At 39.0% G+C, this 72,089-nt stretch overlaps 3 protein-coding genes across 3 annotated transcripts; 1 reads left to right on the forward strand and 2 right to left on the reverse strand.

Moving 5' to 3' along the window:
• Positions 1-23,540: 23,540 nt before the first annotated feature.
• On the reverse strand, positions 23,541-31,112 carry LOC107803678 (ABC transporter B family member 19-like). The gene is given in 12 exon segments (XM_016627445.2): positions 23,541-24,432; positions 24,518-26,437; positions 26,544-26,767; positions 26,857-27,157; positions 27,159-27,174; positions 27,461-27,756; positions 28,084-28,248; positions 28,425-28,600; positions 28,696-28,750; positions 29,472-29,916; positions 30,344-30,799; positions 30,943-31,112. Coding segments are annotated over 12 exon segments (4,572 nt in total). The 3' UTR covers positions 23,541-24,084.
• A 2,509-nt stretch (positions 31,113-33,621) lies between these two features.
• On the reverse strand, positions 33,622-45,349 carry LOC107803681 (uncharacterized). Its single transcript, XM_075256149.1, has 11 exons — positions 44,934-45,349; positions 44,046-44,170; positions 43,776-43,958; positions 43,602-43,701; positions 43,484-43,511; positions 41,667-41,709; positions 41,404-41,556; positions 37,255-39,289; positions 35,705-37,115; positions 35,049-35,132; positions 33,622-34,053 (listed from the first exon to the last, which is right to left on the reverse strand). The coding sequence occupies exons 2-11, from the start codon at positions 44,102-44,104 to the stop codon at positions 33,989-33,991; spliced, it is 4,161 nt and encodes a 1,386-aa protein (XP_075112250.1). The 5' UTR covers positions 44,105-44,170; positions 44,934-45,349; the 3' UTR covers positions 33,622-33,988.
• An 8,048-nt stretch (positions 45,350-53,397) lies between these two features.
• LOC142182232 (uncharacterized) lies at positions 53,398-57,560 on the forward strand. The gene is made up of 7 exons (XM_075256347.1): positions 53,398-54,169; positions 54,272-54,551; positions 55,737-55,946; positions 56,033-56,039; positions 56,131-56,293; positions 56,722-57,014; positions 57,159-57,560. Exons 1-7 carry the CDS (start codon positions 53,398-53,400, stop codon positions 57,558-57,560), a joined length of 2,127 nt encoding a protein of 708 aa, XP_075112448.1.
• Positions 57,561-72,089: the final 14,529 nt, after the last annotated feature.

Genomic DNA, 72,089 nt, shown 5'->3' on the forward strand with positions numbered 1-72,089 from the left:
ACAAGAAAAGAGTCAGTGGTCAAGTGAATACCGTTCGGATTTTTGGGTCAAAGTTGGCATATAGGGGAAGGAATCTGTCATTTTGTTTTTGGGTTTGTATTTATGTTGTTTAGAGTATATGGGTCGTTTGATTTTCGAGTCTGTATTGCATCGTTAAGTTGGTCAGTTTTGTCGTTATTATGAAAATGGAAAATTCCAAAAAAATATTTTATTGTCGTTTACCTTTTATTTGTCCGAACTACGCAAGGTCTGATTCATGCGGGGACATGATACGTAGGCAATCTACATAAGGTTCGACCACCGCTAAAAAAAAGGAAAGTGAATAAATAAAAAAGAAAAAAAGGAATGGAGGGTTTCTGAAACACTTGAAAAGGGCACAAATAAAACAAGCCGGGAGGATGCATGCGGTAGGAGCAAAAACATGTTAGAAATGGTTAACTGCCTAAGAACATTGCATCCCCCAACGTGCAATTGCAATATTTGTTAAAACTCTAACATTAACAAGTTTGTTGTTTGTCCAATTCCAAACAGTTAGTTGTTAAAGCGTACTGGCACCATACCATTATCAAACAAGATCAAAAGGGCCTATACCAGAAAGCATGACTGGCTCAGAAAATAGTGTTGAGTCGGAAAGGACGGCACATCAGATGCTGAAGGAGGCGATGGCCAATATAGAAAAAATGAGATTGGAAATGCATGAAATGCAGCTAGCCATGGCTAAGGTGCAAAAGGGGCCCGAACCACTCGTCACACCTACTCCCCCACCGGGACACACGCCGGAATACCCTTCCCCCGGCCCTTCAACAAGCTTCCCCATTGCCCAATACTACCAAAGGGAAACTTCCTATAATCCCCAAGCTCCACCACCCAAACAAAACCCTCCTCCGCCAATTGTGCCCGTCTTCGGGGCACCTCTACCAGCCACACTGCAAAGATCCTCCAGCGAGCCGTTGTTTCAGGCTCATGATAACCAGTATTATCCTCCTGAACCAACCTTTAAAGCACCCGAACCATACACTTACACCCCCCACCTCCAACTCCCAGCAGAAACTGAGAGGCTGACTAAGAATCCGGAGCAGGATGAAGTGCTTCGTAAAATGAAAAGCCTGGAGCAATCTTTCCGAAGTATGCAAGGATTGGGCAGCCAAGTTAGTGTGGTCTACAAAGATCTGTGCCCTTTCCCTGATGTGCAATTGCCGACCGGTTTTAAGATGCCCAAATTTGATCTATACGAGGGGCATGGTGATCCCATGGCACATCTGCGAGGTTTCTGTAGTAAGATGAGAGGAGCAGGTGGAAAGGATAAGCTTCTGATAGCTTATTTCGGTCAAAGTTTAAGCAGGTCCGCACTCGAATGGTACACGAGGCAGGATCCTAGCAGGTGGTATACCTGGGACGATCTAGCACAAGCATTTGCGGGTCACTTCCAATATAACCTTGAGATCGTCTTGGACCATCTCACACTGTTAAAACTTGAGAAAAAGCCTGGAGAGAGCTTCAGGGAATTTGGATTCCGTTGGAGGGAACAAGCAGCAAGAGTCGATCCACCAATGAGGGAAGGTGAAATGGTGGACTACTTCTTACAAACTTTGGAGCCAACTTACTTTGGTTACCTGGTGACGTCAGTTGGTAAATCTTTCAACAAAGTAGTAAAAATAGGCAGCATGGTTGAAGAGGGACTTAAGTCCAATAAGATCCTGAGTTACTCGGCAATCAAGGCAACGACTCAGGCCATTCAGAGCGGCACGGGAGGTGCGCTTGGAAAGAAAAAGATAGAAGAGGTTGCGACAATAGAGGCAGGCAACTGGTCCAGATCGAGAGGTCCTTCCCCTCGCTACCAACCCAGACCCCATCACCTAAACTACCCTCACACTCCAAATTACCCTCCACAACCCTATTACCCGCCACAAGAACCACACTTCTCCGTACACCAAGCCCAGACATACGCTCAGCCTCCGGCTCGCCCGCAATGGCGCGCGCCGACTTCACAAAATACATACCCACCTCCACAAAACGCCTATCCGCCGCCAAGAGCCTACAGGAACCCTCCAGGGATAGGTTTCCGGGGGAATCAGGCTTTTAGAAATGAAAGAATACAGAGAACGTTCACTGAGTTGGGAGAAACCTATACTGTAGTGTTCCACAAATTGAGGCAGTTAGGCTTGTTGAGTCCTGTGGAACCCAAGTTGCCAAATCCCCTTCCTAGAAATCTGGACCACTCAGTAAGCTATGAATATTGTTCGGGGGCACCCGAGCATGATACTGAGAAGTGTTGGAAGTTGAAGACTGCCATACAAGATCTTATTGACACAAATAGGATCGAGGTTCAGGCACCGGAGGCACCCAACATCAATGAAACCCCGTTACTGGTTCACCATGAGGCCCACTTGATCGAACTAGTGCACGAAGGAGGGGAGCTAAAGAAACCCTCACAAATAGTGATGACGATCCGTGTCGGTTCAAAGAAAAGTCGACCAGTGGAAAAGCGGTGGCAGATGTACAGTTTGTGGGGCTGAAAGCAAAAATTAACAATTGAATGGCTACTCCTCTTCCTATCCGAAGGGAGTCTTGGTAGTGAGCTTTAATTTTCTTTCTTGTTGTCTGGATTATTCCAGGGTTGCAATCCAGATTTCTTTTGTGCTCTCCAAAGTGTGAAACCTTGCTATCCCGTATTTTAATAAAGTGAAAGTTTTTTTTCTTCATTCCTTATTTTGTTTTAATTTTTCTTCTTCTTTTTCTCTTCTGAACAGTTCTCTTTATACTAGTTCTAATGACATGGCATGCACGACGGATCTTCAACCTAGTCTAAAAATTAATCTGATTTCGAACTTATAGTACAAGATTGTGATGATGAGTCGAAATACGATGAGGATGAAGCCTTCGAAGAAATTAATAGAGAGTTGAGCCAATTTGAAAAAAAAAAACAAGCCCTACCCAAATAACACGGAAGCCACCAATCTAGGGGATGCGGATGATATCAGGGAAGCTAAGATAAGCGTCTATATTGAACCAAACATTAGGGAAGAAATAATCAAAGCACTTATTGAATTCAAAGGCGTTTTGCATGGTCATATGATGACATGTCGGGGTTAAGCACAGATTTAGTGGTTCATAAATTGCCCACTGACCCGACATTTCCTCCCGTCAAGCAAAATTGAGGAAGTTCAAAACCGACATGAGTGTGAAGATTAAGGAAGAAGTAACCAAATAGCTGCATGCTAAGGTTATTCGGGTCACTCCATATCCTGATTGGTTGGCTAATGTGGTGCCAGGGCCAAAAAAAAAGATGGAAAAATCAAGGTGTGTGTTGATTATCGCAATCTGAACAAAGCAAGCCCAATGATGCTATATGTTTAACAGATATCGAAGGGAAATACATCGACATGGCCATTAATTCTGATGCACTCAAGAGATATTATGTGTAATTTCTTTTGTTGTTTATTGGTTTGTTTGTACTTGGTGCTTATCGGATAATGAAATGACGGAGGCAATTCTCTCTTCTATCCAAACACTTTTAACCTTTGCTTTACCCCTTTGAGCCTTACTTATTCTTTTATACCCCTCTCTTGGAATCATTAATGAAAAAGAAAAAATGAAAAAGAGAAAAGAAGGAAAAAAAGAGAGGAAGGTCGCAAGAAAAACAAAGGAATCAAGTGAACTACGTTCGACCTGATTCCTCAAAGAGGATACGTAGGCGCCTCAGGGCTCGGTCATAATGTAACAAAAATCAAAAATTCCCCAAGCAAGAAAACTGGGGCAGAAGTTATGTTTTTAAATTTTGAAAAAAAAAGGGTTTGATTCCAAGAGTTGTAATGTTTTACCCATCAAAGTAATTTTGAATTTTTTTTCTTTTAAGCCCCACATAAAACCCATATTGATGTCTAAAAAAAAGACCTCCCGATCAGTATCCGAGAGGTGACAAGACATGCAAATGAAAGCCGAGAATAACACGCTGGTCCCCGACTGAATGAGGATCATGAGATGAAAGAATTGATAGCCATAAGAATTCCCAGCAGAGAGAATCTTACCGGCAACACTCCAATCCCCAGCTGAGAAAATAAGATGAGAGAGTCTTATCGGTGAAAACCTTCACAGGCACCATAAGGCGACGTAAGCTGAGAGAAGCAAAATGAGAGAGTCTTATCGGTGAAAACCTTCACAGGCGCCATAAGATGACGTAAGCTGAGAGAAGCAAAATGAGAGAGTCTTACCGGTGAAAATCTTCATAGACACCATAAGGCGATGGGAACTGAGAGAAATGAGAGAGTCTTATTAGTGAAAACCCCGCGAAAGGCACTATGAGGTGACAAGATAGATTGGCGGAAAGGATCCACATTTTGCGAAGAGGTGGGCACCTATTTATCCCCATCAAGTGAAGACATCAGAAAGATTGATCGACACAAATAGACTGGGTTGATTAATCCGGAATGCACGACATGATCGTTGGAATCAGTTATACCACCCAGATAAGTTTATTTCTTTTCTTTTCACCAGCATTTGTTCAGAAAGATTTTCTCTTTTTCTATCTTTTCATTTCTTTGTTTAAAAGACTTTTTCCATAAAAAAAATTTTTTTAAGAGAGGTCTTTCAGAGCTTACTATCAGTTGCCAAAATGGTCCAAGCAAAATGTGAAGAGGACAGACCAGAGACAATGCAATAAGACAAAAGACGTTGGTTGCAAGACCGAATAATATTGGTCTAAAAGGGCAAGGAAAGTACGGGGAAGAACCGAAAAAAAGCATGTTGAGGAAATTGTGGGCCAAGTTCCAAGAGGATCCCCAGCAGAACTCCGACCGAATATCGACCAAGTTCCGAGGTGGTCGGACAACACAGAGTGGGAAAGGAAGAAAGGAAAATCCATCTTCAGCAAAATAACCCCCGGCAAGTTTTGAGACACAGAACGGGGAAGGGATAAATGGAAAAACCATCCCCAGCAGAATGTTATCCCCAACAAATAACGTCATCCCCAACAAGTTTTGGGAACGCCAAATAGGAATAAGGGGAAGGGAACAATCATCCCCCATCAGGAGTGACATGACCATTCGCCATATTTTAAAAACTAACTAAATTTTCTATGGTTTGAACATGAAAATAAAGTGTTGATGATGGCCAAAAGACACGCCATAAGAAAGATCACCAGAACTGGTGGCAGAAATTCTGCCACAGGTGAAAATTTTCTCGGAGAATCAAGGAAACAAATTCAAGTTATTCTTTAGCAATTAGGCGCCCACCTGTATAACAAGGGAATACTTTTCATGTCTTTACCAATTAGGCGCCCACTTGTATAACAAGGGAATATATTTCATGTCTTTACCAATTAGGCGCCCACCTGTATAACAAGGGAATACGTTTCATGTCTTTACCAATTAAGCGCCCACCTGTATAACAAGGGAATACATTTCATGTCTTTACCAATTAGGCGCCCACCTATATAACAAGGGAATACATTTCATGTCTTTACCAATTAGGCGTCCACCTGTATAACAAGGGAATACATTTCATGTCTTTACCATTAGGCGCCCACCTGTATAACAAGGGAATACATTTCATGTCTTTAGCAATTAGGCGCCCACCTGTATAACAAGGGAATGCATTTCATGCCTTTACCAATTAGGCGCCCACCTGTATAACAAGGGAATACATTTCATGCCTTTGTCAATTAGGCGCTCACCTGTATAACAAGGGAATACATTTCATGTCTTTACCATTAGGCGCCCACCTGTATAACAAGGGAATACATTTCATGTCTTAACCAATTAGGCGCCCACCTGTATAACAAGGGAATACATTTCATGTCTTTAGCAATTAGGCGCCCACCTGTATAACAAGGGAATACATTTCATGTCTTTAGCAATTAGGCGCCCACCTGTATAACAAAGGAATACATTTCATGTCTTTACCAATTAGGCGCCCACCTGTATAACAAGGGAATACATTTCATGTCTTTACCAATTAGGCGCCCACCTGTATAACAAGGGAATACATTTCATGTCTTTACCAATTAGGCGCCCACCTGTATAACAAGGGAATACATTTCATGTCTTTACCAATTAGGCGCCCACCTGTATAACAAGGGAATACATTTCATGTCTTTACCAATTAGGCGCTCACCTGTATAACAAGGGAATACATTTCATGTCTTTACCAATTAGGCGCCCACCTGTATAACAATGGAATACTTTTCATGTCTTTACCAATTAGGCGCCCACCTGTATAACAAGGGAATACGTTTCATGTCTTTACCAATTAGGCGCCCACCTGTATAACAAGGGAATACATTTCATGTCTTTACCAATTAGGCGCCCACCTGTATAACAAGGGAATACATTTCATGTCTTTACCAATTAGGCGCCCACCTGTATAACAAGGGAATACATTTCATGTCTTTACCAATTAGGCGCCCACCTGTATAACAAGGGAATACATTTCATGTCTTTACTAATTAAGCGCCCACCTGTATAACGAGGGAATACATTTCATGTTTTTACCATTAGACGCCCACCTGTATAACAAGGGAATACACTTCATGTCTTTACCAATTAGGCGCCACCTGTATAACAAGGGAATACACTTCATGTCTTTACCAATTAGGTGCCCACCTGTATAACAAGGGAATACTTTTCATGTCTTTACCAATTAGGCGCCCACCTGTATAACAAGGGAATACTTTTCATGTCTTTACCATTAGGCGTCCACCTGTATAACGAGGGAATATTTTTCAGTCTTTACATTGCAGGTCTTGAAATTCGTAACCCACCGAAAGGCAAAAGGTTACAACAAAAGATCCACAGCAGAATGCAAGGAGCCATATCCTCAAGCGGACAGAACAAAATGAAGCAAACTGGTGTTCAGGAAAGTAAGAGGCCGGTGTCATCCCCGTCAGTTTTCGGAAGAAGGAAGCACCGGAATAGACGCAAGCCGACAAGAAAGCAGGGCATCAAGAACAAATGGAAGATAGACGGGATCTTGAAATCCGTAGTCTAACCTAGCTTCTTGATTTTTCTTTTAAGCACGGTGTAATAAGGAGATTGGTAAGCAGTAATAACAACATGCAGCAACAGTAACAGCAAATTGCAGTCCCCTGGTAGTCCCAGCTACCAAAACTTCCCGAACTACATTAACCTGATTCCCCTTTAGCAAGGGATATGTAGGAAACCTTCGAAGCATAGGTTCGGTTAAATCTTTCAAAAATGCTTCACACGGAGTACCCAAACGGGCAAAAAATCACTCGTATCTGCTCACTTTATCTTTGCACGAAAACTCTTTGTGTTTTCGGGCAAAGAGGGGCAGCTGTGAGCACGTGATTTTTGCCCTATATGAGAATTACTCCCAAAAATTCAAAACAAAATAATTTTCCTTTGTGTGCAATGTTTGAATTTTCGTGGCACTTTTGGATAATTATTTATATTTTTGTCTGTGCATGTTTATTTGTTAAATTAATAAAAATATAAAAAATATGTCACATTTGTATTTAATATGTAATTCTACAATTAGGAGTAATTAAGTTTGTTTTACAAAATGAAAAAATTACAAAAATAGGCATCTTTTGCATTTTTAGCATTTAATGTCCAAATTGTGTGATTTGATTTTATTGATGTTTAATTTTGGGTGATAATTATTATTAGAAGTTAATTAGTATTTTAAGATAATTTTGGTTTTTATAATTTAATTTCATACATTTTAGTTTTATCAATAAGTGAAAGAAAAGAGAACAAAAAATAGATGAAAATTGGATTGAGCCTCTTCTTCAATTTTAAACCACAAGCCCAAGGATACCCAACCTTCCCCTACAACCCGGTCCATTTAAAACAGGATCGACCTAGTCCATAACCCCAAAGACCCAACCCCTTTTTTCATTTTCATTTTTCATTTTTCTAACAAAAACAAAAACAAAAAAAAACTCAAACCCTAAAAGACTAAACCACCCGCCCCCCCTCTATTTCCCTCTTCTTCTCCATCACCTTCCCCAAGCAGCCATGGTTGCTGCCCTTCTCCCTCACACGACCTCCCCCTCCCCATCGACAACACATACACACACACAGCAACACACACACACTCACGCATACACTCACGCACACACACATACATACACAACAAAACACACACACACACACGCAGCAGCCCGTTCATGGCTGCTGCTTCTTCTTCTTCATTGTCCTCACGACATCCCAATGACCCCGCCCTCCGTCGAGAGCTCCTCCAGTCGCCGGAAAACCAGCAACGCAGCCAAGCAACCACCAGCAATCCACCATGGCTGTTGCGTCTTTTTTTCGTCAGCCACTCGTCCATCGCCATCGAGCTTGAGCTCGACACCCATGGTTGCTGTTGCGTCTTCTTCTCCACCCCGTCGCCTGCTGCTGTTTCTTCTTCGTCGCTGCTGCTGCCCGATCGCTGCTGCTGCTCCGTCACTGCTGCTGTCTGCTGCTTCCTTCTTCAGTTCTTCGATCGTCCGTTCGTGGTCGTCTCCGGCGTCAAATTGTTTTGGTGCGATAATCGTTTCCGGACAGATTTGTTTTCATTCAAGTTCTTCGTCGTTTCGATCCGGCTAGTGGGTTTGAGTTTCATTTTGTCCGTATTTTGTTTTGATATTCTCGGATCTAAAATCGGTAAATGTTTGATTCTTATCGTTTTGTTAATTGGTTTCAGTTTGTTTCATGTGTTTTTATTTATTTTTTAAAAAAAAATTGTTAGTTTAATTTTAATGTTATTAGATTCAAATTGAAATCTAATTAATTAGTTTTCAGTTTGTTCATGTGTTTTTATTTATTAAAAGAAATTGTTAGTTTAATGTTATTAGATTCAAATTGAAATTTAATTAATTAGTTTTTCAGTTTGTTCATGTGTTTGTATTTATTAAAAGAAATTGTTAGTTTAATTTTAATGTTATTAAATTCAAATTAAAATTTAATTAATTAGTTTTTTCAGTTTGTTCATGTGTTTTTATTTATTAAAAGAAATTGTTAGTTTAATTTTAATGTTGCTAGATTCAAATTGAAATTTAATTAATTATTTCTTCAGTTTGTTTCATGTGTTTTTATGTATTTTTTAGAAATTGTTAATGTTGTTAGATTCAAGTTGAAATTCAATTAATTATTTCTTCTTCGGTTTGTTTTTATTCGTTTAAAAGAATTTAGTTGTAATATAGAAATATGTTAGTTTAATCGCTTGGATCATCCATCTTTGTTGATTAGCTTAGATTTAATTCGTGTTCATCTTTTGTTTGAAGTTCGTTCTTAATCCGGTGATTTAATGTGAGTTTATGTTTTAATTCTTGATTTAATTTGAATATTTATCTTGGTTGTAATGTTGTTGGATTTAGTTTAAAGTTCAAATGATTATTGAATTTAGAAATTCAAATCTACTTGTTTATTATGTTCAATTTGTTAATATTATTGAATCTGAAAATATATGTGTTGTTAAAAATATCGTTCAGTCAAAATAATTCCGATTGTTGCTTTGTTGTTTATCGTTTAAGTTTGAATTTGTTGATTGAACTAGATTAAGGATTGGTTATAGCTGGTAATTTAATTTTAAGTTCTTAGATAATTTTGAAGTTTGAACAGATTTTGAATCAGGGCAGTAACAGTAGTTTTAGGGGTAAAACGGGAATTAACCAATTGCATATTATTTAATTATGGTGGGGGACGAGACATAATGATAGAAACAAAAAGAAAAAGGTTAATAATGATGTCTTCTTTTGACCATTCAAAAAGAGGAAACATGGGGGGCCCATGTTGACTACTTTTACATAAGTAAAAATTAGAAATAGTGTAGATAATAATAAAAGTTAAAAAGTGCACATAGTAAAAGAATATTGGGTTAAAAAGTAAAAGAGGTAAAAGGGGTAGTAATAATAGTTTAAAAAGTAAAAAGGGAGGAGCCTTGCTTTGGATATAAAAGAGGACTCATTTGACACTTACAAAAAGAAGAAGTTTGGGGAGATAAAAATTTCAGAACTAAAGAGGAGATAAGAACAGACTTTTAATCTTGAGGAAGAGGATTCCTAAAATATCCGAATACTATTTCCGTGTATTCCTGAGTGTGATCTCTGCCACCTGTTTGCTTCCGGGATTTTCAATTGCCTTCTTGAGTTAACTGTTGGTCCTTTGTTATTGCTTTATTGAGTGGTTGCTGGAATTTCTGTTTGGTTTTCAAGTCTACTGCTCGGTTTTCTGACTGCTGGTTGTTTGATGTGTTGTATTGTTACTACTGCTGCTGATTCTCATCTTCCTCTTCTCTTGTATTCAATACCAGGTACACGACTGTAATACTAGCTATTGCAAGCTAAAAATGTGAAAGCATGAATACATTTGAAGAATGGAACTTTGAAGTTTTAATTTAGCTTTTTCCTTGTTTCTTTTACTGATTGTATTTAGGCTATTTCAGGTATTATTATTTTATAAATTTCTATCGCTTTGCATAACTAGGCATCTTATAGTGATGTACTAAATAGTACTCTGTTTTAGTTCGGTTATTAGGTAGTATATGTTTAAGCATGCTCCTTACCGTCAAACTGTTTAATAATTGGAATAAGAGGAAAATAACATAACTTGGTCTTTAGTGAATCGGCTTGGCAAAACGGGTTAATTCACAAGCTATGAAGGTTTTAATATTTTCAACAGTAGGTTAATCGTGAACGGGTAGTTAAATTTATTTAAGGCGTAATTTGAGTTCAAACAAGACTAGATAATGTCTAAGTTTAATAAACTTTCTAATGAGCTTTAGCAATTATGGCTAAATCTAGTTTCAAATGGTTGTGAATAATTAATTCTAATAGTTTTTTTAAAACAATGCGAGCTTCATCTAGCTATATTTGATTTCTTTTGAATATTAGTTGTCGAATCTCTTATTTTATTTATAATTTCGAATTTTCCTTTTTTTTAGTAAAATTCTTTCCATTAATATTTGTTTTAATATAACAGTTAGTATGTTACGTTTTCTTAATTTTTCTGAAAGCTCCTAATTAATTAGGATTTTCTTTCTTTATTTTTAGAGACTAATTTTAATAGAAAAAATGTAGTCATTTTAGGATTGTCCATTTAAAAATAAATGAGATGAGCCTCGCCTAGTAAAACGTATAGATTGCGGGGGCCTCACAAATGTATGTATTAATTACTTAGAACTCGGAATCGGCCGCTTAGCGAAATTCACGGCTTTTTCCAAAATAACCACGCGCTAGTCGTTTTAGGCACGCATTTTAATAATCTTACCTTCTTAAACTCGGGTGTGCATTTCATGCGACCCAAATCCAAATCCCAAAATATTGAATAAAATGTATTCCGGATTGCGGGTGCATTTCATGTGACGCAATCCAAAGACAGGTTTTAAACGATAATAATAATAATAAAAATAATAATAATAATAATAATAATAATAATAATAATAATAATAATAATAATAATAATAATAATAATAATAATAATAATAATAATAATAATAATAATAAAATTAATAATAATAAAGGCGGTTAAAAGTTAAAATTTGCACATAAGTTCATAATCGTATAAAACCAGATATTTAAGCCAAATATGACAGTGGAGCGACCGTGCTAGAACCACGGAACTTGGGAATGCCTAACACCTTCTCCCAGGTTAACAGAATTCCTTATCCGGATTTCTGGTTCACGGACTGTTAATAGAGTCATTCTTTTTCTCGATTCGGGATTAAATCGGTGACTTGGGACACCATAAATCTCCCAAGTGGCGACTCTGAATTAAATAAGCAAATCCTGTTTCGATTGTCCTTTAATTGGAAAAACTCCCTCTGCGCCCTTGCGGGTGCCGGAAAAAGGAGGTGTGACAGTCATGCCCCGGGGCATATGAGCAATATGCGCACCTTTGAGAAAAATCAAACTTCTTTGACAGAGGGTTTGGCATTTTTATATGAATCGGCTTCAGCATGTCCAATTGCTTCAACTTTTGGAACAAACTGGCATATGATCCTCCAACAGGAGTGAAAGCCTTTTCTTTCTTCAGCAACCTCTCATCCTTAAATGCTTGATTGGGCCGAAAACCTGATCCAGACGGCTTTCGGTAGGCTTGTGAGGGTGGATAGGCATTTTGTGGAGCTGGGTACCGGGAAAGTGAAGCATGTTTCTGGGAGTCCCGTGGAGAGAAGTAGCGTTGGGGAGGGGAGTAGCTTTGGGAGAATACAGTTGGATGACGAGTGATGGAGCTACTCGGGTGGCTAGGAAAGCTGTTATAAGCGGGTAGATATGGAGAGTATGGGGGATCATCCGTTATTGTGTTAGGCGCTTGGGTAAGGACAGAGTTCGGGAAGCTAGGCGGTGGCGGGGGTGGTGCTTTCCCAGTCATCCATGCCCGATACATGTCTGCCACATGTTGTCTCAACATTCTTACCTCTTCTACCAACCCGTATTCCTGTTCAACCAACTGCTTTCGGGCATCGGTACCAACCCGCTCAGTTCTATTGCTCTCTACCATTGTCTTTTATCTTTGTGTTGCAGGGAAGCGTTACTTTAGAATCACAACCAACCACCTTTCTAATTATTGAAAGAGGACAAAATGGAAGCAACCTGTTAGCGTTAGGGTTTTCAACAGATAAGAAAACACACATTAAGGATGCAATGCAACTAGGCAATTAACCCTTTCTATCATGCATTTGCTTCAGTTATTTGCAAATATCCGGCTTCTTGTAATTGTGCTCATTTTTTTTCTTTTTTTTTTCTTTTTTTTTTAATGGTGGTCGAATCTTATATGGATTGCCTACGTATCATGTCCCCGCATGAATCAGACCGGGCGTAGTTCTGCCACATAAAAAGTAAACAACAATAAAATATTTTTGGAATCACTTGAAGACGAACAACAGACTCGACAGTCAAACGGACCACATACTCTAATTAAAAGAAATACAAACTCAAGAAAAATAAAATGACAAATTCCTTCCTTTATATGCCGATTTTAACCAAACGACTGTTTTTGCAAACGTGGCCCCTTCCCAATTTCACATGAATTTTGAGGCCGGGAAGATTATTTTATGACACTTCACAAACTTGCCCGTTATTTTACGAAAATAGTCTTTTGACAACTAAAAGATACTCTAAGTCTATCTCGGCAAGAACGGTTTAAGACACCGTCGAAGCTGGCTCGGCTTAAAAAATCTAAACGGTATTCTTGACCACTGACTCTTTTTCTTATTATTTTTCAAATTAAAATAAACTAAAATAACCGGGCTTTGCCAACACGGCCTTTCAGCACCTTCGGGGACGAATATTTTAAGGCCGTGAGGGTCAACCGACCAAAACTCTAAAGGATGATCGAAAAGTGACCATTTATGCAAAGTCAGCCTTCCGGCGTCCCTTTCGGGAACATTAGGCTATTCTTGCAAAAAAAAGGGCATCACCCGACTTATTTATGTTGACAATTAAAATTTGACATTTTTTGGTTATTTTTGCAAAAGGGGAGGTTGGACCCGATAAGGGCTGCCTACGTATCTCACATCCTGTGAGAATCAAACCGGCGTAGTTCGGGCCGATCGGGAATAAAGGAAATAAACTAACTCTTTTTTCCCGCATAAAATACTTATAAAGAAGAAAGAAAATATTTTTGGATCTCGATTTGATTGTTTTTTTTTTTGAAAAGAAAGACGTCTAAAGAAATATTTGTTTGAATTTTAATTTCTTTTTCTTTTTCTCTTGAATTTCTTTTGAATTTTTAAACAAATATTTTTGGATTTTGAGAGAGATTAAAAGGAAATATTTTTGTATTATTTTTTTTTTAAAATTGAGGTCTAAAAGAAAGACTTTCTAAAAAAGCAAGCAATGGAAATTTTTTTTTTTGGATTTTTTTTGAATATGGTGGGTCGGAACCGAAGAGGTTTGCCTACGTATCTCACATCCGGTGAGAATCAGACCCGCGTAGTTTGGGCAACATAAACTAAACTTGTAAACAAGACTCCTTTCTTTTGTTTTTCAAATAAATCAAACTAGAAAAGACAATTTTTTTTCATTTTTCAAAATTTCGGCAGGGTTTTGACGCTACTTGGACATTGGTTTTATTTTTCTAAAAATAAGTAGTTATCTTCCTACACTGCTATTTTTCTTTTTCTCTTTTTCACAATTTTTCAAAAATTCCCGATTTCAGAAACCGGTCAGCATGCAGATCTGAAGCAAATAAATGTGCAAAACAAATAGGATGCAGCAGGATGGTCTTTTTTCATTTCAGGTTGCTTGTCCTAGACGGACCCAACCCCTGTGTTGAGTCTCCTAAGTCAAATGCAACATGATGCAAATAAATGTTCCTAATAGGGATCCGGCATGAAGTCAGTTATTCTAGGTTCAACCTGGGTATATGTTCTAGACAGTGTACCCGAGCGGACAACTCGAGTTGAGGAAGGAGCTCCTTTCCGGGAACCAAAAGGCCAGCCAGCTTAGAAACTTTCCGAGCCTCTTTTATTTCAGGGTATGACACTAATAGAATAGGGAGTCTCAACCAGTAAGCACATCCCTGGAGGTGAGAAGAGAAGGTTTTGGCACAGTTTATATGTACAGTTCAGATGATATCAAAGCGGTAAAAGCAGCATTTAGCACATTAGGCCCAAACATGTAAAAACCAGACAATAAACAAAGCCAATTATAACAATCTATCTAAGCTCAAATTCTGAACCCTGAACCAGAGATTCTGGGTCACCGAAGTTCCCTAGCAGAGTCGCCAGAGCTGTCACACCTCTTTTTTCGCCCGCGCCGCCGCAAAGTGACCCAGAAGGGGAGTTTTTTCAATCAAAGGACAATCGAAACGGGATTTATTTATTTATTTCAGAGTCGCCACTTGGGAGATTTATGGTGTCCCAAGTCACCGGTTGAATCCCGAATCGAGGAAAAGAATGACTCTGTTTAACAGTCTGCGCACCAGAAATCCGGATAAGGAATTCTGTTAACCCGGGAGAAGGTGTTAGGCATTCCCGAGTTCCGTGGTTCTAGCACGGTCGCTCAACTGTCATATTCGGCTTGATTATCTGATTTTATACAATTATGAACCTACATGCAAATTTTAAGTGTTTACCGCTTTTGTTATTATTTATTCAAAGAATTGCAACGTCGTGAGAATGCATCTCGAATTGCGCCACATAAATGTACCCGCAATTTTTGATAAGTTCCAACTTCATTGAGATTTGGATTTGGGTCACATAAATGTGCACCCGAATTTAAGGAGGTAAATTATTAAAGCACACGCCTAAAGAGACTAACACGTAGTTGTTTTGGGAAAAGGCCTCGAAGTTCTCTAAGCGGCCGATCCCGAGTTCTAAGTAATTAATACGTACATTTGTGACGGCCCCGCAATCTGTGCATTTTGCTAGGCTCATCTCATTTATTTTAAAAGAGCAATCCTAAAGTGACTACATTTTTATTAAGTTTGTCTCTAAAAGAAAATCTCCAAATTAATTACATACTTAAAAAAGGACGTGACTTATTAGTTATTAGTCTAAGACAAATGCAAATGGGAAATTGTAATCGAGCTTGTATAAACGGAGATTATTTCGTATCTTATTCTATAAGTAAATATTACAAACAAAATTAAAATTATAAATAGAAATACAGAATTGACAAACAATAATATCAAAAACGAAACTAATTACTCTTTACTAATTTTAAACCCACCTTACTAATTTCAGCACAATTTATTTAATACAAATGAAATTCAGGAATTCCAAAACACTTTGCTGTTTCAGCTTGCAGCTGGCCTCTAATCTCAAAAATTATACTACGAAACAAAACTAAACTAATACGACTATTACATAATCATATTCCAAGATCCAAACAGTCCCAGTCCAGATTAATTTAACAGTCCAACAAGCTTATTTTAATTACATGAATCAGTTACCAGATGTTAACATGTTTTAATAAAAAAATCTCTCATATAACTCTGTTTCAGTCCACTTACTACATACTAATCTACCTATCATGAGCGACTGAAGAATTTAAATACACAAGTCATATTGAAACCAAAGCAGAATTTCAACTCTTCACGTATATTCAAACTTCATGTTTTCAGCTTACAAATGCCAAAGTTACAGTTGTGTACCTGGTATTGCCAATACAAGAAGAGGAAGGTCAGCAAAGTAGTATGTAACACAGCAACAGCAACAATAACCAACAACAACCAGCAAATGGAACACCCAGTGACAGATTTGAAAACCAACACGATTCCAGCACACTCAATGAAACAATATCAACGCAAACCAATATAGACCAGGAATAACAACTCAAGAAACCACTTAAAAACCCTCACTTAAATGGTAACAAACTGATTCTGATTTTCAGTAGTAAAGAAGACCTCACTTTTCAGTATTTAGCTCTCAACCTATTGAACTCTTTTGGATAAAAACTCAGCTTGTATTTCACTCTTAAACTTTGAATTTTTGATGTCCAAAATCCGTCCCCCTTTTTTTTCCCTTCTCGAATTTTTTTTTTTCAAAATGAATTCTCCCTATGTATATCCATTGTATCCAGAGTGTATATCGGGTGTATACTATACTCTCTTTAGATTTCCAGAATGTCTTTCTATTCCGAAAAATCCCCAATTCTCTCTTAATGTTAAGAAAATTCCCCCCCCCTCGTAACTTGTGTCCAGCTCTTTCTCTTTATAGCCAAACTTGCAGCACCTAAATTTAATCCCACCATCTTCTACCCATCCCCCTTTTGAATCCCACTACTTAATGTTTTGTCCCCCACTATATTAAACAAATATATTAATTCACACTAACACATATCTTTTCTTTATTTAATTCTCTTATTCCCCACTATATTAAACAAGTGTATTAGTTCTCACTACCACATGTCTTGTCCCCCACTATATTAAACAATGCATTATTGCTCATTACCACATGTCTTGTCCCCCACCATGTATTAAAAAATATATTAATTTAATATTATTAGTACTTAGTGGACAGAACACTCAAATTAATCATTTTTTAAAACTTAAAATCTCGAAAATACCCCTGAAACTACTGAAATTACTATTCTACCCCTGAAAATACTGCAATTTACCATTCTACCCTCATTCCTTTCAATCTGTACCCAAAAACCATATCAGCTATAACCAATTCACCTAATCAACGATCCAATTAACAAACAAATTCTGAATAAGCAAACTCGTCAAACAAACTCCTAATCGACAACATTAATGAATTAACAACAGAGTCAGATTCATATCAACAAACTTATCAGGACAAACAAGTAAATTTAAATCACTAAACTCAACATCAGTTGAACTCAAACTAAATCAAACAACATCATAACCAAGATGAATGATTCATACTAAATCAAAAACTAAAGACCAACACATAAACACTCACATTAAATCACTTGATGAAAAACTAACGAACTTCAAACAAAAAAAATGAACACGAATTAAATCCAACAACATTATAACAAAGATGAATGATTCAAACTAAATCACTCGTCATTCGAGATTAAATCACTTGATGATAAACTAACAAACTTCAAACAAAATGAACACGAATTATCTTTAATACAAACAAAGACGTGGGTTCGAATTCAAACCAACCCATCGGAACACAAACACAATCATAGAAAGAAGAAAAAGAGCGGAAGATGAATTCACTGAACGAAAAACTAAAAGAAAAAAGAATGGAAACCTACTAGTTTGAAGTCCGGGTTCGAACGGAACCTCGACGAACTTGAACAAACATCACTGTTTTCAACCCATTTTTGTTTTTGACGCAGTGACGATCGAGTTCATAGGTTTGTGGTCGTTCATAGATGAAGCTGGACGAAGAAGAAGGTGAAGCAGAAAGGGGGTCGACGGACTGCTTCACGTCACTGAAAAGTGGTCGACGAGGAGGTCGACTGACTGGTTGAGCTTTACGAAGAAGACGAAGACGAAGAAACAACAACCATGGTTGCTGGTCGTTCATGGTGGAGTTGGGGTGGTGACGACAAGAGGGAAGCTAAAGACGAAGCAGCAGCCATGGTGGCTGACTGGAGCTCGACGGACTGTGAGGAGCTGGAGGTCGACGCAACGGAGATGAAGAAGAAGCAGCAGCAGGTGAAGCTGGCTGGAGCTCGACGAAGAAGATGAAGACGGGGCAGCTGTTGCGTCAATGGCGACGGAGTAAATGGTGGTGAGGGGGCAGCCATGGATGGCGTGAGGGGGAGCAGATGCAGCGAGGGCAGCCATGGGAGGAGGGTTTGTTTGGGGGAAGGAGAAGAAGAGGGGGCGGGTGTTTTTTTGGTTTTTTAGGTTAGGATTTTTCAAAAAATGAAAAATGGAAGAAGGGGGTGTTTGTTTGGGTTATGGGGTGGACCGGGTCGGATTTACCCGGTAGGGGTTTGGTTAAGGGGTTATCTGGTTTGGGCCTGGTTGATTTAATTTAAAAGGTGGCCCAATCCGATTTTCTTCTTATTTCCAATGCTTCTTTTTTTTCTTCTTTTATTTTTTCTTAAACTAAAACTAAATTCTAAAAATCCTAAATTATCCTATAGAACTAAATTAATTTATAAAAGTAAAAATTAACTCTTAATAACAATTAACACATAATTAAATAGCAATTACGATAAAATCACACAATTTGGACATTAAATGCTAAAAATGCAACGTACATATTTTTTATAATTTTTTGTTCTTGTAAAACAAACTTAATTGCTCCTAATTATAGAATTAAATCCTAAATGCAAATGCGACATATTTTTATATTTTTTTATTAATTTAACAAATAAACATGCACGGAAAAATACAAATAATTATCCAAAATGCCATGAAAATTCTCAAAATGGCACACAAAGGAAAATTGTTTTATTTTGAATTTTTGGGAGTATTTCTTACATAGGGAAAAAATCACGTGCTTACACCAATGGCCAAGGCCATCGACAAAAATATGAGTTTGACTCCGCTCGAACTACGACGGGATACTACTTCGACACCAGCTCGAAGTTAACATCCCAATGGCCAAGGCCATCGACAAAGATACAAGTTCGACTTCACTCGAACTACGACGGGATATTACTTCGATATCGGCTCGAAGGTAACATCCCAAAGGCTAAGGTCGTCGCCAAATAAAAGGGTCCGACATCATTCAAATTGACAAAAATATAACAAAGATTGCCAGCAAATCAACAAAACAATTTTTTCATTAAGACAAAATATTACCAACACCTATCTTTACAATGGGCTCAAAGACGCCCTTACAAAAATCCTGAAGCAAAAGTAAGTACAAACAAAAAATTACACATCATCCATGGTAGCATACACATCTCCGTACCAAGAGTCAGACGCAAGAGGGTTTGCATCATTAGAGTTGATATTATCACTGTCAGGCGTAAACAGGTCATATCCGCATGCCTCACGAGCTGCCCAATCTTTAGCACGCATATCCTGAAGTTATACTTCAGATGCCCACCCGTCGGCGTGAAGAGCCTTGTACACATCAAGCTGGGCCTCGGCATGAACCCACAACTCAGACAAATGATGGGGCACGATGGGATCAGCCGAAGCACGGGACGTAGAAGGTTGTGAGTGTCGACGTGCGTCCTTCGTTCTCAGTGATGCCACTTGTCCAGTCAACACAGATAGCTCCGCCTCCAACTCCTTAACACGCCCCTGAAGCCCCGCTACCTTAAGCGTGGATACCTCCTTCTCCTTGGTCAGCTCCGACCTACAAACACTGAGTTCCAAGACCGCCGCTTCAGAAATAGCAGTCGCCAGTTAATCAACACTCATACTGAACTCACCCTTGAGCTCGTTAATTTCCGCCATTTTCACACCCAATTCGGCAGTAAAACTGGCTACTTTTGCTTGCAGGTCGGCATTCTCGACCATCACCCCTCTACTTAACTCGAGCTCATCTTCCTTCACCTTAAGAGACGCCTCGAGTTCACTGTTGCGGGCGACGGCCTTCATAAGATCCTCATCTCGCTACCTCAACTCCTCGACCTTGCGCCCCAACTGATCCTCCCTTTGTTTAAGCCCTTCGCGAAATAGTTGGAAATCAGGGTCCTGATGGTAGATGTCGGCCATCGCACGATGCTTGGTGCGATATTCTTGATATTTAGAATACATCTTCCCGTAGATGGCTGCCCTCTTCCTTTCCCGACGCTCACGCTCGATCTCTACGATAAGGGTCTGGCATAACAAGAAAAAAGTTAAAACAAAAAGACAGGTCGACAATAACAACGCAAACCCAACGACGAAAAGGAAGAGAAAGAAATCTACCTACAAGGTCATGCCAGTGATGTTCCGAGATAATTCCATGTCGCTCATCACTCTAAGCGCCTCGCTCTCGGGACAGGCACATAAAGGGGCTAAAGCAGACGCCACCTGATCATAGTTTGACAACAAGTTATAGTCCCCAAGGACAACTATATGCTGATCAGAACCCTCCACTCTAACCTCCACATGAGTATGGCGTTCTAAAAACTTGCGAACATCCTCCGAGTCGACATCCGAACCCGAGCCTTCGCCCTCGACGTGCAGGACCCCTTCAACGTTAGATGATGTGCCACCCTCAGTGGAGCGCACGGAGCCGCCTCCTAGGTAAACCTCTTCCGTCTGGGGAGACCTCCCTGCTAAGATGGCATCGGCCATAAACGTGGGCACAGGTGCCGTCTGCGACGCACCCATCCTACTTTTACCGGTGTCCATGACCACATCCTTCCCAAGCTCTACTCTCCTCATTTTCCTCAGTAACGACTCGTCCCCATTAGAGGATTCGTCCACGAGGTAAGGGGTCGGTGACCATATCCCGAGAAGGATCTTCCATTTGTATCGGCTGAGCACGACCCCCTCGAACGGATTCATTGAAAGTAAACTGCATTCCTGCAGTAGCGACAACCTGTCGAATGTAGGGACTGGGGCCCTCCGTCTAAAAGCTCCTCGACCTGTCATCATGAAGAGTCGTATCAATAGACAATGGTACATAACTAACGAAGTGATATAGGGGAAGACATTTACCAGATGAAACTCTTGGTCCAAAACATTTCACGAAAGCGGGCCAATCTCGGGTCTCCACTGCATGGGGCAACAGACGGGCTACCTAATCCCTTATACCTGCAATAGGATGGGGAGGACGCCCCATAGCTGCAAACGAGAAAAAAACAAACACTATAATGAATGAAGAAGAAAAGAAAGAGCAAAAGAAATGGCGACACTTATGATTCTCGTTCCACCGCTCCGGAAATCTAGCGGGGTCAGACACAATGTGTTCGGTTTTGACAAAGAAGTACTTATGCCAAAATTTACGACTTGCTCGGTCGTCGGTCCCAACCACCAGCCCTTTTGTCCCACGGTGCCTCAAATGCACCATAGCGCCCCTATGAAAGCTGGGTGAGAACAAGTGCAGAAGGTGATGAACGGTAATCTCGCACCCGCCAACTCCGCATACTTTGTCAACAACAGAAGTATTTTAAGCGTGTATGGGGAAAGTTGCGCTGGGCAAACCTGATAGAATCGACAAAACTATTCCACTAACGGGAGAAGGGGGAATGAATGACCGATCACGAAGGGGTACTCATAAAAAGCACAGTACCCAGGCCTATGGACTTCCACGAAGTCCCTTCCCGCTGGAACCATATCAACATGAGCGGGGAAGCTATATTTTGTACGGAGAGCATCGATATGAACTTGTTTCGTTTCAGAGAGCACTGGGATAGGAGTAGGGGGAGGATCCTTGAGAAAGTCGCTTCGAGACATGGGGTGTCTCAGCAGCAACTCCTCTACGGTGGGAAAGTTGTCCCCCTCTTCCACCGTCATGTCCTCACCGCTAGAGGGGAGCGCCACGGACAACGGGGTGGCGTCAGAAACCCCCTCACGAGATTGATGTGTTCTAGGCATCTCTTCGACGAAAAAAGTGTTAGAATAACAGAGAAAGCTATGAACGAAGAATGGGAGAAGAGGAAGCAGAAAAACCGTTGGAACAAACACGGGAGGGATGAGAAAGGATAACCAGAAATGAAATGACCAAGAGTTTTTGAAAAAACAAACCCTCCACCTATTTATAGGATTGGGTGGCGCCAGAATCAAAGCGGAAGGCTGCAGAGCGGCACCAAAATCGAAGCGACAAGCCCTCAACCCCTATCTCGAAAACACACATAATGATGACGCACGTGGAGATGATGTCATTTCCCGATAAGATACACTATCCGGTGTCTTGTTGATCACGCTAACCTCCCATTGTTGGCCAAGCCATAATGCTTCGTAAAACCAAATTTCTCCACAAGAGTGGGTGGTGTCCGCTTATCAAGGACGCACCAAGTTGCAACCTCGACAAGCGGAGTGACTAACTGTATGGGTCCAAATTTGGACGACCACGACCATTGACGAATACGACAAACGACGAGATCTTCGTAGCTCGACGTCTTGTGGAAGACGACATACAAGCGAACAGAGACTGCATGACTTTTATAGTACTGTAGGCCCAATAGGGGGCATTAGGAATATTCTATGATATGTCTTTTAGGGTTCAGAAGGGGTTTGTCCCTTATATTATAGCGGGAAAATAACCTTGTAAAGGGGGTTTTTTAGCTAAGAACAGTGATTGTAATACTTTTCTACATAATGATTGACATCCTTAATGTTCGATCACTCATCTTCGCAAGATCAATAAATATTATCCATTGTGTTCATCTTTTATACCTTTGGTTCTAGAGTTTATTATATTTAGCTAAGATTTACTCCTTCATTTTCTTTAATTGATTTATTCAAAAAAGATTTCAATATCTTTTGAGTCAAACAGAGTTCTTGCCTACGTACTGGAAACGAGCATAACTATAGAAATTTGCATGTTTAATCCCTGAAATATTAATAAATGTTGATTCTGGTCCTTTGATATTTAGTTAATACATTTAAGGTTCAAATTATTGAAATGTGCAGTTTTATCCTTCTGCTCGTGAATCTTGACAAATTTTTGATTGTTAAACCATTTAATTACCCATGTGTTTTGTCAAATTTATTATTACTCCAAAGTGCAATAATCCTGCATAACTGGCCGCCACCATTATCCAAAATGAAAAGAAAAAACAGTGACAAGAAAACTCATTTATGCTTGTAACTAAAAACAGCAAATCCTTTTTCGCAGGAAGCACAGCATCAGACAATGGTGAAAACTGAAAAGTATGAGGAAAATGACATTTCCGGTAGCATATTATATTTCCGATGGCATATAAGACCTCTACTCTTGGTTTTCAAGTACTCCAGTTATGACCAAGAATGTAGTTTACCTGTTTGTGTTTTTGCCAGTATGAGGGAGGGAGGGAGGGAGGAGGCACTAAAGCTTACCATATTCAAGTATATAGTGGGCCAAGAAAAAACAAAGACTGAAGTCGGAGGGGAAACCAAGCCAAGAAGCAAATTTTATATTTTTCTATTGCAGGCCTCAAACTCCCCTTAGCTTCTAAGCCAAGACGCCATCTTTCTGGTGCTGTTCGAACAATTATATTGGGCCATTCCATTATCTAGTTTGATTTTAGACGACCCTTTTTGTGTTTGCACTTGAATGTTGTGCTGGTGGCAGGGTCACTTCCGGGAAGAGGAGGTGTAACTATTTCGAGAGGTAAGAAAAGTATTGGATTTTGACTTTGCAGTTGTATGTAGGACTATTGAAAATGACATGTAATGTACTTTCATATCTGAGCTTCAGCTTATAAAGTATTCCGAGCTTATTTCTTCAAAGCGTTGATCTGTTTTGCGTACTTGACACTAAGTACAGCCAAAGGCAGATCCAAGATTTGAACTTTATGGGTTCTGAATTCTAGGATAGTGACCTCATGTGCTAATAACTAGGTTCGAATATAATTTTCTTACCCAGTTAGTGAATTTCTCAACATATATATAGAGGGTTTGAGCCAAAACTATTGGGTTCTGTAGAACCCATATGTTAAAGCCTATATCCGCCCCTGAGTGTACATTGTGATTTAATCTCTTCAGGAATTAAGAACATCCTTAAAGCCAAAAATGATGCTTGCTCATCGTAAACTTTTGGCTAGACTAGCTGTGTTAATTTACATTTTTCTTTCCGAGATTACTGAATAAGCAATGGATATTTTAATCTATATGATCAAGTAATTCCTAAGGACAATGTTTTGACGAGCTTCCAAATATTTCATAATCAGGTTCAAGAAAATGCCAAGGCTTCTGTTTCTGCCCGAACTAAGCTAGCATATAGGCCATCAAGGTGAGAAGCCGTGAGTTTGTCATGGCTTCCATATTCTGCTATTGTGCCCTCCTTCACAACAGCAATCATACTGGCTTCTCTAATTGTAGAAAGCCGATGAGCTACCACAATTGTTGTAGCCCTCTTGGAAATCTTCCTGAGTGCGTCTTGAACATGCTTCTCTGATTCCAAGTCCAGTGCACTGCTAGCTTCATCCAGTAAGAGCACCTTTGATTTCTTCAGTATGGCTCTTGCAATTGCTATCCGTTGTTTCTGTCCGCCTGATAACTGAACACCACTCTGACCGACCTGTAAAATAGTATGCCAAACTCTAGAGATTAGTCAAGTCATGCCCAGCTTACTCATTAAAATCAATAATATATGTGAGGCTTACCTCTGTTTCATAACCTTGAGGAAGCCCACTGATAAATTTATGAATGTGAGCTTCCTTTGCTGCTTCTTCAATTTCAGCCCATGAAGCATTAGGCTCGCCAAATGCAATATTCTCTCTAATGGTGCCAGCAAATAAGGCTGGTTCTTGACTGACCAGAGCTGTCTGCCTTCTCAACCACTTCAAATTCAGCTCCCTCAGATCAACCCCTTCCATTAGCACTCTCCCTTGTGTTGGGTCGTAAAACCTCTGTATCATCCATATCACTGTTGATTTTCCAGATCCACTTGCTCCAACCAATGCTACCATTGTCCCACCTCTGATCTTAAGTGTGAAGTTTCTCATCACTATTACTTCTGGCCTTGATGGATATGCAAATGTGACCATCTTAAACTCTATATCAAATGGCTTTGATATTTCAATCTTTTTTCCTTTCACACGCTCATTGCCTATTGAAGGCCTACGGTTAATGATAGCAAGCACAGCGGGTATTGCAGTTGAAGCCATAGAAGTATCTGGGGCGAGGCCAGCAAGTTGTCCAACAGCAAATGAGCTCAGCACAAGTATTAGGAAAATCTTATATACGTCACCGAAATTGGTATAACCTTGCTTTACCAAGTAAGCACCAAACCAGAGATTCAGGGTATATGCTCCATACATTGCACCTTGAGAAAGGCCTAGTGCTAGACCAAGCATCTGTGACCTTCTGACTGATGTTCGCTTGGGCTCAGATAAAGCTTGTTCAAATGATTTAACTATTTTCTCCTGAGTTGAGAATGTTGCCACAGTTCTTATATTTGACACAGCACCTGCAGCTATACTGCTAGCTTTCGTATAAGAGCTGTTGTCTAGTTTTCCTCCTACATTTATAATCAAAGTGAGGTAGCTTGCTCCTAGAGTAAATGGTGTGAGAGCAGTGGCCAAAAGAGCTAATCTCCATTCTAGTTTGAATGACACACCAAGTCCAACAGCTGCTGAGCTCAGCCCCATTAGCAGTACAGAAAACCTATCACCAACAACAGACCTGAAACTGACACAATCAACAGAAAGCCTTGACACTAAAACTCCAGTTGAATTCTCGTCAAGATCAAACCAACCAGGTTCTTGTTTGAGTATAGCTTTAAACAAGAAACTTCTAACTCTCATGGTGAGCCTGGTACCAGCCCAACCACAGAAGCCTTGCTGTCCTACCATAGTGAATATGCACCCAAATCCAAGACCAACAAGTATCAAGCAGAGGTATCCAACTTCCCTTTTCAATCTTGACATGTCTGTGTAAAAGTAGACTTTAAGTGCTTGCCCTAGAACTAAGGGATAGAGGGAGAGAATTGCACCTGCAAGCATGCCCAATATTAGCCCTACTAATAGCATTATCAGTTCCGGTCTCTGCAGGTTCCATAATTCTGAGAGACGATAGCTCTTCATCTTTGCTTGCTCTCCTTCTTCTACCTCTTCTCTTTGGATTCCTTCTTGCATAGATTCTTGGTACTTTGATCTTGAGATTTCATATACACTCTTTACTTTCAATACATCATAAGTTGATTTCTCATAGGCAGAGAATTCAACATCTTCCTGTTTTGACATAGGTTTTGGGACTGCTTCTGAAGCAAGCTTGATGAGGCCAAAGTAGGCCCCAGCCTTCTCCATTAGCTGATCATGGTTACCTGTCTCAACAACTGAGCCACGATCAAGAACGACTATAGTGTGAGCATTTCTTACTGTAGCTAACCTATGGGCAATCACTAACGTGGTTCTGCCCTTGGAGATCTTGTCAATGGCCCGTTGTACAATGGCCTCAGACTCGGGGTCTAAGGCACTAGTTGGTTCGTCTAACAGAAGAATTTTTGGGTCTTTAACCATTGCTCGAGCAAGAGCAATCCGCTGCTTTTGTCCTCCAGAGAGTTGGGTTCCTCGGTCTCCAACCTGTACAGGTACATTAAGTTTAGAAGTACCCTTTTAATATGCATATCGTTATCTTGTTAGATTATTGTGGAATGTGGAATATGAACTGATAATCCATATACTGCACCTGTGTATCATAGCCTTCTGGAAGTCTTGAGATAAAGCTGTGAGCATTTGCCGCAACGCAAGCAGCCATAGCCTCTTTCTTGGTAGCATTTTCTTTTCCCATCATCACATTTGCAAGTATGCTTGTCCCAAATAGTACCGGTTCTTGACCAACCATACCTATCTGACTTCTCAGCCACTTAACTTGCAATGTTCTTATATCATGACCATCCAAGGTAATTAGACCTGCCCAGATATTTGTAATTTCCTTAATCAGACATGAAAAATATCCACAAACAGTTATACTTGCTATATAAGAAAGATTCATACCCTACCCTGAACTGGATCATAAAACCTTTCTATAAGAGCAAAGATCGTTGACTTTCCCCCTCCACTGGTGCCTACTAATGCTAATGTCCTAGAAGCTGGAATGACTAAGTTAAGAGACTGGAGAATCTGGACAGTTGGACGAGCCGGATATGCAAAGGTAACACATTTAAATTCAATTTTCCCTCTTACAGTTGACAACCTCCTTCCCTCTGGACTGTAGGGATCTATCTCTGGAATCCTGTCTATAACTTCAAATACCCTAGTAGCTGCAACTGTTCCTTGTGCAAACTGAGCAAAGTAAGATAAGGGATAGAGCCAAGCCCCTGCACAAATAGACATATGATTTACTCAAGTCAGACTAGATATGCTGCCAATGACAAAAATTTAGTAGTTCTGTTTACATCAATTGGTAAATTATTATAATTTCCTTATTATGGAATAGTTGCCAATAAGCTGAATTCTGCTGCAATACATTGATGATCGTTAAATGTTTGCTTCCTTTAAAGTTTGAGACTTCCTCAAATTTCATTTATTAATTTAAGTTGATTAGCTTATTAAATCTTCTTCTGGTGGAGGGAAGATAGAGAGAAAAATGACAGAATTATTTACCTGCCCCCGACGTTAACCCCAAAGAAACAAGCAATGGCTTCACCACCTGAAAGCTCTCCCTTTGCTACAAGGATTGAACCATACCAGAAAGCCAATGCCCATGTCGCATAAGTAACTAAATAAATAACTCCAATTCCTGCTCCTTTAGCAAAACCGACCTTTGCCCCCAAACGCCCCGAATTCTCCAGAGATTCCACATATTTTGCATCTAAAAAGTCCTCTGCTACAAAAGCAGTTACGGTCCTAATTGAACTCATTGCTTGCTCTGCAATGCTGCCAGCTTTTCTATAAGATTCCTTTACAAAAGAACAACAAAACTCAGTGTGCAGTTTAAAGTGAACTAAACAGAGAAATATTAATTTATATACTTCTTTGTGAAACTATTTGAATAGAGCGGCATTTTGATGCATTTATTACAGAAATAATAGTAGACGAAAGTATTAAAATAACAAGGAAACTGTTAGTTTGATGGAGAAAATGCCACGTCAATATTGTAGCTGATTTTGGGAACTTGTAAAGGTTTTAGGAATGCCGTGAAACAATTTTGGACGGTCCAAACAGAAAGAGTGTCATATGAATTGGGAGAGGAGGAGTTATGCTGAGTTGCGTTGCATGCCTCTCACCTCTTCTTTCTGTGTGAGGCCAACATAGATGGCTTTATAAGCAAGGCCACAGAACATAGACAGTGGTGTGACTGCAAAAACTGCCAGGGAAACCTTCCATGATCTTCTAAAACCAACTGCGTAGCCGTTGATGAAAGTGAAGATATGGTGAACAAAATGTGCCATCTGCATGAGTACAAAATTACACAGGATCAGAGAGGCTGTTGTATGCATTTGATGTGAGTTCTCTTTGGATTAGTTTAGTCATTGTATAAGTGTGGTAAAGGTTAACACACAGCTTATTTCACTATTAAGAAGTGAAAATTTATCAGTTTAGAGTATCAATGGGCAAAAAGCAGTACCTTTTCTCCCATCACTTCTTGGATTTGTGCCACATCACTGGAAATTCCATGCATAATTTCACCAGTATTCAGTTCTGTGTCAAAAAATCCGATGTCCTGTCGTAAAACAGCTCTTAGGTACTTTGTTCTTATTCTATGAGCTGATCTTTCTCCCACCAATCTCCAGCAAGTTGTCTCTGGCATAAGATGATTAAAGTGTCACCTGTGATTACTCTCCTTTAAACTCTAAAATCCAGAATAATATATATGAGAATACAAATGTCTAAATTACCTAAGTATGCTCCAACCACGACTACTGCTGTTAGCCCTGTCATAAGCACACACACCTGAAGATTGTGTCAATTGTTATAAGATCTCTTGAGATTTAGATAATGAATTTATAGGCAATTAGTTGCTCTATTCAGGATTAATAGTATTCATTCATTTTTCTCTTTTAACTGCTAGCAGGAGAGAAAGGAGTTACTAACTGAGATCCTTGACAGATTCTTCATTTTTACTCTTAACTCTATTCAAATCCTCCATACAGAGGTCTCAAGATCAACTCATTTTAGTAACCCCCTCAAGTTTAAGCGGTTTACTTCTGACTCGTTTATTAACTAGACTGAACGGGTTGAACCCGAAATGGCTGATCAAACTATTGATCCAAAATGGGTCAAAACAATGTAACTGACGGGTCAAAATGTAACTCAAACCCAAATATATACAATATAATTTGGAGATTGGTAATTATGTAAATTTGAAAGAACTGAAGCTAATAATTTAATAAAAATACATTAGCTTCACATTTTTTCTTAAAAAAACAAAACAAAAAAAGGAGGGAAAGTTGGGTCATCTTAGACAAATTGGGTTATGACTTGTTACTTAACCCATTTTGACTCTAAGCAAACTTTCACCAGGTTGAGTTATGACTAGCTTATTGATTTGACTCGTTGACCAACCCGCCCTTTTGCCACCTACACCTCTACCAAATTCTTCTACGTCAATTTTTCTACGGATAAAAAATTGCGGGAAGGAGGAGCATACAATGAAATAGTAAGTATATATTACCATTTCCACATCCTTCATCATCCGATCTTTGTCTTTGTCCAGGGCAATTTTGTTTACGAAATTACCAAAAAGATAAGAATACCAAGGAAGAGATCCTCCATTTATTAGAGCCCCAATACAACCCAACAGCAGTAATAGTATATCCAACTTGCTTGAGTATTTGAACAAGCTCAACAACCCTACTGGCTTAGGAGCTGCTGCCTCCTCTGCATCATTTTCTTCATCGTGTATTATAGGATTCTTGTTAATATCATTGTACAAATCATTTCCATACTGCTGGAAATTTGATTGTCTAGAATATTGAACATGGTGGCTTTGTTCCTCGTAAACATGATCAACACACTTCACGTCACAATCAGAGGTGTCATTAATATTGAAAGTATGTTCCATCTGATCAAAGTGTCCATGATGATCTCTAACGATGCCATGATTATGAGCATTTGACCTGTAACGTAGTTTAGCACGATTAGTATAGCCTGTGTATAAGCTTTTGATACTGAAACCATTTGAGCTGTTATGTTTGTTGAATACATAATAATTAAGTGGATCTTTACACAAATAGCCGACTGGATTCACTGTTTACTTTTCCTAGCCCCGGTATACTTAGATTATCCAATGATTATACGTGGTCATACACATATTATACATGGATTATACATTTGTCAGCTATTCCTAATTTAAGCGGTTAAGCGGGTGGCTATTTAGGTTAATTCTTCATTAAGGGGTGATTAAAAGTCTGCTCTTCCACGTGCTTAGCCCATGTAAAAAGAATCAGGCCTGCACGTAGTGTGCTCTTTCTAAAAGTTTTAGATTTTAGATGATATGGTCACACAATTTAACAATGTTACTGATGATGTAGGTTGGTATCTGACCCGTCAATCTGGATTTGCCTTTCAAGATCTTCTATTCTGTCAAACTCTATCGACTGGAGCTCGTCTTGCACAGCCAAAGGACCACTTTTCCCAGCACCGGTCCCTTCTGTAATAGTTGTCAATTTTGAAGATTTGCGGGGCTTGCCCTTATAATCACGAGAGGCATAGGAATTCCCACTGGCCCTGGAATCAAAACTTTGAAGCTCAAGCCTTCCAGAAGTCTGGAGGCCAGAATAAGAATGATCGTATGATGGATTGATGAAGCTATGGAAAACACCATTAGTCGCCCGCGATAAGTAATAATCATTAGCTGATTTCCTGAAAATCCTACTCCCATGTGCTGCTGAAGTGAATGAAGCGTCAGAAGCTGTCCACGGACTTAGTGCTGCACTAAGGTTGCGATTATCGCGCCACCCTGTTGGCTCAAATTGCCAAGAGAGCTCGCCTTGCCATGACCTGTCAAAATATTGTGTCACGTTTACTTCAACAATTTTTATATGTACAAAAAAAAAATTGTTTTAGCCTATTTGTCCAACAAGACTTTCCGACAATGGGGATTCAGTTGAACCTCTTTCAATACATGTAGCTATGCGACTGACCTGTCATCATCGGAGGCAAAAGGACTAGCAGGTGGGGGGTTGCGCACACGACTAAAGTTGTTGTAGGACGAAGACATTGACATTGAGAATGATGTGGAAGGTTGCTGTGAGACCACAGGTGTAGTATGGCGTCTCTGCCTAGTGGAAGATGAAAACTCAGAATGAGCCATTTGGATTAATGCTGTTGATGATGAAGAATTTCTTATTGTGGCTCTGTTCAAGTTATAGCATGGTAGTAGACAAATATGAACATGGAAAGGTATATTTACAGCTCTCTATTAACAGTTGTTCCCAGGATGAATGTTTTTTAACAACAAAATGCCTTTGATCAATCCGCCATATTAAGATGCCTTCTGGTTTCTCCAAGACTAATAGTAAGTGGTTAATGCCTTTGTGTTTGTCAAATTTTGTCAAGTTAAACAGCTGAGGACAATATTAAAATTGACAAATCAATCATTTTCTATAAATAAAACTGATTACTGTCGACTGCTCTCGTAATCTATCTAAGAAAAAAAGAAAGACACACTTGGTGAAATTTGGTAGGCCGGCTTCTAGTTTATAGGATATGCTGACCAGCCGGCATGAGAATGATTTGTGGTCTAGACATTGGGCAGATGTATATGGAACACAACTGGTGAATATTTTAGAAATATATATATTTATGTTAAGTTCGAGAGGAGCCGGGTACAGTGGTAAGAGTTATCGTCATATGCCATGAAGTCACAGGTTCACATAGAAGCGTCTTTGCAAGATAAGGTCAAATCACGGAAATAGCATCGTAAAGATCAATTAGTGAAGCTTTGGACCGTAATAAGTGCTTACTTATATCATGATCGAAGAAACGCTCATCTCATAATATGAGATAAAAATTAAGAGTTAACTTATGTGTCCCTTGCAAAATTGCAAGATAAGGCTATGTATAAGAGATCTAACATAGCTCAATCCTTCTTTGGATCCCGCATATAATAAGAGCTTAGTACATTGATTTTTTTTTTATATATGTTTAAGTTAAGTTAAAACTCTTAGTCACTAAGTTGTTGGTTCTATTAATTTTGACAATGTGTGATTTGGTTGCATGGTCGTTTTAGTTGTTTGTTTTTTTGTCTTTTATTTGTTTACCTTTGTTCATATCTGTATCTTGTCCTTTGAAGTGATCATATCCTATAGTGCCATTTGAAAGGGGTGAAATTCAAAAATAACTATATTTAAAAGTGGTAAATGAAAAATAGTCACAGTTTTAAAAGTAATTGAAATTTAGCCATTGTTTATGTAAAGATAAATATGAACGAAAATACTGTTCAAAATCTGGAAAATATTCCAGCATAATATGCTGGAAGTTCATACACACGTGCTTCAATCTCTAGTATATTATGCTGGAACTTTTCGTGTTGCAGCAAAATAGTGGCTATTTTGAATGACTTTGCAAATGCTGGCTATTTTTCAATTATCAATCTGAAAACTGGCTAGCCCGTGCTATTTTCACATTTTTTGAAAGAGGACGTTGTTTCTCTTTTGGTAATTCACTTCTTGCCAAAATAACTTCATTATAGGAAGTGGTAAATGAAGCATCATGTATCCAAATGGCTCAACGAATCTCTCCTGTACATTTGAAATGGACTTATTTTGTTACTTCGCTATCTTATTCGAAGACTCAGGGGAGTCATTTTGAAGGGGGGAAATCTTTTATATATTTCTTTTTTTCGATTTAACTAGTTGATACTCCCTCCGTTACAATTTATGTGAACTTGTTTGACTGGACACAGAGTTTAAGAAGAAAATGAAGACTTTTGAAATTTGTGGTTCTAAACGAGTCAAAAAGAGGTCCAGAGTATTTGTGTATTTATAAAAGCTTCTCATTAAGGATAGAATTGTAACAAATTTAGAAAGGGATCATTCTTTTTGAAACGGATCAAAAAATAAATAGGTTTACATAAACTGAAACAGAAGGAGTATATCAAATCCATTAGTCCAAGTAATTGTGCGTGCCAGGTGAGCCCACCGAGGGGTAAGGGCTCAAACTCAAGACTTCTAACTAACGATGGAAAATTTTCCAATTATCTCACTGAACTGCATTTCGATGGTGCATTTGTACATTTCTAGTTCTGCACTTAGCATTAAATTGGAAGAGTTCGAATCATTCCAATACACTACATTTCAGTGGTCAATTTATACACTTCTATTTCTGTACTTGGCATAAAATTTGGCAACTTTCTGGCGTTGAGACTCTACATATTTCAAATCCAAGAGCTAAACGCAAATAAATTATTCTACACAGAAATTAACAAACCACAAAAACAATTAATCCTTACAAAGCATCCTTCGATAACTCCGTAGAGATGCTTTAGATTTAGAATCAGCTCTAATTAATTTATGCAACAAGGATTAAAGACATTCCTTCAACAATTTCTATGCAAATTTGGCAGCATGCTATACTTGGTATGAAAACAAACATAATTTTAAGAGATTCCTTCAACAATTTCTATGCAAATTTGGACAGCATGCTATACTTAATATGAAGACAAATGTTTTTTTATGTCTGTCATTGTAAAATATCCAGAGGGGGTCTAGCCGTCTAGGCAATAAATAAGTGTGCAACAAGATAACAAGGTCATCAAATCTGTCATAGTATGTATCATACAAAGGTAAAGGTAGCATAATCAAATAATTCAACCCTGGACCTTTCTAAACTGTCAATATTTGATTGAACAAAATTTAACTTCTGATATTTACCATAAATCAAGAGTAAATAACAACATAAGAAAGAATGCTATGACTACCAAAATCACATTAATATTCCGCCAGTGTCCTCTCAAGACAATATACAACATATATTCTGAGACAACTACTTGAAACAGCTAAGCACAAGAAAGGCTTCACAAGCCCTGTGAATACTAAGTACAAGTATACATCATATTTGGATGATTGTAGCTAATCTACCTCAACCTCTTGCTGCGAAATATTGTCTGAAGTTTGGTACAATCACAAGGCAATTCCAAGCATTAGTGGAACTTTATCCTTTGAAATAGTTATCTTTGGCTTCAGATAGTCACTTTGGCTTTGAGTCACTTCCCTTGCTTCTGAATGTCGATAAGGAGAAGAATGATCTTGGAGCTGTAAAATAATTAGGAAGTGACAAAAGTTAAAGAGTGGATATTCTCAAATTACGGAAGCATTAAGATTTATTTATAAATTCTAAATCAGAACTAGTGTGATCATTAAGTTAGTTATATATTCTGTGTATTATATATTTTGATAATCACCTTAGATTGGATCAGTGCTACATAAGAACTCATGGGGAAGAAAATAACCAAGTTTGATTCGCACAAGTTTATGCCCAACTTTCTGCTTATCTATGCTAACACTACACAGATGATAGAGTGCTGTGTGTTGCTAATAAAAAGAATGTCTTAAAGAGAATATTTTTGGTAGTAAGCAGAACTTTTGCAAGGTTACGACATTAGTTGAACAGGATCTGTCTATAGGCTCGTACAACTGTATTATTGAATTCTAAGCAGAATATTGCAAGGTTTAGGTTGTTGGCTAAGTTTTGCTTCTTGTGAACAGTTCGCGATGGTATAATCATTACCTTTTAGAATCCAAATTTTGCCATACTCCCATCAGAACTAGAGCTAGATAGACTCCATATAATTTAAGCTGGTGACATAAACAAGGATATCTGTTTAAAAACAGATTATTTTCCATTAAAGGAGCAAACCCCAACAAAATGTGTCTGACAAGACCAAAAAGAAGCGTCAAAACCAACTCTGTCAGATGAAGCTAGTAAGGAGTGCTCTTTGACCAACCCAAACAAAACAAAGCTTGATTTTTCCTCCATGTTTAATCTCTTAATGTAAGTCCATGTTCAACCTCCTAATGTAAGTCAGGATTGTGACTTAAATGCATAAATTGAAAATGACCTTTATGGTTACAATTTAATGGAGCTAAGTTGCAAATAGGCCAAGGCCAAATACAAGAGGCTTTCTAAACTTCTTATATTTAGTTTTTCTCCTTCAGCCGAGATGACTTCTTCACATAATGACATTTTACTATGCACAAGACACAAGCAATAAGACAGGAAGGACAAACTTCTTATACTAGCTGGTCACCTTTTATTGAGCTCCCTGATAAATGATCCTCCCGCAATTTGAAGTTAGCTGGAGGTGCCGGGATTGAACTGCGCAAGGATTGACCTGCCAGAAGAAAAGATCATTGGTTAGTGACTTGAAGAAGCTCTATACTGAAGTTGAAAGACTGAAGAATAACTAACAAAAAAAAGATCGAATCAAAAGCAAAGTGAACAAGCAAGAGCACCAGCTGAGCAATTCCCAAACAATCTCAATTCCAGTTATCCTAGTTTAAGGTATGAACTAAACTTCAAACCCCATTGCTAAGTTCCTTTAATATGCTTCATTCTCTACACAAAGACCATTTGCAAAACTACCACCAATAACAGATAAAGCTAGAATTGAGGGTCGCCTTTGCTTCCTGACATTTCCTATTATTTTTCTATTATGTAAAAGAATTTTGATATCCTCCCTGGATCTTCACTTAATAAACAAGAAAGTAGCACAATGATCTGTACTACAGTCAGGTGCTGGCAGTTAACTTTTTCGGGTATTAATGTACCCACAAAAAGAGAAATAAGAACTGTTAAACTCAAGAAACAGAATCAAGCATCAGAAGCTATTCTTGAGGCAACAATAAATATCCACCATACAGAAACTAGATGTTTTGTTTTAGGGAGTGAAGCATATTATTTCACCTTGTTCACTGAAAAACTCGTTCTCATAAAAGCTATCATCAGATGGATGCTCCTGTGAAAAGCCCATTCTTGACTTTCTCAGATCCTCTGAAGATCGATTAGAAGGGTCACGTCCATCTTCTGTATCATCATCTCCTTCAGAAGTGGTAGCAGAAATCCAGTCAACTAAACTATCTGTGCCACGATTTTTCCTCCCAAATTTCAAAAACCGTTTAAATCCTCTGGCTGTATCCTTGCGTGATTGATTTTGAGAAGAATTTGCCACGAGCATAGGTTTCTGAGCCATTCCCCATTTCTTCCTCATTCTAGCTGCATCACTATCTGTTTGACTTAGAGAATGTGAATTCCAGGACGCAGGACTTCCCACAGGAGAGTCCACGGATGCATCAACATCAGACATCTCATGAGGATACGAAAATGGGTGATGAGCATGTGTATTCCATGAGACAGGACTTTCTACCGGTGAATCTTGTACAAGTCCACCAGATAACAACTTGGAAGTCACAACAGAAGGCAATACAGCTTCTGAAGCAGAGTTCACTTGAGAAAATAATCTCAGAACACCATCGTTTTCTGATCCGGAGTTTTCCAATTTCTCTGAATCATGGCTCAGTCTTGGTTCCCCGTTGTCAAAGTTTTCCTGAATACCAGCTGTCATGTTCTCAAATTCTTCCTCTTCTTCATCCTGGCCCCTGCCTTCTGAGTTTTCCGGCTCAAATACCATATCATCGTACTCGTCATCGTCATCCACAATCTTAGATGCAGCAGAAGGCCTTATCTTAGTCAGGCCACCTCTAGAGCTGAAGTCAGAATTCTTGCCCTTCTTTAGTAAAGTCTTTGAACCTGAACTCTTTGGAAATTTTTCAATGATACCCCGCTCCATCTCATCTTTGTCATATTTGAGAGGTGTCAGAACAACACCCTCAGAATCGAAAGCAGATGTCTCCCTAAATTCCACCATATTGGCAGTGCTTTTTCTCAAGGATTGTGATCTTCGTGATTTGTCCTCCCTGACAAGGGGTATCTCTTCAGTTGTGCTTTTGCTACGGGTGTAGTTTCTAGATTGTGAACGAGTTGTCTTACCAGCTGTGGAAGAAGGCTTGGTGTTCTCCTTTCTCATATCAGAGAAGTTTGGGACAGACTGCGCCAGAGGATTTTCAGATTGAATTCTTCGCCTACCTGATGTATTACTAGAAGCTTTCCCAGAAGACCTCGGAACAGGTGCTACTGTGGTGCGAGGTGTTGATGAAGACAAACTTTTGACAGGTAAAGGCTTCTTACTCCGATTGTTCTTACGAACATCATCCCCGAAAGATGTTTCGTCGAAAGACCTGTCTTCACCGTATTTTTTCTGCTTTGATAATTCAGACATATCTTCTTCGTCATCACTTTGCTCAAAAACTAACTGTTGCTGCCAAAACAAATTGTTTCAGGGTCAGTTACATGTAATGCAAGAGAACCAAACCAACAGACAGAACAAGAAAAAGAAATGGCAACGTTATGTATGACTATATAGCTGCATCTATTACAGAATAGAAAAAGAACTATACCTGCTCTCTTCTCAGAATAGACCTCGAATTAAATGATCTGAATCTCTCAGCACGCCGACGAGAACTAGAAACCATACTGTCTTTATCAGCAGATCCAGCAAACCTGGCCTTCATCTCAGCTCTACTCCTCTCAAGGCTATCCTCCATAGCCTTCTGTTTGGCTTCCTTCTCTGCTCTCTTAGAATTCCATTCTTCCCGGAGTTTGGTATCCCTTTTCTGCATATAGCTCTCATAGAATTTCCCTCGAGAACCATCCGAAAAACTTAGTTCAGAGAAACTCCTATTTAAAACATCATTGGAACTTGAGGCAGGTTCATTGGACGTGTAATTGTCAGAAATTCCAACATTAGAATTATCTATCACAGATTTCCTGTAGGATGAACTAGCAACTGGACGGCTTTGCATGTCACCTGGCCTGCTTCTCTTGGTAGAATTAGATTTATCTCCAGGAGCACGTAATTTGTGCTCAGCGAAAAGCTTTTCTAGCTCATTAGCTTTCAATTTCAACTCATCATTCATTTCCTGGTTTGCTTTGGGCTGCCGTACCCTCTGAACTTGCTCAATAGGAGGTGTCAAAAATGAGTCAAGCCCCTCAGGCTCCAAAACCATTTTACTTGACAGCGGTGTTTTGCTAGTTCCAGTCATGATCTCGTCCATCCTATCTTGAGTCTTCTTGACCAATTCAGTAGGACCACCTTGCTTCTTAAATTTCATTGACATATGTCCAAGCTCTTTGACCTTTGATTGAGAAGCACTAGCTAATTTCTCAGATGGGGGTAACTTATTTTTTTCAACTTCCTCAGATTCAGGAAGTGATGGCCGTCTTGACCGCAGATATGGTGTATTACCTTCAAGGACTTGAGCAGCGGTAGTTTCTGTAACTGTTGAGCTTGAACCACTAACCAACTGGGCAGAGGCCACCGCAGTCCTTTGAGGAGCTTTATCGCGCTTAGAAACCAAATGATCAGTTGATACAGTATCCTCCTTCTGATGCCAAATCTCAGCCTGCGCAGCTCCTAGTAGACCACTCTGATCCTTCAGGCCAATAACCTGATGACTAGTTTGTCCTTTGCTCAGCCCAAACTCCTTACCGCCTTGAGAAACTTTGAAGTTTGCGTTACTAGTCAAACCAACCTCAGCAAATGGCCCTCCGGAATCCAGTTGATTTTTCCCACTCTTATCCTCAGCCCCGCTGATATGTGAGCTTGACCTGATCTTCCCACGGCCCTGATCACTATCAAAGATGCTCGAATTTGAGTTTGATATGATCTTGGCAGAATCTTGAATACTCCTAGAAGAATCAGTCAAAAGCTTTGCCCCATCAGCTTCCTCCTTCCCATTTGTATATGGAACCTGCAGATTAGCATTAGTCTCAAGACTTGCTGCATCAGTCAAACTCGACAACTTCTGCTCATTGGACTTAGACTGAGAAACAGAGGCAGAAGATGGGGTGCATAGAGGACTCTCTATATCCTTCCTGTCACCACCCAAATCAATGCTCATGTCACTGGCGCCGCTCCATCTTCTCAACACAGGCGGGGCTGACACATCAGATGACAACCTACGAAGCTCTGGGGCTTTTGCCACAGCAGCTTTCCCACTTCCCCCAGAATTCTCCTTTTGCTTGTTCTCGAATAAATTGATTCGTTCCTGCACGCTTAACCTCCTTTTCAGTTGAGGACCTTGAGGTTGATCCGAGGATTTCTCTTCCTCTTTCTCGTCCTCCTTTCCTTTTTCAGCAGTGGAATTTTTTTCGTTGCTGTTCTCGAATGGTTCCACGCTGGACTCTCTGCTGTTACATTGAGAAGTGGAGGCAACGAAAGGAGGTTTTGGTTGCTGACACGTTGAGGACTTCTGGGGGCCGGCAGAGTGGGATCCAGAAAGTCGTTGGTCTGGAGTAGTGGGGTCCTCGTCGATAGACATGTCGGATCCATAAGAGCAACGTACGGCTCCGTCATCTCTTTCAGACACCTTTCGTGACTCGATCAATTCTGGTCGCCTCTCCCTTAATGTTAAAAATTTGTTGCAGGCTTCGCTGGAAAAAAAAAATAGAAACAATAGTCGTCAACGCAAATCTACTTTTTTAATCAGTGCAAAAATTATTTTGCAATCACCAGAAATATAATACGGATAAAAAATATAGACGCCCCTACAAACAAATATAGGTGGAATTTAATTAGCTAAATCAATTGATATCTTAATTTAATTGTGAGAAAAATATTATATATAAGTCAAAACATTTTATGATTCTTAATTGACGTTTGTAAATATAAAAAAACTAAGCTACAATTTGCAAGCAATAATCTCTTCTTTTTTTTTAAACAAGCACAGCATATTTCTAATAACCACGGTGTGATCTCATAAAACAGTATTAAATAAAGCAGATATAGCAGGCTTGATTAAAAAGAAGCTATTTGTTTCAATTCCCCCTCATCAAACAAGATATAATTTCTTCAATTTTAGTTCCATTTAATTTTCATTCATTTATTTCCTATCAATTTGCCAAATAGACAGGAAAGTTGCATTGAATCACTCTCTTATTCTCCAATTATTTAAGTGACCAGGAAGAAAACAACATAAAAGTTTTCTTTCCTCTCTCCACTATCTTTTCCTGACACCATTCCTAGAATTGGTCAAACAGAAGGAATGTACTAGTACTTCATAGGCTGCCTATTGATAAACTAAATACTCAGGAATAAAAACTAAATGAGTATAGCCTCTCACTAGTTTAACTAGTGCAATCAGTTGTTTCAACCAAAGGGCGTTGACGCAAAAGTGATACATAAAGTAGCTCAAGAAGATTTCAGTTCTTTAGATCTCAGCAGTCAACTCTTGATTGAATATATCCCGCTGACACGAACTGCAGAGCAAGAAAGATTATCCTATTGCTACCACCAAACTTTTTTGTGCAAGTAAAGAAAGGACCTGGAGTTCATGGTTAAATTCAACTGTGCAGTGGATGTCCTTATAGACACGTCAGAATCACTTCCAATTTTACGTGGGGAAAACTGCAGGAACAAAGAGAAAATCGGATACACCTTCTGCATTCCCGACATCAGAGAAAGAATCTTAATTGCGCCCTTTCATTTTAAATTCACCATACTTATGTTTTAAATCCAAAATAGGACACTAGTTTGTGGGTCATCTAAGAAGCTAAACCCACTACTCATCAAATGATTAAAGTGGTTGGTATCACCGTATCAGCATCATATTTCAAAATCAGAATGTGGCACAAATTATATTAATGTAAAAAAGTAGAATATTAAAAGCTATATGACCTTGAATAAAATTCCCCAACGCACATTTGCCAGCTAGGCCCAAAATACAGCAGATCTCCTTTTTCTTAATTTCACTTTATTTCCTCAGTCTTGTTCTAAAATTCATAATCAGATAGGTGTCTTTTATCTTTGACGTGCTGATTAAGGTCTCTCAGGTCTTGTCGGTGTGCTTTACCCTGGACCTTGGAGATAGCTCAGTTGGAGTTTCTGGAAACACGGTTTGCTTCAGTGACCCCTTCCAGCTTCTCCCAGGTTTTTACCTGCCTTTATCTAGGTGCTGAGAATCTAACTACTTCACTACCATCTGGACTAGAGAGGTATACAGTTCTCCATTTTACTAGATCAATCAATTACTCCTGTTGATCTTAGAAAATGTTACCATTCTGAAACCAAGCACGAGAACTTTTATCTACTCTTACCATGTGATAAAAGGACACAATATTGGTATCACTTTGCTATTTGTTGGGCCATCACTATAGTCAATTTTGGGCTTCAACGAGTCAAGTTTCATTTGGACTAGGTCAGGGATCCTTAAGAAAAAAAAGAAGCTTTAATGCGCCTCAGAATCAACTGCACTTGGTCAGTTATTTGCTTTCTCAGTCAGCATCACCTAACCACCAAAATTGCATCTCACAGGAATACCCTGAACTAAACATTGTTCTCCTTTCTTTGTTAACCAGCTAAATTAAACACAATGGTCAGCTGGCTGTCATTTGGCAGAAACACAGAATCCGAACAGCATTGCCCTCCTACGTGAACTACAAAAACTAGAATATTTTGATGAGCCATAATTCTTCTGCGAGCAGATACGCAGGGAGGGATGGAGGGGCTGAGAAAATCTATGAACAAAGTCAAAGCACCAGAACCTTACTTCAATCTAGGGGCACCAAACCGCTCTGCAAAAGTTTGAAGTTCAGATACTGTCTCCTGATTGAAACCAGCAGCTGCTGCACGAGAACAGGCAGTAGATAAGTCCTGCTGAACTGTAGTAAGCCTCACATCAATGGCTCGCAGTAGCTCCTTCCTGTAAATAGGTAGTAGTGAACATGAAATCAAGAGGCTTTACTGAGCAGCAACCAAAATACCAACAGTAACAAGCAATCGATGTGTGAAGAAGCAGAGTGAGGAAGTTACTTTGTCGCATCAGCTGCTATTGTAACCCCAGATCCACCACTACCTGGATAAGTAGTAAAGCAAAAAGGTTGTCAGATAAAGACCACTATAGGGCTGTAGAATCAGTGATGTTTAAACAAGATAATTCTTAATAACAGTCTTCACGTCTCATGCCCAAATTTAACAACAGCGATATATAAGATGAAACAATTAATTCGGGGGCCAGGCAGCAAAGCTTCCACATGAGGCATGAAATTTTTTCTTTCTTGATCATTTCCACATGAAAAATGGAATCAATAGAGTTGGTACAGCGACATAAAGAATAAACTTTCCTTTCAAATTTAGACTTCACGGTTTGCTACAACAAAAATAAAGAAAACAAAGACTTATCAAAACTAACATTTATTGGATTTTTAAAAAAGACGTTGATGACTACCCAAATACACCAAAAGCAGTCTATTCATTTTGTAAGTTTTATCATCTTGATCACAGGATCTAACAACATGCAATCTATTTCTAACCTTTAATTACCAGTATGATACAAGGATTATTCATTTTGTAAGCTGATCTTTACAGTTCAATTATACAATACTGTTTAGTGTCCACAGGGAACAACAAGAAATAGAAGAAAGTCCTCGTTCCCGTGGCATCTTTGGTCATCAAAGTGATCATGGATCGTGAGGCTAATCCATTTATAGACAAAGTTTGACCAAAGTAATTAAGCCCCAAACTTACGCAGCTTCTAGGTATTAAAAATCCTTGTCGTGAAGACAGTGCACGGGATGCATGATCTAACACATATGCAGCTAACATATAAGAACAGCGAAAAATGCTAAAAGTATTGGAGATAGTGAACCTCTTCTCTACCAATAGGATAATTAATGAGTTTGCCAATCCATGAGGATCAGTTTGCAGTTTGCTCAACAAAATTGGCACAGGTAGAAGGACACAGTATTCTAGTCCTCCATGGATGCAATTATATTATGGAAAATTGCACTATACCTAATAATCACTCCTAAAGGATAGATGCTTTAGGAAAATACCTAGTTTACTAAAGGAAGATACCTAGTTCAGGTATCTCAGGAGAGAATGCCCCAGCAACAACTCCTTGGGTTTTCATTCTTCTTATTGTTCAATTGAAATTTGAACTAACAAAAAGTAGGCAATAGATGACCCCTATAAGTTATGCCACCTTTTTTTGGTAAAAGTAAAAAAATTTATTCAACCAAAAATAAGTTATGCCACTTTTATTATTAATGAGGACGAATAAATAGAAGAGGACAAGGTCTCCTCATCCTTCCCTTTTTTCTTTTGAGAACAAAATCAGTTAGAGGTATAAAACACAATTATATTTGTCAGTAATTTTTCCATGTCTTCTCTATCAAACTAAAAGTAAAAGATATATTTCTTTATGAAAATTGATTTGGTAGTTTATTTAGGTTTCATGGTCTTATCTCAACATATCTCAGCAGATAAAAGACATATACACCATGCAGACACCATCATATCTCCCACGACTGACAATCCTAACCTTGGCTTATAATGTAGACCCTAGTAAGATGGAAAACCAGAATCTAGAGATAATTTCAGTATTTACATCTGCTTTCTGGTGAAAATTATGAATAGCATGATGTGATACTAAAAAGGAAACAGCAACAACCACCAAGAGAGGATCCATAGAAATTTAAGGAGATGACTAATTAGACGAGAAGGGAGGTAGCTTAGCCAGCACAGAAGATCATTTTGAGGTGACAAAGGCAGTCTTGTTCTTCTGAGGTTACAGGCATGAAGTACTTAATAAAATGGGAAAGCCAAATTTGGTTATGAGGTAATCTTACCAGTCCCATTAAACTGGTTGCTTGTTCCCTGAAATAAAGGACCAAATTCTATTATTATCTGATAATTTTAGTCATTTCTAAATGAAGGTTACAATGAGTTCATGATAGTGTTTTCCACCTGCGAATATAATTTTCGGGCTGCCTCAAGCTGAGACATTTCCGCATCTAATGTGTTGACAAGCTCCAGAACTTCTGGCGTGCTGACAAACCTCACAAACCTGCAAAGAAGAAACAAAATCAAATCATTATTCATTTTCCCATCTTTTTTCGGCGAAGCTACAAAAGCCATTACCTCTCCAGGGTTCCTTTTGTGAACCATGGTTCAGCCTTTCTGCGCCTTTCAACTTCAAGCTTGATAGACTGAACTGCCAATGCAACTTGCTCTTCTGCAATTTTTAAATGAGTCACAAAGGGCTTTACCAATCCCGATGCCAGTTTCTCTGTGTTTCCACCACGAGAAACAAACAATTCGCATCTGCCCAAGCAATTCCAACAATACAAGAAATATTAGCGAATTCGTATACCTTTTTCATACATAAACAAAAGCATATCTACCACTCACCGAGAGCGCTTTGGTGACAGCTGGAAGACCGCATAATCAAGGAGTGAATCAGATTCCATCTTTGCCCTCACCCTCACTAAATCAGCACAATGTTCCCTTTAGCTTCTTTCATATAACCTCCCCACCTTTTAAATTTCAGAAAAATATAGTCAACGATGAGCATAAGCCACTTCCAAATCTAAAGCACACAACTGTTCCACAGGTATATAATAGAAAGAAAATTAAGTCTATGTTCAGAAGCAGTAGTATTCAGCAGTTTCATAAGCATAACAAAAGAAGGAAATGAGACATGCTTTTAAAAGATAATAGTGTCAACAAGATGGACCTTTGCCCAAGAACTAGTTCATGAGGGAGACTGCCTAAGATCATATAAGGAGATAACAGCTCAATCCCTTAACCAGTGCGGGACAATCTAACACCCTCTGCATGCCCAGGCCTTAGTTAATTGGAGCGTGGAAAGCATAATATAAGGGGCCAGTATTGAGTAAACCGAGAATATGGATGGGTCTAGCAGGAAAATGGATTTTGGGCCTAACTTAATCCCAAATGTTAGCTCATGAAGCTGCGGTTTCCCAATACCACATAATAGACAACATCCCACTCCCTCAACCAATGTGGGACAATTTAATAGATAGATCTTATCTGAAAATGGGTGATAACCGAATATGCATTGCTCAAAAGCACATTTTCTTCAGATCCAGTTACAGGGAAAATATAATTTCAAATGCCAAAAAGGCAATGTACGACATTGTAAATATAGAAAGTAAAACATTGAAGTCTTCACAAGTCAAACCGAGCAAAAATGAAACAAATTATTCATTGAACACAAAAACCCTAACAATTAGGAATAGGGAGAAATGATACAGGATCATAGAAATCAAAACTCACATAAGCAATGTGAAGGCAGAGATCTTGAATTGCCGAGCTAGATCGGCGGATATCCGGTTCATATCCGAACCGACATTTTGATTTTCTTTAAGCTGAATGTCAGTTAGAAAAAAGAATTCAAAACCCTTATAATTTTTTCCCAAAGATTGTGTTTTTAAGGGTTTTCCCCAATTTCAAGGAAAACCCTACAATGCACTCTGACTAACTTCTAGCTGTCGTCAAAAGGATTTCGCTTTACTCCTTTCTCAAATGATCTTTTCTTTTTCCCTTTATTTATATTTATATTTATATGTATACACACGGTCGCACAGTTACAGAGGAAAAAATGGAGAGTGAATAGTAGATGCAGTAGAGAGAGAGAGAGAGAGAAGAAATAGTTTGAGTGGAGGCGTAGAGTGCAGTGCTTCGGACAAAATAAGCAATCTTTACTGTATTTTGTAATCTTTAACTAAGATGAAAGACAAAAGAGAAAAGTCTCATGCGGGTAGATGTTTTCAAATTAGCCAATGATTGGGTGACATCTGTCATTTGTCGCCCATATTTTTATTCGCAAGCTGTTTAGTGTTTTTGATTTAAGGTTTATGTTATATCCCCTTTTGGAAAGAAAATCAACACCAACAATTTTTAAATTACTCCTTTTGGCTCCTTTTTCTTTCAAAGTTTTATTGTTGTTGCATTTGGTTTCCTAATTAAAAAAGTTGGACGTATAGTTAATTATTACATTTTCTATCGCACTCTTTTTGTCTCTTTAAGATGAGAAAAATTATCCATATGGGTGAATATTAAAAAAATTGTTAATCATAAATGAACCATTTTTATTGCGATACTATGTCAAAACGAGCGATAAAACATGATAATAAAAAAGTAAATTTAATGTTAACAATTTTCAAATTAGTTATGTCATAATATGTGAGATGTATTTATGAAGAACCAAGTATATTTTTCTATGAATATATCTTTGCAATCATTTTATATTTTAAAATTAAATTTTATTTATACTGTTCTATGTAGTCTAGGTTAAATATAATATTTTATATTAAAAAAAATTGATCTTCCAAAAAAAAAATCAACTCATGCACTATGTGTGTAGGGGATAATGGACAATTTGACGGCAAACAATAAAAAAATCTAACATAGAATATTATTTCTAAAATCATAGGATATAACTTATTAATTGATGTTTCAAAATTTAAAGTTGGTTCATAGAACCATATAAAGCAACACTCAAAATTCTCATTTAAGAGAAAAACAGAACCCCCCACCGTGTACAAAATAAATTTTATAGCTGAGTACATGCGTTTCTTTCCTCCCCGCATGCATAGAAGTAGTAAGATTTTTTTCTTCTTCTTTTTACACCAAGGGGGTCATTTTTGTTTTAATATACGTAAATACATACTTAGAATTAAGATGTCACAAACACACCCAACGGCCAACACGGACGTAGTCACTATTTTTCTTTTTTACGTAGTCATTAATTCAGGATCAAGAAATGGATGAATAACAATTAGTAGTTCAATTTTAAGACGGAAAGAAAGAGCAATGGTAGCATTTAGCAACAGGAACTGATTACGTGTCGTTGATAATAGGTGAATTTAACTATAATTAGGCTCTAAATAACCACTGTCTTGTATAGTTTGGATGATAAAAGTGATAACAAAATGCTCTTATTAGTGTTTTTCATGCTTTGCAGGTTATATATGATCACAGAAGGCTATGGAGTACTTTTGGGATCAAATATGGAAAAAAAGAGGCCGATCGAAAAATTCCGCCAAGTAAACCACGCGAAACAACTCAAGTCAGAACCGAAAGAGGATTGTCGCGGTTCCACTGCGACCACGGCAGAACCGCGGTAGAAGAGGGCTGCAGACAAAGTGAGAATCAGAGAGCATGTTTGGCCGCGGTTTGACCGCGACCGCGGCAGAACCGCAGCGGAGGCGGAGAACTTCAGGGACTAAAGTGCAAAATACGGGATTTTTAGCCCAAAACCCTATTTAAACACTAGACTCCGCCCAAGAGAGACATGTATTGTTTTAGAGAGTATTTTAGCAAGAAGGAGAGATCACCCAAAACATCTTTCTTCTTTTCTTTATTTTTCTTGCAAGTTTTATGATGAATATTGTTTTAGTTTATTTACTCATGGTTATGAGTAGCTAAATCCTTTGTCTAAGGTTTTGATGGAACCTATTGGGGGATGAACTTCTTGTTTATGTGAATACAAATTGCTAGTCTCAATCTTTATTTGTTCAACTTTGTGTATGTTGTAGTTAATTGACAGGATCCTCAATTAGCTGTGCCTATTTAGTGTGCATAACTCGGGAGAGAGTGCATATTTAGGTTATTGTTGAACAACACCACTCCCAAAGTATAAAAGGGATCTATAACTGCGGGTTTAAAGGCGGGATTAGGGATAACGAAGCCTTGAGTGCAATCTAAAGTGAACCGTGTTAATTAGAGCTAGCTAGTGTACCTCGGGATAGTGCATTGAGTATATTACTGTGATTACTCGGGAGAGATTTACGGTAAGATGAGCGTTCATGGTTGATAGAGAGCTGTTGGTCAATTTGTATGAAGCATAAACAGAAGGGATTCCATCAATAGGGGAAGTCATTACCTTAGCGTTTTCTCATTATTGTTTACAACCTTAGCATCCTTTGTTTACAGCTGTTTATTTACTTGCAATTTAGTTATTAAAGACACCATCAACTGTGATTCAAACGTTTGGGGAAATTGGTTCTCAAGAGTTTAGTGGGTTTAAAGATAGTGATTGATAGGTTAACTCTCTGTGGATTCGACTCTGGGCAGAATACTCAGGTTATATTTGCAACGTCCGCAGGGTCCTTTTTATAAGGCATAGTTGGGCGTGATCAAATTTTGGTGCCGTTGCCGGGGAGCTAACGGAATTATCAATTACCATTGATAGAAATACAAAAATTCTTAGTGTAGTCAGTTTTCTCTACATCAAGTTTTGATTGAAAATTTTGACGGTTGTTGACGTGGTTGCACAGGTGTATGCCTAGAAACTCTACGAGGACTGGAGAATTATTTGAAGGACTCTCAGACCCCGAGAAAACATTCCGGATATTGAACCGTGCCAACAAAAGACTTCAACAACCTCATCAAACACACAAACTCGAAATTGACATGGGTGACGTAGACAACGTCAACGGAAACATCAGAGATATGGCACCTCTTGTGCCTGAGGCTGCACTATATGACTGGGCACAACCCACAACTGACAATCTGGTCACTGCCATTGTTGTGCCCGTGATACAAGCTGAATCGTTCCAGATCATGAACAACATGCTGCACTTGCTGCAAAACAAGGGACTATTTTCTGGGACACCAGCCGAAGATCCTCAGCAGCACTCGAAGAACTTCCTGTCGATTTGCAAAACTCAAAGGCAACCCAACGTAACTCCGTAAGCAATCAGGCTGTTATTATTTCCATTTTCGGTGACAGGTGTGAGCACGTGATTTTTGTTTCGCGCGACAATCGCTCCAAAAGAAATAAAAATAATAACAAATGGTCCTGTTGTACAATTTTTGGATTTTTACATGGCACTTTGTTAATTATTTATGATTTTTGCCAATTTTATTTTATTAAAACAAAATACAAAAATGTATGTGTCATGCGTAATTTGAACCGTAATCCGGTCGTTAAATAGAAAATCATAAATAGGCATCTTTGTCCGTGATTTTTGTTTTGTTTGATTTTACCTGTTTTAAATATTTTAATATATGTGTGCAAATAATTGTATTAAGTGTTTATTTAATTTTTAAATTGATTTACTTAAGTTTTGTTTTAAAATAAAAAAAATAAAATAAAAGAGAGTGCAAAATTGGGTTTGGAAATCAGTTTGGGCTGATTTTTCATTTTTAATTCAGGGCCCAAACGAACAACCCAACCCAAATTACCCGGTCCAGTCCAGCTCAGCCCCTAGCCATCCAAACGACACCGTTTAATCCAGTATGATCTGAGCCGTTGATCTTTAAAAGATCAACGACCAAGATCTCTCACCCCGAACCCACTAACAAACCCGACCCGTCTCACCCGGACCGACCCCAACCCTTTACCCTTGAAACGACGTCGTTCCCTGTTAGTCGAGGGATCCTGGCCCTTCATCATGTCTCATCCAACGGCCAGGATCCACCTATCCACTAACTATATAAACCTACAACCATACCCTGCCCCCTATCCAATACCCCAGCCTTCGTCTTCACCAGACCCTTCCCCTTCAAACCCTAGCCGCCCCCATCTCCCTTCACCAGAAACCCGGCGGCATGAACACCGGTGACCTTCACCTTAACACCCTAGGACCACCTTGACACCCTGAACATGGATCCACCAACCGTTCAGCTCGAATCCCATCCCACCTTCTCGAATCTTCATTTGAAGATTCGAGTCAAAACTCGATCTACACCGATCTGCCCTAAATTCATACCAGACACTCCCCAGACCCCCCTCGTGACCAAACCATGCTTGGTTTGGTCCGAATCTGACCAGGGAAGCATGAATCCCGGATCTAATTTTTGGAACCTTAGGGTTCCTCGTCACTGGTCCGTATCTTGTTCAAGCCGAAGAGATTAAGGTCTAATGGACCTTAATCGAAGTGTTTCTCATCTGAGAAACACTTCGATTAAAGTCCGTTCAGCCTTAAGAAAGGTCTGTTCGAGTCCAAGTTAAGGCTTTTGATTTTTCGAGATTTAAGGTGAGTTTTGCTTTCTTTTCTTTATTCTGTTAGTCAATGTTTGTTTAAAAGGCTGTTCATGTTGTATTGAAATTTGTGTTTCGAATTTTATTAACTGTGTCCTGTCCACTTTGCCTAAACCTCGATGTCTTGAGTCCTTCTTCTATTTGTTCTGTTAATGTGTATGTATGTATGTGTTGTGCAATTAGCTGATTTTCAAATTTGAACTGACTAACTGATTCCTCGAGTACAATTTTGCTTAGTCAGTACAATTCGAATCATGTGTCCTATACTGTTAAATGTCTGATTTTGGTTTCGATTGTATGTGTTATGACTAGTATAGTCGAGTCGACATATGTCGTCAATTAGTTTCAGTTGTCCGAACAATAACAAATCGACTTACTTCTGCTAAGCATTTGCTTGAATCAATTAGGAACTGAGTTTGTTTACTTATAGTTGTTAATTTGAATCAGAAATGCCAAAGGAATGTTTTGTTTAGTTACAGTTCTGGATTGGAGGGCATGTGCACTTGTGCACAACATGTGCATTTGTGCACAGCCTGGTTCCTGCATAAAGGGCTTTTTGATTTAAAAATAGTTTGACAGCATATGCTGTCAGATATATTCTGCTGCCCATTACCCTGCTTTAGTTTAAGAAGTATTAAACCTCATTTAAAAGAGTAAGTCTGCCAGGGAATGTGATGGGGGGGTTAATACTTAAATAGCTAAGTGGAAACTGAAAAGAGATAGCACATGGGAGGGGTGTGCTTTTGGTCTAACAGGCTGTTAAAGGGCTGATGTTAAGGCTTATAAAAGGGAAGGACTTCCATCAGTTTTAGGAGGAGGAGAAAAAGAACCAGAGATTAGGGAGAGCAAAATAGATACACATATATACATAGAAAAGATAAGAGAGAGAGGACATACATATTAACACACACAGACAGACAGAGAGAACTGGGGAGGGAACTGAGAGGAAACATCTTTGAGAGTTGAGTTCAGAAAATAAAAAACAGAAAACTGGAAAAGATTTCTTTTGATAACTTCAGTATAATTTCAAAACTGAAGATTGACATTAGATTTTGAAAAGAAAGGAGATAGGGAGAGGGATATCACAAAAAATCAGAAACTGCTTTCTTCCTACTATTTGTTCGATTCTTAGTTTGTTCAAACTGTCCAAATCAGTACTGTCTTCTTTCAAGTATCGGCTAAGTCTATTGTTTGGATTTGTATTGTTTGTTTCTCCTAGAATTGGATTGCCTGGATCTCTGATTCCATACTACTGGGAGTTTGCTTCATTCTGCCATTCCTCCATTGGCTTTAGTGGCCTCTTGTACTGGGATTTTGTTCTATTGGTACCTGCTGTTACTGCTGCTGTTTGGTATTGCTTCTATTGCTCTACTGACCCCTTGCTTCTTCTGTTGTATCCAATATACAGGTACATACTAAGACTTGCATCTGATGTAAACAATGAAAGCATGAAATCAAAGATATGCAGGAGTTTAATCATTCGCTTGCTGCAATTACAGTTTTTTTATGAATACTATTAGATTTATGTAATTTGTTTAGTTTGTGATTCAACAAAAGAAGCACATTAGGTAGCCTTGTACTTAATCGCAACTTAGTTCACCCTAAATTGTGGTTTCGTTTGCTTAATGGATTGTCTGATAAGGCATGTATGAGTGTTTTGGCACACAGATAATTAGGTAACCTTTCAACTAATATTCTGTATGTATAGAATAGAATGCCCTTAATCTTGCCAGATATGATGTTAGATTTTATTGAATCTTTGTAGGTAGTTCACATGATCTGTTCAAACTCTATTAGCAATAGTTTTCGATAGGATAATTCTATTGACTTGGTTTAAATAAGCGGGTTTCAAACTCGGATCTGAAGAACATTTATCATAAGCTTTTAGTAGTTATATTGATCTTGTATATTAATTCCCCCTGACAAATTAACAACATGTTCATCCATGAAATAAAGCACAAAATAATTCACGCCTCATAAAATCAGATAGTCAAATAAGGATCCGAAGTTGGTCAAGCATGTAATCAGCATGTAATCCTTTTTCTTTCATTTTATTAGAGACAAACACAATAGAAATGTAGTCACTTTAGGATATCCTCTTCTAAAATAATGAGGCGAGCCTCGCTAAATAAAAATGCAAATTGCGGGGCCCTCAATGATTAACCATAATAAATATCTAGAACTCGGAATAGTCCGTTTAGTGAATTTCATGGCCTTCTCCAAAAAATAATAATGCGTTAAACTCTTAGGCGCGGTTCAAATTAAATTACATTCTTAAACTTGGGTGCGCATTGATGCGACCCGAATCCAAATCTCAACGGAGTCGAGATGTGTTTAACAATTACGGGTGCGTTGATTGCGACGTAGTTCGAAATACATTTTCACGACGTTGCAACTCTATAAAAATAAATGATAATAATAAAAGCGGTTTAAACTTAATAAAAGCACATAAGTCATAACATGTATTTAAATAAGATATTTAGCCATTATAACAATTTAAGCGACCGTGCTAGAACCACGGGATTCGAGGGTGCCTAACACCTTCCCTCGGGTCAACAGAATTCCTTACTTAGAATTTCTGGTTCGCAGACTTCATTTGGAAAAGTCGAAAATTTCCTCGATTTGGGATTCAAGATAAACCGGTGACTTGGGACACCAAAAACCAAACCTTTCCCAAGTGTCGACTCTAAATTAAATAAATAATCCCATTTCGAATATTGTCACTTAAATTGGAAAAACTCCCCTCGCGCATTTAACCCTTCGGGGGCGGGCGCGCAAAAAGGAGGTGTGACAACAGGAGCTGCTCAGGTTTGGCTAAACTCACTCCCCATAAACTCTATATAAACTTGAGATGAGTTAGTCAAGCAATTTCACATCAAGTTCCACCCGCCCAACAAAACAGCTCAACAAATTGATAAGATCGTGAGCTTTAAACAGAAACCAGTGGAGACACTGCATGAGATCGATTTAAAAGAATGTTGGTTATATGTCCGCATCATGGTATTCCAGATCAGATGTTGGGACAACGGTTTTACATGAAACAGTTAGATAGCATGAAGAACACTGCAGATACCTCAGCTGGTGGGGCATTTTTGAGCAAAACTTGGAGAGAAGGTCAGAGTCTGCTTGACAAAATAACTCAGAATTAGGGGTGGACGACGAGGAATGCACCTATCACTCCAGTGGTACACTCTGTGCCTTTTGACCCATCAAATTCCATGGCTGAAAATATGGCGACCCTTTTGACACAGATGAGCATACTCACCAAAAGGTGGAGGAATCAGGGCAGAAACAGCAAGTGCACATTGTAGATACTACCAATGGGGGCTTGTGCACATCTTGCATTAGTCAGCCAGTTGGTAATCCTTGGAATGCAGAACATGATCATCATCATCAGTACCCTAAAGACATGAACTATGTGTCAAACTATGGAGGCCAAAGACAGGGCAATCAGAACTGGGGTCAGCAAACTCAGCAGCCATACAGACCACCTCAGCCACAGTACAACGCTGGAAACATGGGAGGTATGAGACCTCCATGGCACCTTATCCAAGGCCACAGGGGTATAACAATCAGCAGCAAGGGTATCCCCCACCTCAGCAACAGCATGGTAGAAGGCAAGAAGATGGGTTCACGAGACTTGAAGCAATGATGCAGCAGGTTATTGGGTCCAATGCAAAAATAAATGAAAGAGTAGATGCACATGACGCAGCAATCAAAAATATTGAAGTGCAATTGGGCCAAATTTCAATGTCTCTGAACAATCGTCCTCAGGGGACATTACCTGCAGACACCCAGCTTAATCCAAAAGATCAGGGCCCAAAGCAGTTGATGGCGGTGAGTCTCCGTAATGGTAGGGATCTAGATGTAGAACAAGAGAGAGCTCGAGAAAATATACAGGTTGAGACATTCATTCCAGTGCCCATTGAGCTGGATGAGTCTACGATACTGACAGAAGTGGCAGTCCAGCCTGCTCAGGAAGAAAAGAACATTCAGCAGGAGACCGATAAAGTAGCTGAGCCAGTTGAAGAGCCAGTAGTTGAAATAGAATCTGATAAAGAGAAGTCCCAAGTGATTGGGAAGAAGAGACCTCCTGCACCCTTTCCACAGAGGCTGGCTAAGCATCAAAAAGAGGAGCAGCATAAAAATTTCTTTGAAATACTCAAACAAATCCATGTAAATATTCTACTGATTGAAGCTTTAAAGGAGATGCCTAGGTACGCAAAAATGATGAAGGACTTGATGTCCCGGAAATTTGATTTTCAAGACTTGGCTACGATTATACTTACTCAGACCTGTAGTGCAGTGGTGACGAGACCTATTGCTGAAAAGCTGTCTGATCCAGGTAGCTTTACAATTCCATGCACTATTGGGAATTTCGCCTTTGCTAAGGCACTCTGTGATTTAGGGGCCAACATTAATCTTATGCCCCTGGCTATCTATAAGAGGTTGGGCATTGGGAGAGCTAGACTCACCTCCATGTTGCTGCAACTGGCCGACAGGATTGTGAAGCGTCCATTCGGTATCCTTGATGATGTGCTTATTTATGTGGGGAAATTTGTGTTCCCTGCAGATTTTGTGATCTTGGATTGCAAAGTGGATGAAGAGATTCCTATAATCTTAGGAAGACCATTCTTGTCCACGGGGAGAGCTCCGATTGACTATGAGACTAGGGAGCTCAAAATGAGACTCAATGATGAGGAAATAACGTTCAATGTGCAGAAGTCTATGAGGCGACCAAGCGAGTTCGCCAATTGCTCTCTTATTTATGCCATGGATGTAATTGTAGAGTCTGATGATGAGGTGTTGACAATTGAGGAACCCTTTTCTGCATGTTTGATGAACTTGGATGAAGTGAATGGTGAGGATTTGGCGAAATGGGTGTTGGCATTGGAAGGTAAAGGGTTCTGGGAGAGAAATCTAGAGTTTGAGCTCTTGCACTTAGAAAAGAGAGAAACTCCTCCAGCTAAGCCATCCATTGAAGAACCACCAAAGCTGGAGTTAAAGCCATTGCCAGCCCACCTCAGGGATGAATTTCTGGGACCTGACTCCACATTACCTATTATTATCTCATCTAGTTTGTTAGATGTGCAGATTCAAAAACTTTTACAGGTACTAAAGGAGTGCAAAACTGCCATAGGGTGGACCATGGCAGACATCAGAAGGATCAGCCCCGCCTACTGCATGTACAAGATTCTGCTGGAAGAGGGGCACAAACCTTCCAGGGAACATCAGAGGAGGCTAAACCCCAACATGAAGGAAGTGGTGAAGAAAGAGGTGATAAAGTGGTTGGATGCGGAAATTATTTTCCCAATCTCTGACAGCAGCTGGGTGAGCCCAGTGCAATGTGTTCCTAAAAAGGGTGGCATGACGATTGTGACAAATGACAACAATGAATTGATCTTAACAAGAACCGTCACAGGCTGGAGAATATGTATGGACTATCGAAAGTTGAATCTAGCCACCCGGAAAGACCACTTCCCACTTCCCTTCATTGATCAGATGTTGGACAGATTGGTAGGGAGGTCACACTTTTGTTTTCTGGATGGGTACTCAGGGTACAATCAGATCTCCATTGCACCGGAAGACAGAGAGAAGACCTCCTTCACATGCCCGTATGGCATTTATGCCTTTAGACGGATGCCCTTTGGCCTATGCAACACACCTGCCACATTCCAACGGTGCATGATGGCCATATTCACTGACATGGTTGAGGACATAATGGAGGTGTTCATGGATGACTTCTCAGTGGTGGGGAATTCATTTGATGAGTGCCTGATAAATCTGACGCGTATGCTGAAATGGTGCATCGAGACTAACTTGGTTCTAAACTAGGAGAAGTGCCATTTCATGGTACAAGAAGGCATAGTCTTGGGGCACCGGGTGTCAAGCAAGGTAATAGAGGTAGATCGCACGAAAGTTGATGTAATAGCAAAGCTGCCTCCACCAACTTCAGTCAAAACCATCAGAAGCTTCCTTGGACATGCCGGTTTTTACCGGAGGTTCATAAAAGACTTCTCCAAAATCGCCAACCCCCTCTGTAAGTTGTTAGAAAAAGATCACCCGTTTTTGTTTTTTGATGATTGCAGGGTAGCATTTGAGGAGTTGAAAAAGAGACTGGTCACAACACTCATCATTGTTGCCCCCAACTGGGAGAAACCGTTCGAACTAATGTATGATGCCACTGACTATGCAGTGGGAGCAGTGTTGGGCCAGCGGAAAGACAAACTGATGCACCCAATCTACTATGCTAGTAGAACGCTAAGTGGAGCCCAGTTGAACTACATTGTAACTGAAAAGTAGATGTTGGTTGTAGTGTTCGCGTTTGACAAGTTCCGATCCTACCTGATAGGGTCCAATGTAATTGTATATACTGACCATGCAGCTCTCAGGTACTTAATAGAAAATAAAGAATCTAAGCCACGCCTGATTCGTTGGGTGTTGCTATTGCAAGAGTTCGATCTTGAGATTCGTGACCGTAAGGGCAGTGAGAATCAAGTCGCTGATCATCTATCACGACTTGAGGGAGCTGAAAATGTAGTTGAGGTTGAGGAAATACTGGAAACTTTTCCAGACGAGCAACTGCTCGCCACCACTCATCAGGAAGCTCCATGGTATGCAGACTTTGCTAATTACCTGGCCAGTGGTATAGTTCCTCACGACCTTTCATCGGTCCAAAGGAAAAGATTTTTTCGTGAAAGCCTCCAGTATTACTGGGATGAACCTTATCTGTTTAGAATATGCCTTGATAATATGATCCGGAGATGCGTCCCCGAGATAGAGCAATTTTCTATTTTGCAGGCTTGTCACGCATCGACGTATGGTGGACACTTTGGAGGGGTTAGGATAGCGGCAAAGGTGCTAGAGGTTGGATTCTTCTGGTCGATAGTGTTTAAAGATGCGCACCTATGGATGAAGGGATGCAATGAATGTCAGCGGACCGGGAACATTTCCCGACGCCACGAGATGCCCATGAACCCAATTCAAGAGGTGGAAGTGTTTGACGTATGGGGATTGACTTCATGGGTCCCTTCGTTAGCTCATATGGCAATAAATACATTATTGTTGCTGTAGACTATGTGTCCAAATGGGTGGAAGTTGCGGCGTTACCCACCAATGATGCAAAAGTGGTAGTGGGATTTCTAAAGAAGAACATATTCACCCGCTTTGGGACACCACGAGCAATTATCAGTGATGGAGGCACTCATTTCTGCAACAGGGCCTTTGAAAAGTTGCTTGCTAAGTACGATGTGCGCCACAAGGTGGCTACTCCTTACCACCCGCAAACTAGTGGACAGGTTGAAGTGTCCAACAGAGAAATCAAGAGTGTGTTAACCAAAACTGTGAACGCCACAAGAACTGATTGGGCGAGGAAGCTAGATGATGCACTCTGGGCTTACAGAACTGCCTTCAAAACTCCAATTGGTATGTCACCATACAAGTTGGTATTTGGGAAGGCCTGCCACCTGCCAGTGGAACTTGAACATAAAGCGTGGTGGGCATTGAAACAGCTGAACTTAGACATGGAAGCTGCGGGCACATCAATAGTCACTGAATTGCATGAGCTCGGGGAGTTCAGATATCTTGCTTTTGAGAGCACAAAATTATACAAGGAGAGAATGAAGAGGCTGCACGACCAGAACATTGTTGAGAGAAATTTCAAACCCGGGGACATGGTATTGCTATATAACTCAAGACTGCGTCTGTTCCCAGGTAAACTTAATTCACGATGGTCTGGACCATTTCGAGTAGTTGAAGTTTTCCCTTCAGGAGCTGTTGAGATTGCCACAGAGAATGACTCTCGTACATTCAGAGTCAATGGTCAGAGATTGAAGCCATATGTGGGCATAAGCGAGAAAAAGGAAGTATCTGAACTGCACTTGACTGACCCACAGAGGTCGAGCGAGCCTTAAATGCGTTCATCCTATGTCGTGCCGCGACGTTAAATCAGGCGCTGCGTGGGAGGCAACCCACGAAATTGTTGTAAGTGTAAAACATTATATATATATAAAAAAATTAGACAACTGCCCAGACCGCGGTTCCACCGCTACCGCGGTCAAACCGCGGTTAGAGACCCCATCTGAACTTCGTTCACCGCGTTTCCACCGCGACCGCGGTCAAACCGCGGTGGGAACCCCTCTCTGAACTTCGTCTACCGCGGTTCAACCGCGACCGCGGCAGAACTGCGGCAGACCCCGTCGGGCCCAGGTATGCAATTTTTTTTTTAATTCACCCCCTTTTTCTAATTCACCTAATCCTTCACCCACCCCAAAACAATTATTCCCCCACCCTCCCAAAAAAAAAAAAAAAACCAAATCCTCTCTTCTCTTTCTCTCTCAAATCCCTCCATCACCCCCAAAAACAGCCATTGTTATCTTCTCCACACCCCCTCTCACCACCACCCACCCCTTCCAACCTTCATCAACTAAGTGTTCTCTTCTTTTTGATTCTATTTCCTCTTTTAATTAGTGTAATCTAGTCTAAACTAGTTTAGTTAAACCCTAGGTAGGAATAGTGTAGATTTTCTTTCAATTTTTGCTTCTTCTCTGTTTTTATTGTTGTATTTGCTTATTGTGGGTTTGTTTTGTGCTAAAATGGTTGGGTTTTTCTTATACTTCGATTGTGGGGGTTGTTTAGATGATTTGGAGGCCTAGAAATAAGTTTTGTGGTGTAGTTTGGTGGAGGGCCCTTTTTGGCCGAAAATTTGGGGCTTATGGTGCTATTTTGAGGCATTGTGTGCCTATCCTAGGTTGTGGTGGTGTTGTATTTGGTGAATAGTGGTGTTATATTTAACGTGAATCACTTGAGGGAGTAAGTGTGGGGTGTTGTATGCCAGGATTTGTAAGAAAGTTGTGGGGCCATTGTGGAGGTTGTAACCTGGAACACCTCACTAGTTGGGGGTTTGGCATAGTGTATGAATGGAATAAATGGGGGTTATTATTTGGTGCCATCGGGTGGTGAAGTCTGAGTAACCATCCGGCTGGCCCATGTAGGATATCTTTGATGGTTCTCTTGTATTCTTTGCAGGTCATATGGCTCGTAAGAAACAAAAGAGATCGGCAGGCACGTCCCAATAGCCTACATATGATGCCTCAAGGTTCGAATAAGAATTGGCAGAGGACGACTTTCATGCCAAGGCCTCCAAGAGCTTCATCCCTAAGATTCTGATTGACAGGGCAACCCTCAGTGCAGAAAATGAGGAGATGTATGAGGAAATTTGACGGAGGGAAATAGAGTTCTTATTTGATGAACCTGAAACGGTGAACATGATGCTTGTAAGAGAGTTCTACGCGAACTGCCCATCACATACGTTGTGGGAGGTGACTGTGCGGGGCAAATTGGTAGATGCCTCAGTTGAAGTTATTCAACAGGTGTTGTGGCTACCCCGGTTTACTGGCGATGTCGACTATTACCAGGACGCACCAGGAGTCACTTGGGATATTATGACTGATGCACTCTGCACAGGGGGCAACCAATCTGGATATGTGACCATATCATCCTGAACTCTAATTCATTCACCCATTTGGCTAAGTGTTGGCTCACTATCATTTGCAGCCGGTTCTTGCCCTTAGGCAACACGACTGACGTGAACTTCCAAAGATCCCTCTTGACGTGGTGCTTCGTCACAAAGAAAGATTTTGATGCGGCAAGACTTATTGGTGATGAAATGATCATACGGTCCCCGCTGAGGTCAAAGGGATTCTACTTCCCCTCCCTGGTGACTACATTGTGCCTGCTGAAGAATGTCCCCACCCATCCTACTGATGGAGAGTTGCCCCCTAAAGTAGCTTTCAGAGCGTCGGGCATCAGAGTGGGCAGGAGTGCACGCACCACCATTCAGATCGATGATGAGGATGATGACCCGATTCCCATGGCACCATCCAGGAGATCCTATGACAATGACGGACCCTCTCGGCGCCCCCATGCTGGGGCAGGCTTATCCAGATCATAGTCCACCCAACCTATGTTGCGTACTCTGGAGGAAGAGGTCGGGGATCTTCGCACCTCGGTGGAGGGCCTACACACGCGTATGGATGCCATGTCTCAGCCGCAGGCCAGGTCTGAGAGCCGGTTTATGTCCTGGTTCCGTGCTTTGGGGAGAGCTTGCCATGTGGACCCCAGCACCTTCTCCGACTCTGATTGAGGCTTAGGGAAGTCTTCTTACTCTTTTGCTCGTTATTTTTGATATGACATGGGGACATGCCATAAATTTTAGGTGTGGGGTGGGAGACTTGCTCGGGTAATGTATTGTAGTGTATATAGACATGGTGTATGTTGTAGTATTTGATTGGTGTTGTTGTGCATAATTGATTGTACTCACATTAGAAGTAACTGACTTGGCCCAACGACGGACACTTGTCGACAGGTCTCTTGAGGGTCAAAGTCAGATTTAAAAAAAAATGTAGAGGACTCTTCCTGAGGACGGACCACTTGGACAGTACTCTTGAGGGAAGTAGTCCATATAGTTTCTTTATTTTATTTTCTTTTTTTCTTTTTTTAGGTAGTGTAGTAATTTTCCCTTGGTTTTTCTTTTGACCACGATTCTTTTCCAAGGGCTTTTCTTGAACCGGGTTAGGTAGATTTTTTTTGTTTGTAGTTTTAGGACCAAAATGAGTAAAGGATAGAATGCAACCCTTGATGTACACACCTGAGAATAACAAAAACAAACATGAGGATGCGACGTCTAGGCTCGTTTGTAGACTCGTAAATTTGTGCCTTAATTTTGCACATCCTGCCTTGCTCGAACGCTCGTATGAGTGTGTTGATAAACTGATTCGGAATGAGTTACATGTCAAGTGTGTGTGAGCAATTACTTGTATTCTGTGCTTGCATGTGATACCTAGAACTTGCCCTGTGTGTTTGCAAAGCGAAATAGAAGCTGTTTGGTTTTAGAGATGATTGAGGCATTTTTTTGTGTAGCTTGTATATTTGTGAATCCACTTGTATATATTGTCATAGTTAACCTCTTTGAGCCTGAAGCCTGTTCTTTGATAACCCTATAATGACCTATATCCCTGTGTTTGAATAGTTTGACTGTTTGAACCTGAACCTCCTAGAAGCACTTGAATTACTAAAGAACATACAAAAGTCAAAGTGCGGGGTGGTAAGTAAATAGAAAAAAAGGGAATCAGGAAAGAAATACTTGAATGGTGCAATGGATTTGTAAAAAAAAAAAAGTTGCACCTAAAGAAAAGTGGGGGTCACCTATGAACTAAAATGTGGAAGAACGAGTGGACTGAGCATAGAAATTGAAATAAAAGGAAGTGAGTATTAAAAGTGCTTAGGGAGGCTAGTCACTATATCCAAATATATCTTACCTGTCCCTTAGCCTACATTACAATCAAATAAAGACCTCTTGATCATTGACTGAATAGTTCGATTCGTAGAGTACTACACTAGGGGCAAGCTTATGGTGTATCTGTGTGGCATGTGAATGTTCTTTGCTGAGAGTGAGTGAATTCTGCCCATCTTTGGTTCCTTGTTGCTTGAATTTTATGTGTGTGGAACTTCTCTCAGAATTATGATGTGAGGGCATGTGACTCAGGAAGAAAAAGTGAGTTTTCACTTCTGTTAGAGTAACTAGAGTGAGCATGAGTGTGTCATGGTGTTAGAGTCTTCATCTGAGGCGTGATTGTTGCACTGCTTAGGTTGTTCCTTCATAATGGCGGGTGTGGCATAAAAAAAATTGGGTAATGCATCGAACGATTAGGCCTAGAAGTGTGGTTTAACTTGCTCGAGGACGAGCAAAGGTTTAAATGTGGGGTGTTGATAATAGGTGAATTTAACTATAATTAGGCCCTAAATAACCACTGTCTTGTATAGTTTGGATGATAAAAGTGATAACAAAATGCTCTTATTAGTGTTTTTCATGCTTTGCAGGTTATATATGACCAGAGAAGGCTATGGAGTACTTTTGGGATCAAATATGGAGAAAAAGAGGCCGATCGAAAAATTCCGTCAAGTAAACCACGCGAAACAGCTCAAGTCAGAACCGAAAGAGGATTGTCGTGGTTCCACCGCGACCGCGGCAGAACCGCGATAGAAGAGGACTGCAGACAAAGTGAGAATCAGAGAGCATGTTTAGCCGCGGTTTGACCGCGACCGCGACAGAACCGCGGCGGAGGCGGAGAACTTCATGGACTAAAGTACAAAACACGGGATTTTTAGCCCAAAACCCTATTTTAAACACTAGACTCCGCCCAAGAGAGGCATGTATTGTTTTAGAGAGTATTTTGGCAAGAAGAACAATTGTGAGAGATCACCCAAAACATCTTTCTTCTTTTCTTTATTTTTCTTGCAAGTTTTATGATGAATATTGTTTTAGTTTATTTACCCATGATTATGAGTAGCTAAATCCTTTGTCTAAGGTTTTGATGGAACCTATTGGGGGATGAACTTCTTGTTTATGTGAATACAAATTGCTAGTCTCAATCTTTATTTGTTCAACTTTGTGTATGTTGTAGTTAATTGACAGGATCCTCAATTAGCTGTGCCTATTTAGTGTGCATAACTCGGGAGAGAGTGCATATTTAGGTTATTGTTGAACAACACCACTCCCAAAGTATAAGAGGGATCTATAACTGCGGGTTTAAAGGCGGGATTAGGGATAACGAAGCCTTGAGTGCAATCTAAAGTGAACCGTGTTAATTAGAGCTAGCTAGTGTACCTCGGGAGAGTGCATTGAGTATATTACTGTGATTACTCGGGAGAGATTTACGGTAAGATGAACGTTCATGGTTGATAGAGAGGTGTTGGTCAATTTGTATAAAGCATAAACAGAAGAGATTCCATCAATAGGGGAAATCATTACCTTAGCGTTTTCTCATTATTGTTTACAACCTTAGCATCCTTAGTTTACAGCTGTTTATTTACTTGCAATTTTAGTTATTAAAGACACCATCAACTGCGATTCAAACGTTTGAGGAAATTGGTTGTCAAGAGTTTAGTGGGTCTAAAGATAGTGATTGATAGGTTAACTCTCTGTGGATTCGATTCTGGGCAGAATACTCAGGTTATATTTGCAACGTCCGCAGAGTCCTTTTTATAAGGCATAGTTGGGCGTGATCAGTGTACTCAAGCATGCATTGCCTCAGCTCCTTGCTATTTAATTTTATCACAAAGCATATTTATATATTACAAGATATTTTTATTAAGATAAATGTATTGCAGACATTAAAAATTTATATATTAACGTGCAATGATATGTTTCGTAGCAGCATCAACTAATTGTATCTGCTTCTTTAGTTCTCTGACATACTCGGCAAAGGAGATGTTCTTTCTTTGACTTTATTAATTAAAGATCATGTTCTTCTCATTACCTTAACCCACGAACTAATTAATGAAACTTAATTTATTAGCAAAGCTATCTGAAGACCTTTAGAGCCCGTTTGGCCATGAAAAAAAAATTCACTTTTTTTCGAAATTAGTGTTTGACCCTAAAATTTTCAATTTTCATTGGAAGATGAATTTTGAATTTTTTCGAAAATTTGAAAAACTCCAAAAAGCTATTTTTCAAAATTTTTACTCAGATCAATCACAAATTATAAAAACAACCCAAAATTATATTCATGTCCAAACACAACTCTAGTTTTCAAATACTATTTACAAACGCCCTCGTAAAAGTTACATATATGAAAGAATTAAGGTTTGCATAAGAATATAAGACCAATTTCACACATTAATAGAATTTTTTTTATCGTAGAAAGCGCTTTTCTCTTAACTGAACTATATTGTGTGAATTTAAATTAATCAGGTCCGTGCAGTACCAAATGATTAAATAAAAAAGACTTTATCTTGTTTCTTAAAATAAAAAACAACAAAGTATTTATATACAAAATTAAAGTTTTCTCTGGAATCAGAATATTAGATTAAGACCATAGACTTTGATAAGACAGAGATTTTAGTTAACTAATAAAAAAGTCATATTTTATTGAATTAACAATGACATTCAGTGATGTTGAGATGATAAAAGTGCATTAACGGCATTGATTAAGGTAAATAACAGCCATTAGAGAGCTACGTCGGATTAGCATTTCAGTTTATGAAATTTCGCTTTCAATTTGTATCAATTCTCTGACCAGCCTCATGGAAAAGTTGCATTAGAATCCAGTCTTCACCAAAATGTTTCACTTTCACATATATAAAAAATAGTACGTACTGTATTACAAAAAGAATAAATTAGAGATAACATTCGAACCTTGCTTAAAATTTTCTCACCATTTCATTTTCTACTAATTGTGTTTGACCGTGCGTACGTGTGTATTTAGTGAATAATAAGGGTCTCGTTGATCTCTTCTTGTTTTTCTATATCTTGTAAATCCCCTTTAAGAGAAGTATGTCCCCTTTCTCTACATTCTCATTCTCATGTGTAAACCCATCAAAGATATCGAGCTGCATAATGGACGAGCTTGTTTCTCAGGTCTATGGCCCAACGGGAAAATAAATGCTATTGTTTTCACCATAGGCGGAGCTAGCCTATTAAGTGTAGGTTCGGCCATACCTAATTATTTTTGCGTAAATATTTTGTATTAGTTCTAAAAAATTCATTAAATATGTATAAATATTTAATTACGAACCAGTAGAGTTCCGTGGTAAAATCTTGCACGAATTATTAGGGGCGGACCTAGAGCATAGGTTACGGGTTCCCGAAACCCAGTAACTTTTGTGTATATCATGTATTTATATTAAGAAATTCACTAAATATTTGTAAATATCTAACTGTGAACCCAGTTATTATTGCATATAGTCTAAAATTACGGTAGGAACTCATAAGTCTCAAATCATGGATCCGCCTCTACAAATTATGTTCTTATCATTTATATATTGGCTCCGCCTCTAGCTTTTTCACTGATATTCATCGTCGCCCATGCATGTTGTTGATTCTCCATATAAACGGAAGAGTAATTTAAGGAAACATTTTCAATGCGTGTTTTAAGCCGCATTTCTAGAAAGATTATGATCGGCTGCAACTTGCTGGTTTATCAATTTGACGTTTCGATTGACTATTGATCCATTGGTCCATATTTTTGCCACACGTTTTACTCGATTGGTGAGTTCTAAACTAAAGTGTTTAAACTTGGATAGGCCAAATCATTTTTTAACTATTTTTTCATGATATGCAATTAACTTAATACTGTTATTTACTAATAAAAAGACGTGCAAATCCATGTCATTTTTTTCCTTATAAATAACTTAAATTTTATGGATTTGAAGCAATGACGTTTTTTATTTGGTCAAAAGGAAACATATATTATAGATATAATAAAAGGTACTAGTATATCATAGTAGCGAGAATAGAAGACATAATAGAAACAGGCGTCCCCCCATGGGCAACACTACTAGGTTCTAAGGTAGAAGTAAATGCTACATTAGTATTACAAACACTAGTTATAGTAAGGAGCGGTTGTGTTAAAACAGATACAAGTCTCCGTTGTTGATTGCCATGTTGATCTTGCTGTAGATATGGTAAAACAAAAGGTGGTGGTTGCGCAAAAAGTTTGCAGGGAGACTCGTCATTCCTGGATCCATATTTAGCTAAACTGTCTGCAACACAATTCTGCTCTCGATATATATGCTGGATGGGTGGGCTACCCAGCTGTAGAAGTAACAACCTGTAATCATTGATAATGTTAGTGTATGGAAGAAATTTGAAACATACCGACGAGTTGTTGTGCGTTTGTTTCAATCACAAGTGGTGTCAAATGCTTTTGCAACGCTATTTTCAATCCCATGAGGAGTGCAAGTAGCTCTGTTTGTATGCTTCTGCCTTGTTTTGATTTTCCTGCAAAGCCCATAACCCAGTTGCCATGGTGGTTTCGAAATACTCCACCAATATATACTATATTGGTTATGGGAAGAAGAACTAGAGCCATCTATGTTTAGTTTATAGTAATTTTCAGCTGGTGGGTGCCATTTAATATATAGAGGAATGGATTGACAATCCTTTTTTTCTGCCTGTGTTTGGTTAAGTAGTAATATTCTGCAGTAGTATTAATGAGTGCTTGAATATTTAGAGGAAGTCGTTTGTTTTCCAACCTATGTTTATTATGTAAAATCCAGATATGCCATAGGGCAAATGGTATGAATGTAGTAGAAGGGATGTGATAGGGTTTGGGTGGATGGCGTGCATGAATAATATCATACAACCAATTAATAGGATCAATTGGAGAGGAAGTAGTGCATGAAATGGGTAGTGATAAAGTAAGGTGGTGCCATAACTGGATTGCATTAGGGCAGCTGAAAAATATGTGTTGCATTGTTTCAGGTGCCAAATGACATTGTGTGCATATGGATGATGCTAAAATACCTAAACGAGAAAGGTATTCAACAGTGGGAAGTTTATTATGAGAAATCAACCAAAGAAAGAAGGATATTTTTGAAGGAATATTCAAATTTCAAATCCAATTATAAGAAGGTGTTTGACTTGTATTAGGGTTAAGTAATGCATAGCAAGACTTGATAGAGAAGATGTCATCTGAGTTAATTGACCAAAAAATTTGATCAAAGTGTGTTGTTGAAAGTGTGTTGTTGAGAGAGGCATGTATACGTCTTTGATGCTTTGCTCAACTTGATATGGTAATATAAAAGGCAAGTTTTCCAAGTGCCAAGTCTGATTATAGTAGTAAGTTGAAACTACTTTTTTCTCTTCATATTTAGGGAATGGGCCAGTAATACAATTACAGAGTGTGAAATTTGGTTTAATCCAAGGATCAGACCAAAAATGAACATGTTTGCCATTTGTAATGTTCCATTGATACCCTAACCGACAAATCAACCAAATATGCATGATGTTTCTCCAAGCAGGTGAGACACACTTTTTTTATAAGATTTTTTGAACGTAGGTATATATTCAATAATACTTGCGCCCATAACTGATTAGGATTTTGGAAAAGACGCCATGCAAGACTTGCACATAAAGATTTATTCTTAATGGAGAGATTTTGAATGCCCAATCCACCTTGGTGTATTGGTTGGGTTACAGTATTCCACTTTACAAGATGTAATTTTTTCTTTTGCGAAGTTGTACCCCAAAGAAAGTTCCTTTGATATTGAGTAAGAGAAGAAATTATAGTGGCAGGTATTGTGTCATATTGCATAAGATGGTTTGGTAGCTGATTAAGGGTAGAACGAATGAGTGTTATTCTACCTGCTTTTGATAAGAATTTTCTTTTCCAACCCGCAAGCTTATTCTTGAAATTATCAAGCAAAAATTGGTAATCTCTTTTTGAAGGTGATTTTGTGAAGATTGGAAATCCCAAATACCTTCCAAAGGTTTTCCCTTCCTTCATATGAAATAGTTGAAGAACTGTTTGTCTAGTTGGGATTGGATAGTTTTTTGAGAAGAAAATATTAGATTTCTAAAAATTGATATTTTGGCCTGAGTGAGTAGTAAAGTTAGCAAGAGTACGCACAATTGAATCACACGTAGTAGAAGTAATTTTTGCTGTGAGGATGATGTCATCATCAAAAAATAGGTGAGAAAGTTGAGGGCCCCTTTTAGCAAGGGTGCTGGATTGCCAAGAGCGATAATCAACTGCTGTGTGAATTGTGCGCGAGAGCATTTCAAGACAAAGGATAAACAAATAAGGAAATAAGGGGTCTCCTTGTCTTAGGCCTCTGGTAGGTAGGAAAAATTCTGATGGGTTACCATTGATAATTATGGTTGCAGATGTAGTAGTAAGACAAGACATAATTAATTGAGTAAAATTAGGGGAAAATTGAAGGGTAATAAGAGTGTAGTAAATGAAAGACCATTCCATTTTATCAAAAGCTTTTTCAAGATCCAATTTTATAAGCATATTGTAATTGGCACCTTTTATTTTTTGGAATCTTGTGATTATTTCTTGAACTATAAGTGCATTATCTGCAGCCCGTCAATTTTTCTAAAAGCTAGATTGAGTAGGATTGATAAGATGTTCCAGTAGTGGTTTAAGCCTATTAACTATAATTTTTGCAATAGTCTTATAAATAGTATTACAAAGACTGATAGGTCGATATTAGTTAATAGAGGAAGCATGTGTAGTCTTAGGGATTAGGCAAATTAAAGTGTTATTAATGTTAGGGTCTATCTTATGGTCTTGGAAAACCTTATGGCAAAAGTATTTTACGGAATTATCAACGATATGCCAATATTTTTGATAAAAAAAGGGTGTAGTCCATCAGGACCTGGTGCCTTGAATGGTTTAAAGGATTTTAAAGCTATGATGATTTCAAGATCTTGGAGAGGTTTGGTTAAGGAATTTTGTTCCTACAACGTAAGAACATTGGAAGGTTGGAGTAAAGGATTCCGAGTGGAGCAAATTTTTTGTGTTGTAGAGAGAGATTGATAATAACTAGTAATATTGAAATTAATAATATGTGGGTATGTTATTCAATTACCCCCTTGATCTTGTAGAGTGGTTATACGATTGTGTCTATGACGATTTAAAGTTGATAGATGGAAAAATTTCGTATTTGCATCTCCGTCATTTAACCAGTTAATACGGGACTTAAGTTTCCAAAATTCCTCTTCGAGTTTTAAGATCACATTGAAGTCATAGTTTAATTGAACTTCTAAATTTTTTAAGAAAGCACTAGTAGGATAATTAGAAGAAAATTGGAGACCCCGTAAACGAGCCAAAAACTTTCGCTTACGTGTAAAGATATTTCCAAAAGTAGAATGATTCCAATCTTGGATAATTTCAGTGAAATTTTCAATTGCGGGTAGCAAGTGCATATGATTATGCCATGCTTGTTGGATTATGGAAGGAAAGGCAGGAAGTGTGTCACGACCCAAAATCCATTAAGGGTCATGATGGCGCCGGACACCGCTGTCAGGCAAGCCAACCAAATTACTTAATTAAATTCCAATTTTTGGTATTGTTTAAAATTATTTTTCTTTATACTTTAAATAACGAATAATAAAATTTACAGAAATAACCATGAAATATTTAACAAAACTTAACACTTAATAATCCAAAAATCCTCCCAGAACTCGGTGTCACAAGTGCATGAGCAATTTCTAGGAAATAATATAATACAACAATCGTCCGGAATACAATATTGGACCGAAATAAATTCAAAAATTTGAAAGAGGCTCTGCTGGCTGCGGGTCGCCTCGAGAAGTGCAGCTCACCTAAGTCTCTGTATCAACCATACCGTCACGCCCCGTAGGCCACTAGAGACGCATGTGCCTGTGCAACAAAAATGCACAGAAGTGTAGTACAAGTACGAAACAACGTGTACCCAATGAGTATCCCGTCTAATCTTGAAGAAGTAGAGACGAGAGGTCGACTTTGACACTTACTAGTGGTCCAATAATGATATATTATTAATGCAAATAATCGAGGATTTATTAAGAATGACAGTAATTTCAAGTAAGTCATGAACAGGTGAAAGCTCCTTTTTATATTAAAAGTCTCTGGATTCATAATCCAATAGTTTCCAATTATCTCAAGTCGGGGAGAGCAAATATCAATCTCAAATAATCTCAAGGCAAACAATACAAGCATGCGCAAATCATGCCGAGTACGTACGGCCCGCTCCAATAGAAATGTAAATTGTGCACTACAGAGGGTCAAACGGCTCGAACCATAGATGCATCTATTACCCCGCTCGCGAACTATCCTGCGACGCGATCAACATAAAATAAACAAATACCCTACTCGTGAATCATACATGCAACGCAGGCACACATCGAAATACATGCTCAAACAGCCAATTAAGGATTTATCGAGGAACATTTATCCAAATAAAAGCCAATCCTTTTTTAACAATTTAAGAAAAGAAGTTTAATCCTTTTAGAAATTCATTTACTAATTCAATGTGATTTAAGCAATTCAAGCTGTCAATAAGTTTATAATTAATCCAAGTATAGGATGCTTTTGGGTCCTAGACTACCCGGACAATAGCATAATAGTAGCTACGCACGGACTCTCGTCACCTCGTGCGTACGTAGCCCCTACAAATAGGAGCACATAAGTTAACTCACCTATGGGGATAATTCTCTCTTACAAGGTTAGAAAGGAGACTCACCTCGCTCCGGAGATCCATAACCGACATTCCACGTGATGATATGCTATAATTACGTATTTTAGTCGCTTATTATACTCTAATTTACTGCACTTTAATTGAGTTTGAGCTTTAATCGCTAGTGTCTTGCGCTAACTGTGTGTTTTATGCTTTGTAGGAATGATTCCGAGCTATATAGGTGTTATGGAATGAATTCAAGTGATTTGGAGATTTGAAGTATGAGTAAAAGTCCAAGGAATTAAGCCGGGATCGTGTCAGGGATCAACTTTGATAGTTAAAAACAAACAAAGACTCGAGTAGGCATATTGCGCACTGTTTAGTAAAATGCACATAACTTTTTGCGCAGAACTCTATTTGGGCTTCACAATATATGGTTGGAAATCTAACTCAAACGGCTATAACTTTCATGTTTACATTTTTCCAAATTCCAAGCATAACAGGGTGAAAAGTGCGCGTCAATAGCGCGGCCGCGCTTAGGCCGCGCTCGTCAGGCAGAATACTGGGCAATATGTGCGGCCGCGCTTGTCAAACCCGAGAAAAGTGTCCTTTTTCACATTGGAAAAGGTATAATTGTTTGGTCCTAACCCTACTTGGTATATATACATGGAAAAACGGTATTTTGAGGGAGGAGACCAATTTTTGACACAGATTCGACCTAAGGAGGCAGAGACTCAATAGGAGTAAGACGGAGAATTCTTCTACGAGTTTTTCCTTCCTCTTCCTATTTTTCATTATTGGTTATGACTTTTAGTAATGTAGTTTTACATACTATTATGAATAGCTAATTTGTTATCTAAAGTTTTGATAGAACCTTTTGTAGGATAAATTCTTGTTATGTTTTTATATAATTGACCCGTAACTTTTCTCTATTTGTTCAACTACGTTTATATTGTGGTTGGTTGAAGAGCTCTCAATTAGTTATGTCTATTTAGTATGTATTACTCGGGAGAGAGTGCATATTTAGGTAGTTGTTGAATAACATCACTCCCGACATATGTGAGGAATCAATAACCAAGGGTTTAAAAGTGAGATTAGGGATAACGAAACCTTGGGTGCGATCTAAGTGAGCTGTAATTAAAGCCAGCTAGCGTAACTAGGGAGAGTATGTCTTGTGAATTGTAGTAATTACTCAGGAGAGAATTACAACATACATAACGCTCATGATCGGTAGAGAATACTTAGGCAAAATTATAGAAGACATAGCGGGAAGGATTCCGACAATTGGGGAAATCATAACTCTAGACCTCTTTAATCTTGTCTTTAACCCTTAGTATCTGTAGTTGTTAATTTACTATTTTAATTTGTTAGTTATTTAGTTAAACACAAGAATCTTAATATCTATAAATTAGGAATTTTTCAAGCTTGAATTCTTGGTGATAGTGAACAACTGTAGCTAAGCCTTAGTTCTCTGTGGGATTCGACTCTGGACTTGTAAACCGGATTATATTTGCAACGACCGCATTGTCCTTTTTATAAGGCATAGTTGTGCGTGATCAAATTTTGGCGTCGTTGCCAGGGAACTAACGGTGTAGTTGTAGGCGTACATATTGCTAGGTTTCACGTTTGAACTTTTATTTTATTATTTGATTTTTTTATTTTAGTTTTATTTGTTTATTTGAGAAACATGACATCATGGAATTATGAGAATTTTGATGTTGGTAATTCTACTTTTAATCCTCCTTATGCATATTGTGAAGGAAACTACCCAGGGCAAAATTATCAAAATATTCCCGAGAGCGAGTTTTGTGCACCAACTCTATCTTATGTGTGGAATGTGTATGATATGTGTGGTGGTCAAGATGGTCACTTTCATGGTTGTGCTTATATTTCTTATCTTCCCCCAACCCCTTACTTTGATGGTTCTTCTTTTTCTTGTGAAGTTAATAGGAACAAAGAACTCAGGTATGAGGACCTAAAAGAGATCGAGGATATGCTAAAGTGCCTTACGGAACAATATGATGAGATACAACTGCGGGTACAAAGGCAAGGGACAACTATTCACAACTTAGAGGCTCAAACGGATAAATTAATTGAACCTTGTAAAACGCAACAAATTGACATTGTGGATAGTAGCCAATATGAGCATGAATTTGCTGTAGAAATTGCCATTTTACTGGAGGATTTAAAAAAATATGAGGATGAGCTAGAGAAGGAGGCTAGAGTAGAACACCAACGATCAATCACACTAGATTTTGAGGATGTCAATGTTGTAGAAGAGATACTAGAGTCAACCAAGGATATTGAGGATACATATTTAGTTGACTCTATTATCATTAGTGTTGAGAATGTAGACAGTCCCAATGTTCATGTAGTTGAGCGCATTGGTCCTCACTCCAAGCATTTTTTCATATTGTGTTTAGATGATGATATGAAAATAGAGTCGTCCGAGCCATTTGAGGAGTCAAGGAATGAGGAACAAAGTGCTTACATTC

Source organism: Nicotiana tabacum, chromosome 6 (assembly GCF_000715075.1).
Source record: "Nicotiana tabacum cultivar K326 chromosome 6, ASM71507v2, whole genome shotgun sequence".
Taxonomy (NCBI): domain Eukaryota; kingdom Viridiplantae; phylum Streptophyta; class Magnoliopsida; order Solanales; family Solanaceae; genus Nicotiana; species Nicotiana tabacum.

What these genes read in the sequence shown, in the direction of transcription:
- LOC142182232 (XM_075256347.1), top strand. Translation starts at nt 53,398, where the DNA reads ATGTCTCTGAACAATCGTCCTCAGGGGACATTACCTGCAGACACCCAG. An exon ending in TGCTAATTACCTGGCCAGTG is followed by an intron (nt 56,294 to 56,721) that starts GTATAGTTCCTC and finishes TTGTTGCTGTAG; the next exon opens with ACTATGTGTCCAAATGGGTG. An exon ending in ACGCCACAAGAACTGATTGG is followed by an intron (nt 57,015 to 57,158) that starts GCGAGGAAGCTA and finishes GCATTGAAACAG; the next exon opens with CTGAACTTAGACATGGAAGC.
- LOC107803681 (XM_075256149.1), bottom strand. Translation starts at nt 44,104, where the DNA reads ATGGAATCTGATTCACTCCTTGATTATGCGGTCTTCCAGCTGTCACCA. An exon ending in CCCGAAAATTATATTCGCAG is followed by an intron (nt 43,512 to 43,601) that starts GTGGAAAACACT and finishes CCTTTATTTCAG; the next exon opens with GGAACAAGCAACCAGTTTAA. An exon ending in ATCAGGGAGCTCAATAAAAG is followed by an intron (nt 34,054 to 35,048) that starts GTGACCAGCTAG and finishes ATTATTTTACAG; the next exon opens with CTCCAAGATCATTCTTCTCC.